Here is a 72,089-nt window from a genome sequence, read left to right as displayed (position 1 = left end):
CTTCTAGTACTACTACTTCAACTACTACTTTTACTACTACTACTACTACTACTACTACTACTACTACTACTACTACTACTACTACTACTACTACTGCTACTGCTACTGCTACTGCTACTGCTACTGCTACTTCTACTGCTCCTGCTACTGCTACTGCTACTGCAACTGCAACTGCTACTGCTATTGCTACTGCTGCTGCTACTACTACTACTACTACTACTACTACTACTACTACTACTACTACTGCTACTGCTACTGCTCCTGCTACTGCTACTGCTACTGCAACTGCTACTGCTACTGCTGCTACTACTACTACTACTACTACTACTACTACTACTACTACTACTACTACTACTACTACTACTACTACTACTACTACTACTACTACTACTACTACTACTGCTACTGCTATTACTACTTCTACTACTTCTATGCAACTATTACTACCGCTGCCGGCGCCACTGCCACCGCCATCGCCACAACCAACACCACCGCCAACGCCACCGCCACTGACGCCGTCGCCGACGCCGCGGACACCGCCGACGCCGCCACCGCCACCACCGCCACCACCGCCACAACCGCCACCACCACCAAAACCATCACAGCCACCACCACCACCACCACCACCACACACTTTTAAGCAAGCGCCAGACTATTTAAAAAAAAGTTTTAACTAATGATTTTTTTTTTTTGGTATTTGTTATGAGAAACATGTTGTTGTTTTTTCAGAGATGTTTGGACATTATGGATATGGACACCGGAGACCGATCCGTAAGTTCTGTTGATGGTACCTTTAGAGCAATTATTATAGTTGTATCATTAAGTTTTACAGATCGTGAAAATTGACATAAACGATGAAACAATTTCTTGTTCATTTAATCAGATGAAACGCGCTTTTTTATTCCAAACAAAAATCAAATTCTCAGACTTGACAAAACAAAAAGACTCTGTTTATATATGTGTTTTTTATTTGAATGTAAGTTATGGATTTCGTTGACTTATTAGTAATTACTGCCCAGTAAGTTAACGAATGCTATTTTTGATATGCTGTCACTGAGTTTTATTTTAAAAAGTCATCAAACGACTTGTGTTTATGTGAATACGTTTACCGCGATGAGAGAAAATGGGTCTTATTCAAAGTGCGGCCAGCGAAGGTCCAGACCAGCCAACGCATATGCACAGCTTGGTCAGAAGCTACTCTGTCCGCTGAGACCACGATACCTTGCATGACTTTTTGGCGTACAGCGTACCTCATGTAGAGGATGCGCAGGCTGGTCTGACGCTTATATGGCCTCATACGGCAAAAGACCCATTTTCGCCCGCCTGTCAGGTAAATAATGGACAGGATAAAATTGAAATATTGATCAAGTAATTCTGGAAAACTAAGGATTTTTAATACAAGACTTATAAACGCAGTCTAATTGAAACAGTTGATTGCGAGATAAAACCGGGCTAGATTTTCTTGTTCTCAATATTTCCGCAATTTCTCGCAGGCTATTGCTATGACTACCGAGGACGCCCAGTGGCCCCGGGACAGCAATTCAGTATTGATGGATGTAACCAATGTGTGTGCGGTAACAACGGACAGGTTAGGGCATAGTGAACTTTTCAAACGATTGCAAAATTATGTATGTTATACCGATGCTAAATGTACGATGTTAGTACACAAGTCTCCAAGCAATTCCCATGCTAACGTGGACTTTTTCTGTGAGATTCGCAGCGATGATAAGTAAGCAACATTGTTGTCACTGGGAACTAGTCGAGATTGTCGGACCAAAAACTTGCTACTATAATGTATAAATTAGACATTCTTGTTTTTATTTCCACTAGTAAAATCAATTCATTGCCGTAGGTATACTTTGCAAGCGAACGAATATATATGGACCTTCTCTGTGAAAAGAGGGTTTAATGCATGTGCGTGAAGTGTCATCCCAGATCAGCCTGTGCAATGCACTCAGACTAATCAGAGACGACACTTTCTGCCTAAATTGAATTTTTGCTAAGAAGAAACTTTCTCTAAACGGAAAATACCGTAAAAGCGGAAAGTGTCTTCCCTGATAAGCCTGACTACACACGCTAATGTTGGACGACACTTTACGCACATGCATTACACCCCCTTTTCACAGAGCACGACCCATATGGATTTATGGAAAAATATACATTAATCGTATCTTTTTTCAGGGCGGCGGCTGTACACTGATGCTTTGTCCCCCCTCCGATGGTCACAAAAAACGACGGGACAGCCGTTGGTAGAAACTCATCAACTGCAATCATTTGTCACGTTTTGTTGCATTCGTGACTTTGTAATATTTGCGGTTTCTTTATAGGCTTTTGTTTTTCAGTGCATTATAAATAATCAAGCACGTATTGCGCATGTGTTTGTTTTCAATATGATCCTCATGAAATATCTTTAAGCATACAAATAAACATATACCGCAATCTCTAAGTTTTCGGACACTCTTAGTTTTCGGACACCCTCTTTTTTTAGCAAAAAATAATATTTTTCGTGTCTCTTAATTTTCGGACATACGGGTTTTTGTCCATAATTAGTGTCTCTTAATTTTCGGACAGTATATTTTACAGCGCTATTCTACAGACTCCATCCTTGTTTTCGTTTATCTTGTGACACCTCGATCAATTTTTTACGACCGTATTAAGGCCATAAAACCTGGCAGATGCATGCCTGATGGCAATTGACCATTAAACTCGCGTAATTGGGTAAACAACCATGCAACCGGTAGACAACAGTGGATTCACCCAGCAACACTTGAAACAGTTTCGTCCTATTAAGGAATCAGAATGTTTTATGTTTTTACCCTTTTGTTCTATATCATTTCATGAAAGAGTTTGCAAAACTGTGAAGTTGTATCTATTTTTTAAAGCAGAAAAAGAATAGTTAATTAAGTAAAATAACAAGACATTGATTTATTGCTTTTATTTCAATATAATTATAATTTTCAAACGCCTTAACATTTGTCTCTAAATTTTCGGACACATGTAATTTTTAAATATTTTTCGTATCTAAATTTTCGGACACGAAAACTTAGAGTAATTACGGTATACAAAGGCATTCGTCCTGCAAATGACGTTTATATTGCTTTGATTGAATTCGACGCAATTTTGTACACACAACGTTTATTTCCTGTTGTTTGCCTCAAAGATCTAACTGCTTAGGCAGGCGTTTGGTTATTTTATGACAATGATTTATTAGCCATGTAAGTTAATTGATTCGACTAGGAATTTTAAATATTAAGTTAAGGACAAATAGCTCTTTACATTTCAATAACTTATTGTGCATGTCATTAATGAAAACAAAGAACAATTAAACAATTAATTAGATTGGCATAATCATTGACACCATATATGCGTATGACAAATTACCGACAACTTACCGACATGCCATCATTGTCTTTAACTAAAAGCATTTCAGCAATAAATGTCATGTGTTTTTCTTTAACAACAACATAGCTTTTTGTGATAAAAAACCACGTGACCGTTGATCTATAATACAATTTTATGCAATATAATAATTTGTAGTATGATGCAGCTTTTCTGTCAAGCATTGCTTTCATGTTATAATATAATAATTAAAACTCCTTACGCAATTTAATGTAAAACCATCAACTTTATTAAAAAAAAGACATCATTTTGTACGCTGGGCTCCCCATTGTCAAACATATGAGTCGCGTTCTGAGAAAACTGGGAATAATGCATGTGCGTTCAGTGTCGTCCCAGATTAGCCTGTGCAGTCCGCACAGGCTAATCAGGGACGACACTTTCCGCTTTATGACATTTTTCGTTTAAATTAAGTTTTTTCTTAGCAAAAATCCAATTTAGGCGGAAAGTGTCGTCCATGATTAGCCTGTGCGGACTGCACAGGCAAATCTGGGACGACACTTAACGCACATGCATTATGCCCAGTTTTCTCAGAACGCGGCTCATATTCTTAAGAAACGTTCTAAGCTGTATGATTTAATGAAATTCAAAAGGTACGGTATGCGATATGTAAGAAAACAATTGTCAACAATCAAAGTTCACTGTTGTTTCAACGTATTTTTCTGCCAATTTTAAGTTGATTGCAAAAGTTTCTTGCTTAAGTTTCAAATCGTAAAACATAATAGTTATTTTGTGGTGAAAATCAATGATTTGCCAGCATACAGTTCGAGAAAAAAACAAAACAAAAACGTGTGAAATCAACGGAAAACGTGTCTTCTACTAAGTTAAGCTATTTTTTCAGAGTATACACTGGCATGTGTATTGGCAAAAATCAAGGTATTTCCCAGGGACATACGCATCGGCCGGCGACCGTCTGATTGCCGGAGGGCCTCCGCACGATGACTGACGGACGCCGGACGGACCTCGCCATGATACAATTACAACGAATCCTATGTCGCGCGATCGCCGGGGGATAACCGTGCGTTGATCGTCCGATCTTTTTTCAATCTCAACTTGATTTTTTCCCATGCCCGACCTCGGGTAAAATTTTAAGTGAGACTTAAAATTCATCCGGACGCAGCCCGATGCTACAAAATAACCCGGTGACCGTGCGATCATCGGCCGGGCGCCAGACCGATGATCAGAAAAATACGTCGTCCGCTGATCGTACTGTGATCGGTCTCTATTTATGACTGATGTATTAAACTGTGTTACTCATCGGACGGCGGACGGCTCCGACGTGTCCAGTGTTCCCAAAGCAAAAAGATCGGACACATCGTCCGGCGACCGGATTATTTGCGACTGAGGCATTACCGGATTAATGTTGTTGGGAACACACACGCCTTAAGTTCCACCAACAGAGTTTAACTACTGTTAGAGCTGTTACAGGGCCTAAATTGTTTGACAGAAAAACACAACGAATGTTTTAGCATGACAAAAAACTTAAATAACGCGCGTATTTCGCATATGATCATATAATTATACATCTTTTAATCAACCTAGCTTAAGTGCTTTTTTGAGTTATCGCAGGCTCAATATTTTTCGGACGTACAGACGAAAAAAACTGAAAATCGTGCAAATTATCCATATGGCCCGCTATCCACATACACAGTTGTATTGCTATATATCAACATACAAAGTTAAATCTACTTAGCTTAAGTACGTTTCTAGTTATCGCAGGATCAGGATTTCGGCTTCTAGTTATTTATGCTACAATAGCGAAAACAAATTGTGTGTGACCAAAAATCTAGAAAAAATAAATAATAATTCATATATGGAACCCTATCCACATAGTTTCTTAATGACATTTCGACTAACCTAAGGTGCCAGATTCGGATTGATCGACCTTTAACCTTAGTCCCATACGGATCCCAGGTAGAATACTAGTAAAACAAAATGACTTGACGAAAAGAAAGAACAAAATAAAGGACGAACATATAAAGCTTACGTAGCTATCATAGATCTCTTTATGCTATCTTGTTTCTTTGTTTGAAAAGTAACTACAGTACCGGTATGTACTGGTAAAACTAGTGAAAAGGATTTTATAAGCTTGGTTATGTACTTCAACAGTAAGCATGACCACATGTTATTATACGAAAATAATCGAAGTTTACAACAGTTTATGGATACGCGAACCTCGTGTTTAGCCTTATTATATTTGATTCCAACAGGAGTTATAGCAACTTATTAAATATATACGCCATGTGGTATTCATGCACATCACGCATCATACAAAATGGAGGCATTTTGATTTTTTTTAATTGAATCTTGGATTAACAGAAACTTAACCTCATATGCACACGCTGGGTATGGTGATACTTGAATAACAGATGGCACTTCGATAACAGAGAAAAACAAAAGTCACGCGCGAAAGGTAAGGTACTCGGTTTTTTAAAACTTGTATCCTTAATTTTTGTTTTTGAGACACGGCAGATAGTGGAGATGCTAACTTGTATGTTCTTTTGTATTGTGATGATTTTTTTCCAATGAAGAATGGTAGATTTTTGTAATTTTTTTTATAGAAAATTCCATCGCCATTCGGAAACAGCATAAACTGAATAACATAGACTTTCAACGAATCGGGTACTCTGATACCCAGTTTTATCTGCAACCTGAAATGCATTTAAGTATATGGGCCGTGTTCTGTGAAGAGGGGGTTAAATGAATGTGCGTAAATTTTCGTCCTAAAGTAGCCTGTGCAGTCCGCACAGGTTAATCAAGGACGACACTTTCCGCTTTAATGATATTTTTTGTTAACAGAAAGTCTCTTCTTTGCATAAATCCAGTTAAGGCGGAAAGTGTCGTCCCTGATTAGCCTGTGCGGGCTGCACATGCTTATCTGGAACGACACTTTACGCACATTCATTTTATCCTCTTTCACAGAGCAAGGCTCATATGATGGCTATTGTTAACGCATATTTGAAGTACGAAACAATGTGCAAAGTCAAGCGTTACATATTAAAAATCTATGCATATCTTAATTACAATCACATGTGTAAAACAAACGGCGTTGTTCTTTTTCAAAAATGTAAATCTATCAATTTATTATATTAATATTATAATTTCATTTGTAAATAAGATCTAAATACCCGAAGAAAGACATTTTGAGTGACGCAACTAATAATCAACATACGGAATTTTTTGTGTGTGGTAACTTGAGATTTAGAGCGATGAAAATACCAGGGATCATGTGGATCAACACGATCGTGTTAAATTGCACTTATAGCATGTATCTAGATAACGGGAGAGAAGCCTTCTCAGAAGGGGCCTTTTATAAGAGGCAAATACAGCTTTGCTCTTCATACAATCTTATGTCGTTGCTCATTAGAATCACATCAGCAAAATGATTTTAACCCATTAATGCCTAGCGTCTAGAAAAAAGGCTTTGGCAAACAGCGTAGACCCAGATGAGACGCTGCATGATGCGGCGTCTCATCAGGATCTGCGCTGTTTGCTGAAAGGAATTTCTGTAAGAAATATTCTAAATATACAAATAAATATTCTAGACATCCCTAATTTTGGAAATAAATTGATCCAATTTAGAAAAAAGGGAGAGTCCACAAGGCATTAATGGGTTAAAAGAATAAGCGAATGGACAACTCCTAGAACTCCGCGCATAGAGATCACTTCCCTCTACGCAACGATTACGTTTGCTCGAAATAACTTTCACCTGACCCTTGATCACTTAATTTGTTGAATAATAAGAAACACGGGTAAGACATTTGAATTTAATGGGACAACAAGAACTGTCACCATAGGATGGCATATGCCCCCGAAAAACGCTTTGATAGAAGTTATGAGCATTTTTCGAAACCTAAACGCAGATTTCGAAACCTAAACGTGGACCCTAAGTTCAAGGTAAAGGTCAAGGGGGTCAAAATGTGTCAGCGTATGGAAAGGCCTTGTACATATACATATGCATATCAAATATGATGGTTACATCTGAAGCGACATAGAAGTTATGAGCATTTTTCAAAAAAAAGTGTGACGGACAGACGGACGGACGTACGTACGTACAGACGGACGGACGGACAGTGCAATCACTATATGCCCTCCTTCGGGGGGAATAAAAACACTGATGCTGAGAAAAGGGAATGCGTAAATATTTACGTGTCATATTATGGGAGAACATTGCTTATTCTTTCAAATGTATTCTTGTTTTGTCTTTTCTTAGGATCTGAACCCATGAATGGGAATACTCTGCCGAAGTATAGGTGCTTCTATTGTACAGCACCTACATACAGAACAGAGTAATATTCAGAAATTGCGGAGCATTGTGTCAAAGACCACAAGTACCAGACTTTAAAATATATAAAACTTATTCTTCAGAGCGAAACTTGATTTGTGAAAAATCCAGTCAAAAGTCCCAAGAAGGGACGATTTCAATACATTTTGAAGAATGAGGGGACAACTATTGAATTAAGCGATTCTCAAACCTTCATCACCCGCACACAACCCCAAAACGCTTAAAGCTCAATGCTCATGTAAAAACAAGGCATCGTGCAGATCTCATTCATTTGAATGTAAAGAGCATACAGGATATATACATGTCCAGAAAGGAAATTTAGTTCTGCGTTGAATAAGACCGAGTTCATGGAAATCGCTGCACAATTGATGAAGTTATGGCTGTTCGAAGCGATGCACCCCGTTTTTGGATCAATTTGGTTTGAATACCTTGTTTTTTTTAAGAAGTTGGTTTTCGTTGTATTTTGATTATGTTTCATTCACGATGATGTTTTTACTAATCATTATCATAGTCACACGCTAACCACCTGTGGTTATATCTGGTAAAAAGTGTCTAGTAATCGGGAATAAAAGTGTCATTGTCATCGGTAAAAGAAGCGTCCATCAGAATATGGCATCCGACTCTTTAATCATTTGAATTTCCTCAAATACGTAAGTAAACTAAAAAGTAACATGGTGAAACATTAATGGAAACAATGATCTTTTGTAAAAATGGTATGGACATTCATGATTTTTTTTTCTTCCGCGAATTTTTTTCTTCGCAATACTGAGTGTTATACAATTAATCGGTCAAACAATGTTCCGTGTATTAAAACCAAATGAACAGAACATCACGGCAAAACAGTTTAAAAGGACTATCCAACAGATTAAAGCGTCGTTCGACGCGAATCGATATTTTGGGAAACTACGAGAATTTCTTATATAGCTTAAACATACCTTCGCCTTTGACGTGAGCGTGGATAGTCGAGTGGTATAGTCAGGAGACATTTTACTCCAAGCTTCCATGACTCTAGGGGTCAGTGGTTCGAGCCCTGTGGAGGTTAACGTTTTTTCTTCTTTTTTTTTAAATTGACTTCTTATTTTTTACTGGAGATTTTTAATTCAAATGTTTAAATTTATCAATATAAAGCATTTAAAGCAGTTAATGACAAGCTTTAATACATGCCGAAATCTGATGGACGGCCCCTTTAAGAACTCATCACTCGCGCATGGCATTAATTGTTCTCTGTTATCGAAGTGCCATTTGTTATCGAAATATCGTCATAGCCAGCGCGATGCATTTGCAAATATTTTCCTATGTTACAATATTACGCGTAAGCATTTAGATTACGAGTTTAAACCTTTTATACTAAAAGTGACATTATGCGCATCAAACAGTGTATGCTATGTTTTTAGGTGTCAATCGCAACCGTTGTTTATTTTTGGCGTTTTCACTTCATATACACTTAGATGTGTTAATGCAGCATCAACATAATAAAACAATATCCCGGAAAGAGAAAAATAATGCATTTGAATATCAACCGTACTTTCGTTTGACAACTGACGACAGAAATGATTCGTTTTCCTGCAACGATATATATTCATACGACACACGAACACTAACTCCGATCCTAATAAAAAAGACAGTTCTGCTCGGCTTCGAGAACTGGGACAGTCATGTAAAATATCGAATATAATATATATATATTTTTATAAACAACATGTAGCAAGATGAGCTGCAGATAATTGGTCAGTTACCTCATTTTAATTAACTATTTTGACCTGTTAATTCTTTTCAGCTCAATTCATCTGTCAAATATGCCCATAATTGTTAAAATAAAACTGCCTTAAAGTGATATTATGGGAATCTAACAGTTTATAGGTGTTTATTGCAGCCGTTGTTTATTTTTGGTGTTTTCACTTCATATACACTTATATTTGTTAATGCAGCATCAACATACTAAAACAATTTCCCGGAAAGAGAAAAATAATGCATTTGAATATCAACTTTACTTTCATTTGACAACTGATCATGCATGTACGACGTGAACCTAAATTTAGTTTTAGTGTAGATTCGTTCATACGACACAAAGACACTATTTTGTTTTACGTATCATTTCGGCGTAGAGGACTGGGTGAGTCATGTAAAATATCGAATATAAAATATATTTTTAATAAACAACTGGCAGAAAGATGAGTTGCAGATAATTGGTCAGTAACCCCATTTTAACTTACTCTTTTGACCTGTTAATTCTTATCAGCTCAATTCAACAGTGAAAAATGCCCATAATATCACTTTAAGATAACAAACAATTAAGAAGTGAAGTTCGATGAAGATACTACTTTATCCGAATATAATAATGATCTATTTTTTTCATTATAATAACAGATTTAATAGTTAATACAATTAAAGTGTCAACTATTTATATGCGTAACATTTATTGGGACTTCTTGTCGACAATATTAAGTAAATACAGTCAAGTTTTTCATTAACCAACAGAAAAGCATCGTTAACGCTATCGAGATACTGGTCTCGAAAAGTATGTGGCTAGACACATGAACCGTCCCCACAACGTTGTTTGGGATTTTTTTTTTAATTATTCTTACGAACATTTAGTCCTTACCTTTGATTCAAAAAGGGAACTTGTCAGTTAAAAGCACCAAGACAGTGATTGCGCTACTACTTTACCACGTAGGCTTATTCTGTGGTAGTTTTAAGTGATATTATGGGCATTTTCACTGTTTAATGGAGCTGAAAAGAATTAACAGGTCAAAAGAGTAAGTAAAAATGTGCTCAGTTGTCAAATGAAAGTAAGGTTGATATTCAAATGCATTATTTTTCTCTTTCCGGGACATTGTTTTAGTATGTTGATGCTGCATTAACAAATATAAGTGAATATGAAGTAAAAACACCAAAAATAAACAACGGTTGCGATTGGCACCTATAAACTGTAAGATGCCCATAATATCACTTTAAACGATACATAAATTATAAATGTTTTTTAAAATCATCGATGAAATGCGTTAGAAACGTTTATTTTTTCGGATTCTGATTTAGGATAGTCAATTAACGAACATATATATTAACATTTTATAAGCAATTTGCTCAATTGTTAACACGATCCATACATATGTTCCATTCCACCATGCAAAAGCGTCTTTGAGCGATTTAAAACGCAAGTATTAAGTAAAGAGTAATGACGAGCAAATCAATAACCTAAATCAAAGCGCTGAAGGCACTAAATTTGTTCGCTGTTGTATAATCTTAGACGCACCTCAGTTTTCAAAATTATGTTAAAGCTTTTTATATCGCAAGTTTAAATTGACCACAACCCATTCAAATTTATAAAGAGTGTGTCTAATAGCACAGGTCAAGATGTGTGTTTTTTTTTCAAATCATTGAAACAGCTAATCAGTGTGCACGGGTTAATCGTATTTGACATGCATTAAGCTCTGTATTCCCTGAAAGCAGCCAATATGTACAGATTTCAATGATAAACACTAAACTGGCCAACGTTGTCTTACAAGCTGTTAAATACACGCTATGTAGTGTACCACTGAGAACAGGCAGATGGTGTTGTTAGAGCAAACGCTTTAAGCATTTGGCGTCTGCTAAATTTTACTGCAGTTATCCACACAGGCAGTCATGGGTTACGGTTCTCACCGTAGCTAAGCCATACTGATTTGCAAAATTGCGTCTGCATTATTTGTGACCATAGTCACAATGCCATCCATAGGAGTATGGAAGGGAATATCCGCCAGTCCATTCATGTCAAAAGTGTAATGCGCGATGTTGTAAACCGACAAGTGCCTAACGTCTAATGCTTAATGCTTAACGACAAACCGCAATACGACTCACGCTCAATGTGTCAACAAACGACGTGTCAACAAACGATCTTTCAGATCTGTGTGAATGCGCGCAAAGCATTGTGGGAAACGGACTATTTCAAGCATGGCGCTGGTAAATATAATAAACACGGAAGTGAAAAATGGTAATTAATTATTATCAAAAACAGGCCTCATCAAACCGGGTCAGCTATGATATATTCTTGGATGCAATTTGTGATTCAAATGGAGCCACTTTTGATGCCAGTCTGTTGTTATTATATTCACTAAACACGCTGCAATGACTGTTTTCTTCGAAATAATAAATAAATCGAAATCATTAATAAATATTTACAATTTAATACCTGCTGAATTTTGATTCAAAATAAATGCTGTGAACATTGCAAGGGATCTTACATACATGTAATGTGTGAGAGGATAATTAAGGGATGAAATAAAATGGAGTTCGACGGACGTAACATTTGGAGGGGACGTCATGCTATCTTGGACATTTGGCACTTTCATATATTTATTTATCAGTAGATACTGAAAATGCTGAATGTGCTAATCATAATAACAAACTCAAAGTAAAACAGGTGAGATTTTTACAGCTTTATTTTTCTTGACATAATATTGTATGTTTTCCATTCAATTTATATGCTCATTTTTTTGTATTATAATTTTGAAAATGTATTCATAACCAGAATAGTTGATGCATGTATCAATAAAAAAAATACATTAACAGTATGTTGAACTATTTAATGAATATGCTTTGCTTGCATATACGCAAAACAATGAAGTCCATAAATTGTTTAGACAACTGATTTTTGACGATGCTGCGAAGCATCGTCTAAGTTATCATATCATGGAAAAATTCTTCACAATGGCACCCTATGTAAAAGACCGAGCCAGGCCGATTGAGATAGCTCGATTTTTCTAATCGGCATACCTCGCTGATTATCATTGATAAAGGTATAGGAAGCTCAGCTATAAATAGGACAGCATAATCTGGGAAAAGATTTAATAATAGTTTGAAAACGTTAATTTTAAATCAGTTATATTCAATCCATTATATGTTTATAGATAAATGAAACAACTATGCATTTTCTGTATTGTATTTGACATTTGTCGTGATTCAGTAAACAAATTGCGAATCAAAACGTGTATAATTAACTTTCAACGCGATCATGAGTGTAAAGAAAACGAATTATTTCGAACCTGCCATTTGTAAACGTTGTAGCTACTATGGTATATAAACAGCATAATAGCCGTATGATATCTGTGATACTCGCTCTTCTGCATGCTTTCTCATTTTGCATATTTAATAAACTTTTCAAACATAAATTACAGAGCCACATCAGTGCACATACTATGTTTAACAATTCATTCGTTTGTTGGATATTGTTTGCTGTTTTAAACACATATCAGGTCATATCGAGGAGATTTAGTTAACCTTACCATGTGTTCATGGGCGAACTCACGTATTCAAGTGCTCTCACGACTATGTGCTCATACTCACTTTCGATCGGGAATCATCATGAAATTATTGCCGTACTTAACGAACAAACATGCCTAAGCTTATTGAATTAGAGAAAAAGGACAATAATCAAAATGTGTTCATGCACATGGGATTGTGAAATCACGTCCGTACACATAGCATCATTAACTTAGGAAAGGAAACAACGAAATATAAAGTTTGGTATGATATACATGTGAAATTAAAGAGCATGGTGTAATTAAAGAGCATGTCAACTTTTAAATTTATATGCTGAAACGTAATGTTATAACCCACAAACGTTTTACTGTAACAGACAGTTTTTTAAGATAAGTGGTACAGAAAATACACGTTGAATACCTTTTTAAAGATATTTCTTGTTATATTTGATCGAGAATGTAACCCGCCTCCCAGTTTCGTTGAAAGTTCCCCACGGGTACTACTTCCCCGTACCCCCAATTTTTTTCGTACCCTACATTTTTCGTACCCAATTTTTTTCGTACCTTTTTTTTCGTACCCAAATTTGTGCTCGTAACCAAATTTTTTTCGTACCCCATTTGTTTCCTACCCATTTTTTTTTTCGTAACCAAATCTTTTTACGTACTTATTTTTTTTGGCATAATTTTTGTACCCAAAATTTTCGTACCCATTTTTTTCCTACCCTGTTTTCTTTGGATTAAGCATTCATTTTTGTGTAACTGTTTAAGGAATGCATGTAAATCATTAGTAAACGCATGTTGGTGTACTTATGGAATAAATGGAATATTCTCAAAATCTTACTGAGTATCTTACACATTTTATACATGTTACTGTATTTAATCCAATTAAATAGGATTAATTGATGAATTATTTCAGTTTGAGTAAACTTGGACTGGGTTGTGGAACTGTAGTTATTTGTTGTTTTTAATCCAATAAAATAGGGTCAATTGGTGAATTGAAAAATGGTAAAATCACAGTTATATTTATTTCAAAAATGTTTTTCTTGAAACAGTTAAAATAAATCAACTATGTAACGATAATTTTTTCATGCAATCATATGTATATAATCCAATTATTGGAAGTCACTGATACTTTCATTTTTACTAATAGCTAATTTAGACTAATTTAAACAAAATCACACAGTCCTTGCAAATTATTTCATTATTAATAACATAATTAGCAAATGTAATCAAAACATATTGATATGTTAATAAGATAAATCAATGATATTAATAATATTTAAATTTGCCCCAAAAAACTAGGGTTGTTAGGTAGGTAGCCTAGGCAATTTTATTATATTTCTTTATAATTTTGAAATTATCAGTGCTGACTGTGACAGTGTAAAATATTTTTATAGCTTCTTCAACATCAGTTTTTCATTTTATGATCTGCAACAGATTCTATGCTACTTTATTTTACTATGGTAAGTCATTAAAGTGTTATATATTTTTCAACTATAGAATGTGCTAATCTCATCTAATGAATGACTATCCACTTTTAAAGATGTCACCTAATCTAAATTCATTAATACAATAACTATAATTGTTATATTTGTAACATACTATTCCACTAAAAAAGACCATAAAAGAGCATCAATGCTTTTACTAAATTTTTCAATAATCTCAATAATTGAAAGAAAAATTTCTATCAGGCACTTATAAAAAACAATTATACTAGTAATTAGATCTATTTATTTGGTAAAATTTGTTAGAGGCGTCCCTAAAAACAACCATCAAAGAACTTCGAAGCTTAGTGCATTTACTCATGTATCCATATTTTCTAGGGATGGCATCGAATACCAATATCGGTATTCGAATGTTCGCAAATTCATTCAATCGAATATTCGAATATTCGCATAAAACGGCTGGATTGATTTTACCTTGTTATGTGTTAATTTCCATTGGTTTGTAAGTTATATCCGTTTGCTAAATACGAGGCTGTTTATTAACGTTGCTATCGAAAAATTGTATCGCTGTCGACTAATACTATGACCGGTACTGTGATCGGGCACAAATAGAATGTAAAACATCGTGTCATAGAATTTTATTTTTTAATGATTCCACAGATTTGTAGCAGACCGCGCATATGTAAAACTAAGTTTACACACATTACACGTTGCGGTCTTCTTATCCACAGACCGTGTAAAGTATTCCATACTGCAGAAGGGGCTGGTGGCATTTTCAGATTTGAATTATGATTCCTTGATGATTATTTAGTTTATATCATCTGTTACTTTTGAGTAATTCACATTATTTAAATGTCTGTTCAAACTGTGATAACAAAAACTAAATTATTATTCGCAAGTTATTTGAAGCCCTTAATTGGTACCTAATTGACAAACAACAGTTCGGGCCCTTTCTTATAGTAAGTATATTGCATTGCGCGATTTAAGTAATTCACACATTTAAATGGCTGTACATACTGTGATCACAATACTTAATTAATATTCGCCAGTCAATTGAAACCGTTAATTGGCACCCCATTGGCAAACAACAGTCGGGGCCTTTCTTAGAGCGTGTATATTGCATTGCGCAATCAACACTGATACGGGCCGCGTTATCAGTTTGACACGAAGAACGTCACGTCAAACATGTTACTCCCAGGTGGCTTCGGTTGCTTTTTAGTAAGCGGTTCGCAGGTCATTAAATATTGGTGAAATTACGTTTGAATAAAAATGCGAATTTGCGAATATCATTTTTATTATTCGAATGCTGACCATTCAATCGAATATTCGAATATTCGAATAATTTTGCCATCCCTAATATTTTCCCACTTGCATATTACTGGTGTTAATTTGCTCCAAATATGTTCAACTTGTAATTTGTTGGTACAATTAATTAATTGTTTACATATCCCATTATTACAAATAACTTCTATATTTAATATACATTTTCATAGTATGTAGACAGTTCACTCCAAAACCACTTTGACAGTGCGTGTCAAGCAAACACGCACTTATTCCTTGTTTGCTCAATGCATTGATATGGTCCATCGTGATACTGTTAAGGGTGTCAAAATTAAACAAACTAAACAAGTCAACTTGAACTTCTCTTTCAATGCAAATGGAGCCACTTGAAATATCAAACTTTCCCATACCCAGTCGACAATAGAGCCATGACATTGTATCTATTCAAAACATGCATCAGACACTCCTTCTGAAACTCTTTAAACGGTTTTTAAAACCCTAATTCGTTGTACACTTTCGTCAATAAAGGATCCATGTTGTTATACAAGCGAAAGTGAAAGTACAGTTTAAACAAAAATGAATAAAGAGCAAAATTGTTGAAACCTGACGAACATTTTTATTGATACTAACGTAAGACCATAAGACTGATTAAAATAACACTTAAATTTTAAATCATAACGATAATGTTTACTTCTAAATCAAATTCTTAATTCATCCGCGGACTTCTTTGCGTCGCAGTCATAAATGCCTCCAAATGGAGGTGTGTGATGCGTCTTAGTATAGAGGTGACAATAACGCACCGCTTATGCTTAGGAGGCAGTCTACAGTTTTGTAGCCCTATTTGCGCATTGGCCCCAATTTCCTGAACTTAAGGTTTATGGCCTAAACAAAATAGTTTTTTGACTCCAGGAGCTGAAATGTAAGTATAAATGGTTAATATTCTAGTAATTTCACATGTTTTCAATAATTCGTAACTAAGTTACCTGAATTTTAGTCAACAACAACAACATGCTCAGTGAGATTTAGGTCATAATACACTAAATAATTTCCCTATATAATTCAATGTAAATGCGACAACTTTGAGCGAAAATAAATGCAACATTTTGCACATAGAGACCCCCATAACAATACCTTTTCTTAAAGGCCATTCTAAGTGGAATCGATTTATGCAATAAAAAAGATATGTCATGTACAATGCAAGAAAGAACTTGACACAAATCAAAATCGACTGTTTTTGCAACTTTTTTTCCGGCCGTTTCTTAGTGGAATGTAACCTTTTCTAGAGCAATGGTTTACTATAGTCTTCACGTGTATCATATTTCAGGGATTCAGTAGTGAACACCTATTCATGCCCTACCATTATCACCGCAAGATAACACACGAATAATGGTAAAAAGTGTAAAACATGCCTTCCTGTCAACTATGATATTTTTTTTAGAGAGTACAGCCCTACATGAAGCGATCATTTAGTGTATTGTAACCTATAAGACAACGTTTACTGTTAATATCGCAAAAAATAAGCACTTCTCGATAATTATAAACCTATTTTCTATGTGCATGCCAATTTTCAGACCGATCTTTCACGTAGAAAAGCTTGAAAATGCATTTTATTATAACGCCTGATAAGCCATGTGGCTTTCGCGTTCGGAGCTTTGATTTATAACGGGCGTTCAGGCGTAAATCGATTACCCTAAATAATTACAATCGGTCAAAATACTGGAATATTGTTACAAGCTATGTAGAAAAAGAAGTAAACAACTATTCAAACGTGTTCATGAGCTCTTTCAGCACAAATTGTTGCGATTTGAGATGCTCAAGACGAGTTTTTGTACGTTTTTTTCTTATTTTCCTCTGAAAACGTATTTTCTTCTTAAAAACTCACGATGCTCCTTAAATTCGTGAAACAAACGCATTTATTCCGCGAAATTTGCCAAAACGCGTCATATCCCACTAAAAAAATGATAATTTTCTGTAAATACAGCTCCTTTGTGACTAGGCCTGCTTTTGCGTTTAGGTCATAATACACTAAATAATTTCCCTATATAATTCACTGTAAATGCGACAACTTTGAGCGAAAATGAATGCAACATTTTGCACATAGAGACCCACATAACCATACCTTTTCTTAAAGGCCATTCTAAGCGGAATCGATTTATGCAATAAAAAAGATATGTCATGTACAATGCAAGAAAGAACTTGACACAAATCAAAATCGACTGTTTTTGCAACTTTTTTTTCCGGCCGTTTCTTAGTGGAATGTAACCTTTTCTAGTGCAATGGTTTACTATAGTCTTCACGTGTATCATATTTCAGGGATTCAGTAGTGAACACCTATTCATGCCCTACCATTATCACCGCAAGATAACACACGAATAATGGTAAAAAGTGTAAAACATGCCTTCCTGTCAACTATGATATTTTTTTAGAGAGTACAGCCCTACATGAAGCGATCATTTAGTGTATTGTAACCTGAGATGTAAACAAATGTACTTCCTGCTTAAAGCAGCCGGCATTTGGCAGATTTCAACGGTGGGTTTAAATAAGTTAGCAGTGCAAAAAAGTTCAATAGTAATGACCCATTTTGTTTGGCTCAGTTTGAAAGCATTTGCTGTGATAGTGCAAAGCATGTTGTCCACTGCGTGCATATTGTTACCCGGAAAGATAAAAGTGATTGCCGGGTTTATCTGAAAATGGGGTTTTTAGGGGCAAGTTCCGAGGCACCCGAACAGGTCTATTTTACCCCAGATATCAATTTAAAGTGCATTTTCTGCATTGTTTTGTGCTTTATTTTCAAGCTGTTGATGAGCTGCACTGAATATTGTCTGAATCTATTTTCAGGCTGTGACTGAAGGCCTTGTTTTGAGGGTGTTTTGCAGACCAGTGGTTGTCGGCCTGGGGATTTTCAAGAAAACTGTAGACTGCCCCCTTAATGCTAAACTATACACCGCAATACGCTTGACTTCAATTCGAATACGAAACTAAAATAATACTTACCTAGCTGTAGCTGAAACGGTATTGACGTTAATTGTCGCCCTTCAAGATTGTCAACAGAGCGCCGGTTTACCGATGTACCGTAGCTATACCGGAACTCTGCCGAAATTCACCGGGGCACCACCGGCGACAACCGATGCGTTGTCGTAGCTCTGCCGAGGTCTGTATGCGCCCGGTGGAGCTACGGTGCCGTCCCGGTTGTTCCCGGTGCCGTCCCGGTTGTTTCCGGTGCCGCGCCGGTCGTAGCCGGTCCTTCCCGGTGACTCCCGGAGGTATAAACATTTTAATACTTTCTTGGTGGAGTCCCGGTTCATACCGTTAGAGCCCCACTTCATCCCGGATCACGCACCGGGGCTCTACCGGCATCATAGCGAGACTGGGCCTTTACTTCTTTCCGTCACACTTTTGTTACAGTTTCTCATAGCGCCTTCAATATTTTACCGATCTCTTACATATTTGGCATGCAGGTACCTTGCATTGACCTCTACCTTTTGATGAGGTTTGAGGTCACTGGGGTCAAGGTCATCGAGGCTAATAATGGATTTTCTAAAGGTCATGTACTTTAATGACCAGTGTTATTTGGGTTGGAGTTCCATTTTAAAGAAAGAGTGAGTGTATACTATTATTGTCATTAATTATTATTTATACCTGTTTACTTCATTATGAACATAAAGGCAGCATCCATCGTTTTCAACGATACTTATTGTTATTTTAATTTAGACGTACCGAAGGATACTTTCATGAACACGTGCTTTCAAAGCGAACAACCATGTGATTATAAAAATACACGTGCAAATTAATCGACTTAGTAGCATGTGGGTGATTTTTTACATAAAACCATTATTCTCCAAATGAAACAATTAAATGTGTAAATCCATATGCCGTAATGAACACGAATCCGTTGGATTTTTGCGACATCTTGTTCCGTTCAAAAATAATGGAGCTACAAAGTCATATTTTCCCATATGTATTTACATAAAGCGGAATAAAAATCAAGGGGTGGGTAACCTTTGTACCATTATAACTTTTTGATTGCAGCTTTGTTTTTTAAACGGATTTCATATTCGCGTTCAGCGACAAAACGTCATAAAGATAAACACTCAGTCATTCTCTCACTAACTCACCCACTCACAGTCAGTCACTCAATTACGAAGTCACTCACTCAGTCACTTATACAGTCAATCAGTCATAAAGTGTTGCAGATCGAGATTTTGGTATTAATTATCGGATACATTTAGCCCTTAAATAATATTGCAAGTTCGTTCGAACTGTTGCGTTTGAAACGTCATTTCGCTTAGCTCAAGGCAATATTGATAACAACGAGTGAGTGTCTGTAATATTATTACACTGTTGTGTGTAATAATTTTAATAGTTTCAGAAAAAAAAAACTGGGTAGAACCAGTACTAATCATGAATGCATATTAATTGAATACATGTATAACAATAAATCAAGTAATTTTCCTGGGTAGGGTTATTAGAACCAGTAGTACCAGTACAAAGTATACATATTAATTTAACAACATATTTACAACATAATAAAGTCACGGTCCTGGGTAAAACCAGTACTTGACACAGAAATACATTAATACAACGAGAACATAATCAAGTTTCCTGGGTAGGGTTAGTGGAACCAGTACTTACAAAGTATACACATTAATGTTACAACATATTTACAACATAGTAAAGTCATGTTTCTGTGTAGAACCAGTACTTTACAAAGAAAAACCTGAATACAACAAGAACATAATCAAGTTTCCTGGGTAGGGTTAGTAGTACCAGTAGAACCAGTACTTACAAAGTATACATATTAATATTTACAAACTATTTACAGCATAATAAAGTCGAGTTCCTGGGTAGAACCAGTACTTGACGCAGATATTCATGAATACAACGAGAAAATAACAACATCATATATACAACAGTTTCCTGGGTACAAAAACCAATACTATCAGCCGACATGGGTAACATGAACTCAAGGATAACCAACTCAATGTTGCGTAGTTTCTCACGGATTTTTTTCCCAGAGCTACGCCATCTTAGGTTTACGCTTATCACGTACATCTAAGATGGACACTGTTTTACCCGTGTCGAATGACTCATCTATCTCCTCTGCAAAAATTAGGCGGATCTCGCGAGTCTAGTCCTCCGAGAATTGCTTGCGGTTACTTTGGCTGAGGCGCGACGAGATCGCCATAGTGAAGACGTCGTCCTCATCACTAGACACCTGTCGCGGCCTCTTTCTAGTGAACAAAATTGGAACGTCCGAATCAGCAGAGGAGGATGAGGAGGAGGACTTGGCTGATGGTATGATCCTCGAGTTCCTATTGGGCATCCTCGATTTCCCCTATAGAAAATAGCAATAATACGTGTTAATGTGTATTTTCGTGAATTGTATATTTTAAGAAAGCTGGGAGCCGTTTCATCAATGATTTACGAGAAGTTGTAAATTACGATTTACATAAATTACGATAGTTCCGTGAAATGGCGTTTCATCAAGCAAATCGTTAAATAAAATTACAAAAAAATCATACATAAATATATGTCTGGGTTAATGTTCAATACACTTGCTTTCATATTTCCTTTTCTGTCCCTGTTTACCGGTAATGGGCTTTTCAGCTGAAATAAGTACAGTCGAGACTTCTATCGCTTCATTTTTCTCTGTGTTGCCTTGTAAAAAAATATCAATACAGTATATGTTTTACTAGTTAAATTGATAAGAAAACCGTAAAAACTGTAAATGAAGGTATGTCTTTGTTGATGTCCTTTATTTTTTTAAATACTAATATACATATTGCAAAGTACATTTTATATTATATTTCAAGATTGAAATAATTGTTTTTACATGTAAACATTCATACATTGTTTAGCATCCTCTGGTGCATCATTTGAATTTGACTCTTCAAATGGCAAAGCTGGAAAGTTAATGTATAGTTGATCTCGTATACAAAGTAAAACAGGTTGAAAATAAAAGGTTTTTTTCAAGTGAAGGCATGCTATGTTATCATGTTAGTTTGTTCAAAACATATGTACTTGCAAATTAATACCATACATAAATGTAAACCTTGAGTATGAACTTAGCTATATACCTATTATGTCCATGTACTGATATTTGAGTTACTTATTGTTTTAACTTGTACATAAAATGATCTTGTAAATATTGAATAAGTTACTGTTATATGAATTGTAAATGAATGGCTTATGACAGAAAAGCAATAACTTCATACCAATTGAGTTTATAAGAAAAACTTCTCCGTGGTCATTCACACCAGATATCGAACAGCTTGGGATAACTGTCAGTGTCTGAATTTGAATCAGGGATGGAAATAAGTGGTTTCCCGTGAGCCCGGGGCCAGTACATTTTGGCTTGGGCAACTCAAATTCAAAAGTTAGTAGTCCGGCTCAGTGTTCAGTGCAATTAAACATTTAATGAAATTGGCGACAGTGAGTTTATCATTAGTTTAATAAAATTCATTTATCAAAGCCAATGAAATGATTTAACTCACACTTATATTAGGACATAATACACAGAAAGTTTGTCAGTTAAGCAATGTTGTTGTTAAGTTATCTTTTATTTACATGTAATTTAAACAAAGTCTTATTATATGACACTCCATTTACATTGTGCTGGGCTCGTTAGTCTTTAGCTGGGCAACCAAAATGTAAACCGTTAGTTTCCATCCCTGTGAATTAAAAAAAGGAAGTATATGAATATACATTATTCATATTATTCACACTGAAACAATGTTTTTACTCTGCCGATACTTCCCCTGTTCACTACAGATCTCATTTAGATAAACACTTCACTATTTGTGTTGTTTATTCACTATATGTTTTCACTATTCAAATGCAATTTGCTATGCTATGGTATATCTTCTGACTAAATTTAAAATATAGTGAATATATTGATCAAAACATAAAAAAAATACACGCATATAGTATAATAAATAATTGTTACATTTCACATGTGTATGTTTTTTAAAACTAATTTGTACATATAACCTCTCATGAAAACAGTTTAATTCTCATGTAACCAAATATGCATATGACTGTTAATTTCCTTTTGATTGTACCTTTTCTTCCCAAGCATTTAGTTTTGCTGGTGCTGGCCCCCCACCAGTGGCACGTCTTTCTTTTGCCAGGTCTTGCGATTTTTTCTTTGTCAAACTCTAAAACCCAATTCAACTTATTTAATCAGCATCACGAAATGTATTTACAAACGGATATATTTTGCTTTCAAAATATAATTTAGGGATTTCCGTTGTTCCTTTTCCCCTATGTATGCAGCGATTTTTTTCCTTCTTTATAAAGTACAAATGTACCCGTAAAAGGTACTTACCCAATTAAAGAAAACTACACAATTCCCAATTGCAGTCTAAAAAATTCCCAAAAGGAAGGAAAATTTTGTTCCAAAAGTGAATTATTTGAAAGTTAAAAATTAAAATGAGCACTGATACTGAACATTTCAAGCCAAAATGAATGTAAATCAATATTTGAGTTGATTTGTGCTATTGATACCAAGCAATTACAAAGACCCACAATTCCCAATTGGGAGATTTCACTGTGCGAATTGTCCCAATTTCAGGTTTTTTTTGCGCTATTTTTTTCCAAATTGGTATGGTTCAGTTACTTTTCCCAATTGGGGAAGAAAAATCGTTTGTATGAAATATATTAGGAGTCAAAATACAAAATTTAAAATGATAAAAATAGAAATAAAAAGGAATGATTACGCATCAATTAAAATCCCTATAATTTATTTATTTGTCTTCACTGTATGGATAAATTGTGCATACATATGACTGCTGTGTAAATAACTTGTTAACAATTAAAGCAAAACATATGCACCTTTACTTCTATCCACTTTCTTTTTGTTAATTAATCCTGCAGAAAACCAAATAAAATGGCACATAAAAACCACTTAACTTTTGACAGCTGAATTTATTGTTGAATTTTATCAATGGATGTACATAAAAGCTCAGTAAATAGGCAAACATGAAATTAATATTGGAAATACATAACAAAAGCTGATGATATAATCTTAATTGAAATGCACGGGACATCGATATAAGAAACCGTCAACATTTGACAGCTGTCAAACATGACAAACCAGGGACCTATACAAACAAAAAATATAATTATTAAATGACGTTTTTTAAACAAGAATTACATACATTAATATAAAGTTAGGACACTTATAATTGCATAAAGTATATACTTGAATTGTTTTTTCATTCGTAATTAATTTTGTTTTAGAAATATAGAATTGAGTAATACTGACAATGTAAAAGCTGTATGATATAAATGATACCTCTACCTATGCTACACTTAATTGTAGTTAAGTATAAGTAATATCCCTGTGTTGACAACCTATACTAAAGCAAAACTATAGTTTATGTATAGCAATATGGTTCCTTAGAGTATATAAAGTACAATCATTTTATTCAGAGAGCAATCTATAATTAAAATTAATAACTCCATCTATATAAACTAGTTAATTTCATTTATCTATATCCCAACATTGACTATCTATGCGAAAAAAAAATATAGATGAGCTAGAGGGATATATTTGCTCGTAGGAAATTAAATAATATTGTACGTAGGAAATTAAATAATATTGTAAGCTTTAAAAACAAATACGACAAAATAACTTACATGTAGCAAATATTATACAAATTATATGGTAAGTTATTTTTTCGCATTTTTTTTCAAATAGTACACTATTATTTCGTTTCACACATACAATATTATTTAATGTACAATACCTTCAAATTAAAAAAACAACAACAAAATAACTATACATAAAAAACATACACATGTAACAATTACATGAACATTCAACAATACACATGTTATACTAGTTGGATGTAATGTTTCAGTAACTAATCACTTTCTTAGAATATAGTACAAGTGTACAACATGTAAAAACATGGATCCATAAGTTAAGACATATGCTTTAACTATACCGCACATTACTTTTACATAAATAGGCACGTAGTCTACATTCAGTAATCGCACTTGAACAAACTGAATAAAATCAAATAAAAGATTCATATTATGTACAACATATAAAAAAATCCAATACTTGTTATACCCAAAAAAATCCAATACTAGTTATTCATTCAATGCGATCAATACCTTTTGCAAACTAAATAATTCAAAGTTTTCTTGAGTCTGCAGTGAGAACAAATTTCTTAAAGAAAATGTTAATATTCAAGTAACATTGATGCTACATACAGAACCAGTGATTAAGCAGTATTTGCATGGTTTTAGGAACTCAGTTTATAATAACATGACAATATAAACGTAAAATGTGCAGCTCCATGAGAAATACATGCATGCCAAATATCAAATTGCTATCTTCAATGTTGCAAAAGTTATGACCAATGTTAAAGTTTTCATAACATATATAACACCGAAATTTATTTAATGATTTATCATTGTCATTTAAATTGATCAATAAGTTAAGTTCACTGCATTAGCTAAAAAATATTTATAGGATACAAGTTTCTTTTTAAAGATACCAGTTTTATTCTAGGACATATGGCAGATATTTTATAATGTACAGAAATAAAAAAAAAATCCATCATCGAGTGTATGAGGTTCATGTATTGTGCATACCATCCCAGCACTGACAAAAGTTAAATTTACAGAAAAGGTTTACATGATTTATCTATGCATACAAATAAATCTGTATGATTGGTTTATGGAAACTTATGTTAATAATCTGTAAAGATACATTTCCATAAAAAAGATTTTTTATAATGTACAGAAATAAAAAAAAAATCCATCATCGAGTGTATGAGGTTCATGTATTGTGCATACCATCCCAGCACTGACAAAAGTTAAATTTACAGAAAAGGTTTACATGATTTATCTATGCATACAAATAAATCTGTATGATTGGTTTATGGAAACTTATGTTAATAATCTGTAAAGATACATTTCCATAAAAAAGATTTATTTTTATGCAAACATAATCAGGGACCTATACAAACATATTTGTATAGGTCCCTGACATAATTAATCCATTTATGCCCAGTGGAATCTCCCATCCTTCTAAATTGGATCAATTTATTTTCAAAATTAGGGGTGTCAAGTATATTTATTTCTATATTTAGAATATTTCATAAAGAAATTCATTTAAGCAAACAGCGCAGACCCAGATGAGACACCGCATCATGCGGCGTCTCATCTGGGTCTACGCTGTTTGCAATGTCCTTTTTTCAGGACGCTAGACATAAATGGGTTAAAGTCAACCTTTTCTGTTTACTTTCGTCTTTTAAACTTGGAATGGTCTATGTTTTCTTTGTCGACCGCACCCCTTTAAATGTTTCCCTGCTTTACTGGTACAGCCAAAGAGTCGACAGTTCTCATTGTTGTCATCACATTTCTGACCTCATAGACAGTTGGGTTATTATTTGATCCCGCTTTATGTCTATAGTGACCGAAATGTTGCTTAAGAGGATCCTTATTGAAATTATGGGTCAATACAAAATTAGCCCCCTTGCTTAACATAAACTTCACACACTCGGTGATGGAATTTACAGATATTTTAAGTCCATCGAGAGTCTGGTGGCTTAAAATCGTCTTGGCCCGCTGGGAATAATTGAAAATATCTGGTCTACTTTGAATGCTCTCCTCCCACTTATTGATGTAACCAAGAAAATCTTTAGTCAGGAAGTTCAAGCGTTCATCATCCACACTAGTGTAAGGCAGTAAATTGTCATTGCGTTTATTTCTGCCTTCAAACAAACTCCTTACATTTAGACAGTCAAAGAATTTGTTGAATAGTTTCATGAACTGCACAGTTTTTGAGACCTCTGGACCGTACAACTCCTCAAGGGTAAGAGCAACAGATTCGCTCAGAACCTGTGCAGCTAAACTGACCTTCATGTAGTTGAAGGAAAGCAGATCAATGTGTTTTCGCGACAACTTTGGGCAGGGAGAGTACAAGTTCATCTCGCAATGTTCCTCAAATAAACCAACTAGGTGCATCCATGAAATGTCTTTATCATTCCTCCACAGCATTCTTGATTTTTTGTGGGCATGTGAGTTACTAAAATTGTTCCTCACAGTCTTCAGAAGATGTGGAACATCTGATATAAAGTAAATGTTCTGGTCACTGTTGTGTGGATTTTCCGTCTTGTATACCACAGATTCAATACCCACTCGATGCATGTTGAAAAACCGTCTATTTGGTGATGCACCGTCACAAGTGAAGATCAAGACATGTAAATTAATTTGGGATAATTGTAGTAACGCTACTGTCTTCCACAGAATGGGGTACAGAAAATCGGCTGTTATGCCTGTCGTTGCAAAACCAAACAACGGAAAACACCAGTTGCAAGACAAACTTCGCAGCATCCCAACCAACATGTATTTTGCTAGTTCTTTTTTAGTCTCATTCTTTGTTTCGCTGAATTGCATCATTTCATTGGCAACATCGCCTAGATTGCAGTATCCGATGAGCTGCCCAGTGTGTTTGTCGTACACTAAATCTTCTTTAATTTTTATCTCATCTAAGAGAAGACCGACATAATTCCTCTACTCTGTGTCATACAGGTGTCTCTTCACAGCTTCCTCCTTCAACAAACCTAGAACATCTGTCTGGTGACCCATTTCACTCTTCAGGAAGTGCGAATAGTCAAATAATGTCCTTGTTGATGGCAAATTTACAAATCCAGTTTCGCGAAGAACATCATACGCTGTTTCTGACTTTTGTCGAAGGTAGAGACACCAACGAATGATCATGGGGTGCCAGCGCATCCCTCGACTGTCTTTCTTTTTGGCAAAAGACATCTGCTGTTCCCAAAACAGACGCTGTCGGCTGGTAGAAATCGGGAATGATTTTTCAACTTCTGTCTCACAACTTGCCATCAGGTCTTTAAGTTCATGATGTTCACTGCCTTCAACACTGATCCCATTTGCTGTGATGATCTTATCAAATTCCCTCCTTTGTTTCCACAACTCTGTTTGTAAATTTTTATTTCATGTTTCTTCTCGTTTAATTTCATATTGAGTTCCTGTTTAGTCATGTCTCTATGTTTAAAGTTTGTGTGGCTGTATTTTCGGCACGAATTTAGTCTGCTTTCAACCCTATTTTTCCTGCTTTGTAAGAAGTAAAAGTACTTTTTGCAGGCTGTACACTTTTTTAATGTGGACAGCATGTCACATTTCACAGATCTAATAGTGGAATTATATCTCTCTCCACTGGCATGTGTTGCGTTGAAGTCCCCTTCCCTGTACGCCACAATTTCTGGGGAGTTGTTGCTGGACAATCCTGATCCAATGGGAACTAAATTTGAAAATTCCACCTCAGGATTTCCTATGCAGACATCAAATTTTAACAGTCTTTCCAATAACACCAGAACATAAGCAACGCGATTGATATGTTGTGGCAGTCCAGTCCATATTTTATTATCCTCCTCCTCCTCGTCATCATCATCAGCAGCAGCAACATTACCATCAACGTCAGATTAGTTAACTATAGACAGTAATGCAAATTGAGGACTATAGGTATTGTTAATACTTTGAAAACAAATATCAATTCAATAAATCGATTTTAACCCTCATATTTGACAATTTTGGGGGATATTTGACAGCTCATGCCTTAACATTGCATTCAGATAAGATTCACTCAAGGTCGGAAATCGCAATTGTCCATAATGCGTACAAAGCATTGATTTAGTCTAGTATTTATTTTGATACATTATGTTTTGGATCATTGCTTCATGTTTGTTATATAATTGGTTAATTATCAATTCTCATTTGGTAAATATTAGTGTCACCGGGTAAAAAATTGTGTTTCGCGCATTATGAACTTACAGGTATTTCATATACTAGTACATGTACTAAACAAATTAGTTTTACAAATACCGGTAATGCTGGACAATTAACTGTGTGGCAAAAACGTATTGTCAACGGATTTTTAAAATGAGCAAGATTAAACCAATTAAAGATAGCTCGTCAGCCATACCACACGGCATTTTGCCACTCGCCAATCCAGCACTGCCCATGAGCTCACGTCTCCACACACAGGCCGTTACCCATGATGTCACGATACGTTTATGAGTAAAGGAAGAGAATACGTGCCGCCACGGGACTCTACTATCCCATGAGGATTGCAGTGCTCTATCTGCAACGACGAGATGACATGTGTAAACTGATGCACTTTTAGTAACGTAAACAAATATATTAATTTTTAAAAGGGCCCTTTGTGAAACCGGCATTTTAATTATGAGATATGCCTCATACAATGTAACCTAATATTGGCTAGTACAATATTTCATGTCAGCTATGTGCTCGTCAGAATACATCGCCGTATTGTAAGCAAATTTAATAACATTATTTTATTAAAACAATGCATTTTTTTCTCTTGCCAAGCAGATACGTACGTTAATTACTACTATCAATGTAATATTGATTGCAAAAAAATAAATAAGACAAAACTGTTTTGAAAATATAATACATACCTTATGTGCCCCTGTTACTTTCGTCTCATTTTTGCTAACAAATCTAGAATGAATACTATTAACTTGTTACAAAGAAAGCATGATGTAGCATTTTTTGCGATTTATAAACGTTCTTTTAGTAATATTTAAATTGTCTAATACTATAGGAACAGTGCTATAGATACAATATTATTTTATATAATTTCGAATGATATTTATCCATATATGCAACAATAATTTGAACTTTTTTCTTAGCCGGGGTGGGGTGGGGGTGGGGTGTTATTCGTTAATTTTTCAAACTGTGGACAAGTCCCTGAAATCTATTACGGAAAGCATTGCACAGCAAACCGTTGCATGGTTATAAAAATTCGATACATACAGCGTCCGTATAGGACCAATTCACACTGATTTTCATGCAAGGATATCTCAGTCTAGTTTTAAACGATTTTCATTTAAAGCGTAACTTCAATTCTCACAAGAACTTAACATATTTATTTGTATCAACACTTCATCGGAAACTAGAATGGTCAAGTAAAAATAAGACCAGATCATGTTATCTCAAAATAGTCGATCATTAAATGCGGTATGTGCGTTATATGGTAGTTTAAAAACCTAGAGTACAAATTTCTGTGTTCTACGAAAGCCTATTAGTACCACTTAAAAATATAGTTCGACGTCGTAATTACGCGAAAAAAGGCATTACTACGCAAATAAACACGTAATAACGCAATCAAAAGCACTAAAACGCTAACACAGGCGTAATAACGCTAAAAAAGGCGTAATAATGCTAAAAAATGGCATTCTTACGCTAAAAAGGCGTAATAAGGCCAAACTAAAAGGCGTACAAACGCTTAAAAAGGCGTTATAACGCAAACTAAAAGGCGTACAAACGCCATTAAAGGCGTTATAACACAGAATAAAAGGCGTACAAACGCTAAAAAAGGCGTAATAAGGCCAAACTTAAACGCTTACAAACGTTAAAAAGGCGTAATAACGTTAAAACAAGAGGGCATGAAAGGCCCAAAGTCGCTCACCTGAGATAAAAAGAAATGACATGTTCTTTGCAGCCCAAGATATCAATGGAACAAATGTTCTAACCAAGTATCATGAAGAATGAACAACAAAATTTACAAATGGCCCCTTGGCGGCCTTGTTTTTTTAACAGACCTGAACCATTTTAACTCTTCCAAGATATGTCCAAATTTCATGAAGATTGGGAAAAAAATGTGTCTTCTAGACTGTTCACATGTTGTCACTATATACATATAAAGAAAACTGCCCTTGGCGGCCATGTTTTTTCACTGATCATGACCATTTTCAAACTCGTCCGAGACATCCACATAACTAACGTTTTGGCAAAATTTCATGATGATTAGGCAAAACATGTGACTTCTAGAGTGTTTACAAGATTTTTAACTGTATAAATATAAGGAAAAAGACCCCCCCTGGCGGCCATGTTTTTTCTTACCGATCCAAACCATTATCGAACTCAACTGTCCTATCCAGGTGTGGTAGTGCGGTCTCATTCGCTTACGCAAATGAACCGGTCACATGACGGTTACAAGTTATGTAACTTTGTGAGCACTTATGTGATGCGGAAATATTTATTTGACGAACTCTTATTTCCGGTCAGGACTACTATACTGACTGGTTGTAATTCAATTAACTAAAGGCGTTCAGTCAGGGACGCATAAATACACTCAAAGAATTTATTTATAAGTGAAAACCAAGGCAGCTTTAACAAAAATAACTAATTTTTATTCCAAGAACTCGGAAAATGAAGAACAATGACAGAAAATTAAGAACAGGTACAAGCCAAGTCTAAAAAATCTAAGTATCGTTACAAAAATGAACAACATACAGCAAATACCTTAATGAATGTAAAAAGAAGTTCAAAATCTGTCAAAAAACTGATATAAATATAAGTTACTGTTAGTCTAGAAAGTGCTTCAAAAATCTAGTTTACAAAATAGGTCTAATTTAATCTAAAGAACAATATTTATGGAGATTAGGAAACTTCAGTGAATCAAATGTAAAAATAAGAAAAAATTACTAAAGTTATTGAAATAGAATAGAGTCTTTCTAATTTAGAAAATGCCAAATAAAAATAATCTAAATAATAAGAATAATTTAGAAACTAATGCCAAAATGTCTTGATGCTGGTGATAAAAATAAGTTAGAGTTTAATTATTTCAAAATTCCAACCTTTTTCAAGAGCTGTTAACTTTTCAAGAAAGCATCAAGAGGTGTTTTAATCAGCCAAAACAGCTTATTTTATACAGTTCAGAAGAGATCAATGGCAGAGTAGTCAATTTTCCCTCAGAACAGTGCATTTATCAATGATCAATTTCTTCCCAAATTCCAGAGCAGAACTAAAAATAGATTACTGAACCAGGTTAAACAAGGGAGATACATACTGCATTAATACTGCAAAGTCATGTACATGTTGTTTATGTTATCTCTTAGTCGAAAGGCTGATCATAAGTGTTAATGACTAAAACAGTTATGTTAACTATGAAAATTCTGTGTTATGAAAAATTACATAATACATTTAATGTCACATAATCAAACTTTACTACACAGGAAACAAATGTTCTGACCAAATTTCATGAAGATTGAGCAAATTAGAAAGTTAACAACATTTTACTTTAGCCATATATAGCCATATAAGGATAAATGCCCCGCCCCTTGGCAGCCATGTTTTACAAGCCAAGGTTACCATTTTTGAACTCATCCAAGATATTATTGGGACAAATCATCTGAGCAAGTTTCATTAAGATCGGAAAATAAATGTGGCCTCTAGAGTGTCAACAAGGTTTTACTATAGCCATATAAGGAAAAATGCCCCGCCCCTTGGCAGCCATGTTTTTCAAGCCAAGGTTACCATTTTTGAACTCATCCAAGATATCATTGGGACAAATCATCTAAGCAAGTTTTATGAAGATCGGAAAATAAATGTGGCCTCTAGAGTGTTAACAAGATTTTACTATAGCCATATATAGCCATATAAGGAAAAATGCCCCGCCCATTGGCAGCCATGTTTTTCAAGCAAACGTAACCATTTTCGAATTCATCCAAGATATCATTGAGACCAATCTTCTGACCAAATTTCATGAAGATTGGACAATAAATGTGACCTCTAAAGAGTTAACAAGTCAAATGTTGACGCCGCACAACGCACAACGCACGACGGACAAAAGGCGATCACAAAAGCTCACCATGAGCACGTTGTGCTCAGGTGTGCTAAAAAGGCGTACACACGCTAAAATGGCGTAATAACAGTAGATAGGAATGAAGAATTTCGGCGCCATTTTTATAGGAGCCTTTAGGAGCGGTGAGGTGCTGAGGTGCTCTGAGGTGCTGAGGTGCTCTGAGGTGCTGAGGTGCTCTGAGGTGCGGGTCAAGTCGATAGTGTTGCGGTCATTTTGTTAGGAGCAGGTCAAGTTGAGGTCAAGTCGATAGTCCAAGTGTAAAGTGGTTATCACCTGGCGCCTGTTATGCATATATTCGCTTAGGGATATGGTAATAAATTGGTGTTTATTGTTGTCGGTGTAATTCACCTGCGAGTTATGCGTGACTTTTGGTATTAAAAGCGATCTCATATCGAAGCGCTATCGATTTGACGCTTTTTTTACGAACCCGATATAATTTTGAATGTACTGTATTGGGGTTTTCTCGAATCGAACACTTTTAATTATTCTGTTTCTGATTGGTGTATAAATAATTTTTATTTGTGCAATCCCCTTTGTATGATGCAAATAAAATAAACAATGACATTATTATTATGCTGACATCCCAAAACTTACTGTTTTAAGTACGACGATAATAAAGTTAAAGCGTAAAAATTATTTTGCAATTGTATCAAAACACAAGTTAACAGCCCCGAGTATTTCCGGTTTCAGACGATGGTTCTTGCCACGCCGGAAGTTCGTCGCTCAATTCTTCCTTCTCCGAAAACACAGACACCCGGCAGCAGTCAGCATCCACGTTCTGTCCATCGATGTCGTCTGCGTTCAGTAAAATAGAAAAATCTGACTCCGAGCCGGAAGCGGAATTCAGACCGACTTTTCTCGTACCGACGACCGGAAGTGCTAGTTCTGTTTTTCCCGGGATTTATCCGGGCTTCTATCCTCCATTGTTTTCTAGTCACATGCAACACGGGGCGAGCGTCGCGAATTCTGCAAGTAGAAGTAGAAGTCCGACGGAAGTAAACGACAGAGTTTCAAGTGCAAGCGTCGACGATGGAAAGATTGACGCAATTCCAGAGAAAAACATGTATTACTACGTCGATCCGAGGATACCGTTTACGAACTATTTTCTGAACTTGACGAAATTACTCAGCGGAAGTAGCAAGGACTATAACGAAGCGACGACGCCGTTGACAAAGTTGGGCAGCGAGGAGACCAGGGCCGACGATCATGAACCTGCCGTCAGTCCGCAGTCCACAAAAAGTCCACGGTCTATATTTAGTCCACAGTCCACAATTAGTCCAATATCGACTGTTTCTAGTCCTAAAAAACGAACACCTTCGCGTCAAGGCGCGTGTACTTTTTTAAAGTTAAACGCTGAAACAGCTTCCGGTCCAAGCGAAAGTTCAAGTTCTCAGAACGCCGCGTTTCCTTTCTCAAACATCAGTGAAAAATTCGTAACCGGAAGTTTGGACCCCAGATTTATGAGCCCGTTTGCTGGGTCCCTGCCTTCGAGCGTGGTGCAGCAACAGGATTCCATGTTCCACCTTTCGGGAACCAGTATCTTTCATCCGGCCCTGTTGCCGTTTCCGGCAGGGCCCGGTATGCGCAGATTAAACCTGCCGCCATTAAGAAGTACAAGTGCGATACCTGCGGAAAGGCATTTTCACGAAGCAACACTCTCACTCTGGTAACACAAAAGGTAATTTGCATATTTACCTTGGTACAGTGTTTTTTCCCACCATTTTGGGAATGGGGCCGGGTCCATTGCATTGGGAAAATTCGCGTCATTTTGACCAAACTAGTATTGTTCAAATTTTTCGAACAACTACTGTTAATTGGGAATAAAAGTGATATTAATAATGTTTTCACTACGGTTTTACTTATAGAGCTGGATTTGAGATGAATCAAATTTTGTGACTTATTGACAGAATTTTTTTTTTAAGTTTTCAATTGGGAATTTTCAGGTCCTATTTGGGAAAAATATATACTTTTACCATTCGAAATGAGTCCACCTACAGGGCTCAAATTTGAACGACAAGTAAAACACACTGTGGTACAATTTAAAAGAATCATTTTGGCAGTACATGCATGAACGTTATAAAGAAGAATATTAAAGGATACCATCAACTGAAATAAGGAACTAAATGCATAATTTTTCATTTTACATCATTTCAGTATTTTCATAAACACGTATATAATCGTTTCCAAATGCAGTTGTTAACAGTATAACTCAGATTTATCACAAAGCAATGAATTTAATATGTAATATAATATATAATTTAATACTGCATAACTTTATACTTTAAACAATATCTGTAATAACAAAATATAATGCTTGATATGGACGCATTATAATAAACATAAACAATACTAATATACAATGCACAATAATATTACATCCTTCATATATACATATATACGATTGTATCATTTTATATACTGAAAATAACATTTTTTGTTTAAAAAGAGGTTCGCCTTATCATTGTCGACAAGTACTCGACTATCTTGAGTGTAGTATTAGAAACGTTGTTTAAAATGAATTCATAATGAAATTATTTAAAACTTTTTTACATACTTAAATTGAAGGTTTAACACTTAATGTGTATGATGATATATTAATACGATAGCCATTATTTAAACATGCACATTTTAAAATGAAAACGTAAAGTATAAAACAAAAAAGTATATTGCATTTATCATTTTTACGTACATTTTTTGTATACAAAATAACGTTTCCAAACGAAGGAAGAATGCATACCGCGGTAATGCGTTTCGTTTTTTTAAATGAATAATTCATGTTATGTGTTTAATAGCAACATAACTCAAAATCGTTTTATATCGAATGAAAAACATCAGTTAATGTCACCAAATATGTATTTGGGCCAGGTGTTGTCCAAGATTAGCCCGTGTAGTCCTTCCTCACTTGCTAATCATGGACGCCACTTTATGCCAACGAAAACTAACATTAAGCAGAAAGAGTAGTCCCTGATTAGCCTGTGCGTTGCGCAGGCTTATCTGTGGCGACACTTTACGATTATGCATTAAGCCCCGTTTTCTGAAAGGGCGCCTCATCTGTTATCAGCGCCGCCGTATCTCGGCGCTCATCGATGTGGCTACTGGATGTATGATCATAGCGTTGTCAAATGCCCGGATATGTTTTCTCTGTTATTGAACATAATCATTCACTACGAATGTAACAGTTGTTTAAAAGAACTATACAGAAATTGTGATCAGTATTATCATATTAGCGACCTTGACATTTTAAACATTTACAAAGATTCAGCGTATTGGCATTTTTGAAAGTCGCATCGGTTCATCCCCAGTCCAAACAAAAGCTGTTTCAAAATATTTTACCAAAGCGTCTGTTAATACATAATGGCTAATTTAAATGCAATCGGCAAATGGATACTTGGTACATTTGACATTTCAATAAAACTGACGACTCTTTAAATATTATTTCATGAGTGCTGACCATTGTCATTTAATAGTACATACACCGCAGAAGTTCACGAAAATGCCTAACGCCTTTCACAAATGTTTACCGTTATTTCCCGATCCGTTTTATCGACCGGAAACAGTCAGAACGTCCATCATTGTTCATCATTGTCAATCAGCCCATCGCGCTGGTCAGTTGTGTTCCGGTCAGTACGGTCAATGTTTATACAAGACACCGTTCACGTGGGGCCAGTTGTTTGTTCGCGATTGAATTAAACAATGGTCCGATGCTTAAATAGAATTATTTCTGAGTGCCTTACATATCCGTAATGGCAGTTCCATTGGGTGACACATTACAGTGGCGAAATAAAGGTCAAATAATCAACTTTGAAAAAGATTCGATTAATTTCAGAACGCGTTATTATTTCGTTACCAAAATTTAACTTGAAGTTATCCGACACTTTGATGAATGGTTTACACAGAAAGGCTTGACGAGCCTCGTAAGCCTCTCGGAGACGAGTCGGATACTCACCTTATTTTGCATTTATCATAAAATGTTTATGTATATTTTTTGGCTGATAACAATCAAAGTTGAAGCCGGTAATTATTTAAAAACAACAACACCAAAAACAGAACAAATTAAAACTAACTTTGCGCAGTAATATTAAGATAATTGGTTTTCTCTCCTATTACGCCACTCGAAATAGTCCTTAAAAATGGAATCAAAAGTATTGTAACGAGGCACTCTCTAATCGTTTGGATCATTTACCCCACATCCATGTTTCTGTTTGTGTCACAGAACGACACAAATTTGCGAATTTAAAATATAAAGATCATCGTCTAAAACAAAAAACGAATTATCAATACACGAAATTCGTTAAAATAACAACAGCAATATGTGTATTTTTTTTACAAATATGTGAATTTGTGTGAGAATGTTTGATATAAGAGAAGGTTCTTTTTATTTTAACAATTTTAAGCGAATGTATAAAAAGCCGTTATTTCTTGATAATAAAGTAAGTAGGTAGATATTAATACAACATTTCAATTCTTGGAAAAATATATGTTCCATTATAATTCCATTATTATGCTATCGGCTCTTAGTTTAAATGCTTTAATACAGAAATTAGCTAGACGTATCAATGTAGATGGTCTCATTCAATGTATAACGCGCATATTTTTTTATTTGAAATTTGGAGGCAAAAACATGCGCGCTATACATGACGCAGTACGGTAATAGTAAAAATTTAAATCAGAGCGTATCCACACCGGAGACAACCCATTCAAGTGCGAGGTCCGGCAGCCCGGAAACCTTACCCGCCACCGCCTGACCCACACCACCGTGAAACCGTACGTCTGTCCGACCTGCAATAAAGCTTTCAACAGGTACGCGCACATTAAGGCAGTTGGTTTTGTTAGAAGTGCTCGATTGATCCACTCGGGTAATACTTAAATGTACATCGGGTACTCATAAGTATACTTAATGTACCCCGGATACTCTTAAGTATACAAAACATACCCGTGAATTCTGACGATAAATATGTCGTTTTCGGATAGTTTTATCAAGTTAATTTTGTTTATATTTATGTCAATATTCTTTAATATGGCATCTTCATTTGGTAACGGTTAGATTAAACAAAAACAATATCATGGCGAAAATCATTTGTCACTTAAATTACAAATTGCTTTTCAAGGTTGTAACTATTTCAATGATCTTTCTTTACAATTCTAAAGAATCTGTGCTTTTCCTTTTCAATATTGGTGTTGCCCGTATAATCAATTAATGCTGATTGTTTGTTTCCCGTCCCCAGGGCGTCCAATCTACACACGCACATGCGCACTCATAACTCCTACAAAGCGTACGTCTGTCCGTACTGCGGCAAGGGGTTCGAGCAGAAAGTGGACATGAAGATCCACTGCAATACACACACTGCGCACCTGCCTACATCCGGGTAACTACAGCTATACATACACTGCGAACCTGCCGACATCCGGGTTAGAACAACTATACATACACTGCGCACCTGCCGACATCCGGGTAAGTACAGCTATACACACACTGCGCACCAGCCTACATCCGGGTAAGTACACCTATGCATACACTGCGCACCTGCCGACATCCAGGTTAGTACAGCTATACACGCGCTGCGCAACTGCCGACATCCGGGTAAGTACAGCTACACATACACTGCGCACCTACCGACATCCGGGTAAGTACAGCTATACATACACTGCGCAACTGCCAACATCCGGGTAAGTACAGCTATACACACACTGCGCACCTGCCGACATCCGGGTAAGTACAGCTATACACACACTGTGCAACTGCCGACATCCGGGTAAGTACAGCTATACATACACTGCGCAACTGCCGACATCCGGGTAATTACAGCTATGCACACACTGCGCACCTGCCTACATCCTTAAGTATATACATTGCGTCCGTGAATGGAGCTTGTTCACATAAGTTTTCATAAAAAACGTAAAAATACAAACGGTTTGTATCGATTAAAGGGAGATCAATTAAACGCACTTTGAAGCAACAGCAGTCTACAGTTGTCGCTCTTGTTGCAAAATTAGATTATTAAACCTATAATAAGTGTGCTACGATCTTTGTTAATTGCTTCTTTACTTACAAATCTACTTTTGTATTTTGATTTTCAATTGATTAATATGTTGTTGTTGTTTATTTTCTATGATTTTGATGATAGCTTAATGAACCTTCTGTAATTCATACCTAGCATTTTTAGTAAATGAGCGGGCTCTATGAAAACGGGGCCTTAAACTTTTGCGTTAAGTGTTATCTCAGATTAGCCCGTACAGTCTCTTCTTAACAAGAATCCAATTTATGGGTAAAGTGACGTCCCTGAATAGCCTGTGAGAACTACACAGGCTAATCTGGGACGACACTTTACGCAAATGCATTATTTCAGCGCCGAAAATAGCACACCGAGACATCATTGTTGACTAAGAAAGCCGCTCCATCGACAAGATTATCACTCTCGCTTAAATGTTGATGGAGATTTGATGCGGCGCGCGTCTTTCTTTTTGATCATAATTGTTATCCGTTAAAAGTTGAAACTGTAAAAAAAAAACTGCACTTCAATTAAAAACGCCGATGGATTATTGTTTTAAAGTGTATTGTTTTTATTTGTGCTTTGTTTTTAGATGAACATCAAGGTGGTGTATTAAAAGCCGCTACTTTGAATATAATTTAATAAGGTATTTATACGGAAATAAAAGTATGTTGTTTAGTTAAACATTCTTGTTCTCAGATGATGATTGTGTTTTAATGTTGTTGTTTATATTCCACGTGCTTCAAAAAGCGGGATCGTTTAAGCTATATAGTCATTTTTAATTTTACTGTAGAATGTGATTATTATTTGAATAATGATGTTGTGTTACACAATTTTTATTTACGTTTATAATTTATGTTAAGCAATACCCGTTGTCGTTAAAACGTACTTACATGATAGATAAATAAAAAGCTTCACCAAAATTACCCACACTGCTTTTGTTTCAAACATTGAATGAATAAGGGTAGTCTTTATGAATACACAAATAATAAAATTCAATATAAGAAATTCAAGTGCGTACCTGTAGTATACTCTGTGCTTTGTGTGTTGTTGCGACTTAAATATGCAATGTGTTCTGTGAAAAGGGGGTTTACTGTATGTGCAGGGACGACACTTTTTGCTTTTATGATATTTTTCGTTTCAATCAGGTCTCTTCTTAGCAAAAATCAAGTTTAGACGGAAGGTATCGTCCCTGATTAGCCTGTGCGGACTGCATATTATAATCTTGGACGACACTTTGCGCACAAGCATTAAATCCCCTTTTCACAGAGCGCGGCACATCTGTTCACTTCAATGCCAATTCCTCACCTGTCCTTTTTTTGAAATTATATTCATACAATTCCTAAGTGACCACAAAAGGAAACGAGGAAGTATATTCCGTTCAAAAATAGAGAGAAAAAGAATGAACTTTGCGGTATTTAAATCATATGAACATGATACCGACCAAATTAAAAAACATACGCTTACACGTGTGTAGACAGACAAATAGACATACATACAGACAGACAGACAGACAGACAGACGGACGGACGGACAGACGGAAGGTCGGGCGGACGGGTGGGTGGGTGGTTTGGCGGACGGACGGGCGGTCGGGCAGACATATTTATTTAAGTCTCATTTCTGTACACACAAGTGTATATATATGATATAAACATTAGTCCTTTAATAATATATCATAAAATTTAGTATATTTAAATGGTTTATACAATTAAAGAGACTATGACCAGTTTTACCGTGATATAAAAAGACATTAACTGACAATTTTGTTCTGAAGTATCTAACGATAAGAAACCAGGTTGAATATTCATAATATCGACAAACAAATCTTTGCAAATATTGCCGTACAAGTTGCAGTGCATTAACACATTATCGATAATAAAAATACATTATAATAAATATAGGAACCGTAACCTGAACCTGAACCAAAGCTGTTGAAATTGAACATAAGGCAAGTGGATTTCATTGAAAAAATGTTGAAGCTTCATGTCAAAGACTCACACCATTTAACATAAGGCGAATGGTTTTCATAGATAAATCTTACAGGTTCTTATCAAAGACTCATATAATGGAGAATATAGCTTAATAAGTGCGCAAAGTGTCTGCACAGATAATTTTCGCGGGGGACATTTAGCTTTCGTATATAACACGTGAAAGTTGTAAAATTGTTTTGAATGAAATGCCCCGCCTGCATTCACACTATAGATTATTTTTTAAGTTACTGCATGCACACTATCGATTAAGGTACTGTACTTCATACAATCTATCGATTAAGTGCTCGATTATTTCTGATGTCACATGAGAGAAATGTATTGAACAAATTAATTCACAACTATTTTACTAACGAAAGGACACTATATGTATATACTTTCATGCGAGAAAAGTGGGAACAAGCAAAGGTTTAATAGATTTCTAATAGATGCACCTCTGAAAAATTACTTTACTTTAGACATATTTAAACTTACAATTGAAAAATTACAAGCAGTGTGCACAATAAGTCGATGCCAGAAATTTTTATAGGATGAATTCTAACATGCCACAAAGTAGTTTATGATGAATTCGAACACAAATGGAAAACATAATGTATTCAATAACAAATACAACGTGTCGGTGAGTTTGTTGCCATGGTACTTGCTACATGTAATTTAGTCATTTTGTTTCTAATGAACAAGTTACGTCTCTGTAAAGTTCGTGTTAATGTATTACGTATAGAAAAGACTGAACATCAAACACATAGTGCGTATTGCTCACACAAAAGCATGAAGTACAAAAAAGTCGTGTTTAAAACGTGCAACAACTGCTCCATACATTAATATGCATGTTTCGAATAACCTTGTCTTCTAAACGCATGTTTTGATATATTAAATCATGTCTTGCAGAAGCATGCATTCATGTTTTGATATAATCATGTCTTACGGACGTATGTATTCACGAATTCGAGGCTGCATAACTCTGGAGTCGCATGGAGATTCGATTGGGTGTGTCATTATGCAGATATCGAATGAATAAGTTATATGTCTCATCAACGAAACCATCATCATATTCATCGTCCCCAATAACAACGGTGTTGCGTACATACCAGGCATCTATCCATTCGAATATTTGGAATTTCTTCACTGCAACACCTCTTAGCGCATTCAGGTTCTGTTGGATAGGAATATATTCTTCTGGACGAATATAATTTATCCTTCGAAATCTGTTGTTATTGTTACATAGTGCACAGCCAAATTCCAGCTTACTCTTAACTGCCTGAGTACACGCAGAAAGTGCGTTCAATAGGTCGCGTAATTCTTGCGGAGACATCCTGCACAGTAGAAATTGAAATACGTCAATGACTGAGGTAGTTGTAGGTCGATATATGCAAATACATGCAACGTAAGCGTTTCAAGCTGCGTGAGCGATGATATAGACTCTGACAACAATTTTGCATGATATACATCCATACTTTTACTCACACCACTCAGACTCAGTCGCTTGATATACTGACCATGCAGAGCCTTCCACAGGCCGGCAAAGTCATTATCCAATCCAAGACTAAGCGTTTCCAGCTGTGAGAGCGAAGGAAATAACAGAGACATTGATTCTGCCTCGTCTGTCATCCAATCAATCATTCGTTCTCCAACATCATTCAGACTCAGACTCTTGATATTGAGTCCATTAATAGCATCCCACAGACCGGGAGTGTCAAAATTCACTTTAATACTCAACGTTTGTAGCTGTATAAAAGATGCTAGTAGCTGCGATAATGCCGATGCATAGTTCACTATCAAATCTCCGATTCCAAAATTCAGACTCAGTCTCTTGATATGAACACCATGGAGAGCCTCCCACAGACCAGGACTGTCATTGTTTACGAAAACACTGAGTTTGTCCAACTGTTTGAGCGACGATAGAAATTTGTTCAGCGACGACACGTGATTAATGTGCAAACTTTCTCCACTGCCATACAGACTCAGACTTTCGATAGGCAGACCATGCATAGCCTCCATCATACAGGGCTGAGCATTCAGGTAAATACAAATCGTTTCCATATGGTTTGATAGGAGAGCCTGCGACAACTTCGATACATTATTTACTATCAGACCACACCATACATCATTTAGACTCAGTGTCACACGATTGATATTAAGGCTGTTCAGATTCTCCCACAGATTAGGACTTATATCAGCCTTGTCATTCATGTTTATATTAAGGGTTTCCAGCTGTGTGAGTGTTTGTATTGACTTAAACAACAACTCTGCATTCTGGTTTTTCAATTCTGCATTCAGTCCACTGATACTCAGACATTTGATAGACTGACCGTGTAGAGCCTCCCACAGACCGGGGCCGGTATTTTCAAATAAGTACAAACTGAATGTGTCGTTTACGTCCGTCGTTATTGACGCGCTTCCACTGAGTGCGCCCTCTACACGCGATGATATGTCACAGCGCACCAGCCGACACTTAACTTTATGGTCCAGTGACAGACACGTGCTAAACAAACTGTGAAGCCATGTGGAGGAACATGTGACATCAATCAATGAAATGTGTTTAATAGAGGGCAGTACTAAAGGTGGGTCTGCACACTGCGCTTGATTTTCACTGTCTACAACAATCCAGACCGGCTGTTCTGAACTAGCAGAACTGTCAGAATCTGTAAATATGATTAAATGCAGCCTTAGTTATTTATTATTCGCTTTCTAATTCTAGACTGCAAAACATATATAAAAATTGAAAAAAAAACATACACAATTGCCGTGAATGTCATTAGAAATGAAGCACTTTATCATCATCATCATCGTCGTCGTCGTCGTCGTCATCATCATCATCATCATCATCATCATCATCATCATCATCATCATGATCATGATCATGATCATCATCTTCTTCTTCTTCTTCTTCTTCTTCTTATGAATGAAGGCAATAACTATCGTAAATGAAGGTATACTTGACACCTTTGCATCTTCACCTCGGATAATTTGTTGTTGTATATCGCTCATATTTTGATTAACCAAAGCGGCCAATATGGTCCAGATGACGTACCCCCGTACAATGTGTTTGGTTTATGGTGCCGATATGCCTATGGGTTATGACCAGTCTTACCAAAAAGTCATGATCTGAACAAAAGTTAAATACCAAATGGATAACCTTTTTGCCATGTAGCTTCACAGAACATTAATCAATTTTTTTATTAAGAGTAAATAAAAAATGTGAACCATATGGCATTACCGATTCTTTACCATTTGACCATTTTATTAAAATAAACATTCAAGAGGACCATTATCTGATATTACATAGAATATCATATCTCTGGTATATGAAGTTTCAGGGACAATGATCATTAATGCTATCTTGCAAAACAATAATATACAATTCACGTGACCCTTGGATCGTGGCCGTTTTAGACAACATTGAGATATTTTTTACAATCGTTACGGTGGACCATTATACAGTGTTACAAATCAAATAGAACATCATGTTTTTGATTTAGAAAATAAGTTCTTAATGCTATTTTATTAAACAAGTGTATATAAAAGATGACTACAAGTAAGCAACGGATATAGGACTATTGCATAATGTTTCATACCAAATATCAAAGCTCTGGGATGCTTCCTTCCAAAGATGTTTTTTGGTGATTGACCTGCAGTGGACCTGGACGGTTTTGATAACTCCCAAAAAGGGTCACTAGGTGAACATGTTTGGGAATTGTACTGCAAGTCTATAATACGGTTTAGTAGATGTCGTTTATTACAAATCTGTAACCCCCTATCTTGAAGGAGGGATACAAATGAACTGTATAGTATATGTATATATATATATATATACCTTTAAACCAAATGCCGTGTCCGCTTAGATCCAATGATTTGAGCATTTGGCACGATGACAGGTTAAACTCAATATGGGAAGGAGACTCGACTGTTGCAGGTAAATTATCTCTGTCCGGAACAAAACTATCTCGGTAACTCAACCAAATGCGTACGCGCAATGACAGTAGATTGAACGTGTTATTTTTCCAAACGCTGTGAGCGTCTCTCATATTGTAATCATCGCAGTGGAGGTCACTTAGTGTCAAGGCAACGTTAGTTTGCGCATTGGCAACCGCTTCTCTGTATCCTTGTAGGTATGATCCTACAAAGCTGATCATCAAACCCTGATTTGACACGAGCATTATTGCGCTTATCCATGATGCAAGAAAGCTTATTCGCAGCCATGATGTCCAGTCCACACAGAAAGATGAAAACTTGGGACATGTCGAGATATGCATCATTGTGACGGTGAAGATATCCGGCAATGACCTGATCAATCAGATCGATATTGGTATTACGGGCAATATGATAAGCAGCAAGGAATTCCTGTAAGCTCTTATGGATAAAAGAAAACGCTGAAGATGATCGTAATACAGATCCTTTCCGTGTTGCCGATAAAATACCGGATTTTAATGCAAAGTCCAATCGTTCTTGTTCATGAAACTTGGAATTGAGATTCGTTAATTCTGTAATGCTAAACACCAGTGAGTTTTCCCGTTTATCTGAAAATAATAAATAAAAGGCCGCTTCAGCCAAACAATCCACTTGTTCATTGTTAGGTTTTATATATTGCGTCCCTGTGAAGCATCGGAAGGGCGGTCGTTGAAATTCACTCGTTTCACTGTTCGCCTTCTTAAGAAGACTTTCCAGCAAGAGGATGTATATTTCACACCTAGAGCCCTTCAGTTCAGCCCCTTCTGCCCATGACTGCACAATCAACGACAACAGCATCGGTGAGACCAGCAATTCGTACAGATCGTTTGTAAATACATACGATTCAAATTCAGATTGCTTACTGTTCAAATCCCTGCTTTCTTTATAATCACCTCTACAAGCCAGAAGTCTTTTGCTCACATCGAAAGGCTCGTTTACTCCTTCTAGTTGCAGCAACGTGTCAATTTTTGAGTCTGGTATATTCGATTGTGTCATTTTCCAAGGTCGAGTTGTAATCAAGATATCGCACTGGCTGAGGGATACAGCTAATGTCGGCAGGTTATGACCTACAGTACCGGTCCATTCATCAAGACCATCCAGTAGAACCAAACAACGTTCACGTTTCATGATCTCATTCAGCAGATTGTACGCATTAGCGCGATCTTTTGTGCTGTAAATGGTGTCAATTATTTGTTGTTTAATCATATCTGAAATTTCAAACTCCTGAACCGAATCCCTTAAAGTGACATGAAATATGAACATATAAGATATCAGAGTCTCTAAATCCTTAAAGAAATTAGTTCGTATCCATGTTGAATCTCCATCAGCACTGTTGGTTAAGGCCGTCGGCAACGGTTCAACTGATTTTGTTGAATTAGTACTACACCAGTCCAAAACTAACTTTGCGAGGAAAGTGGATTTGCCAGAACCTGCCTCCCCTTGGATAAACGTATGTCGGCTTGGTTTACCATTCGTTAGAAACACACTTCGATATTCTGTGATTTGTGTACCAGTTTTCATAAAGGACCCCTTGTCGTTTTTCATGAGCTGAACATTGGGTGGCATGTAGATGTCATCTAAACATGCTTGAACCCAATCATTTAATGGCGAGGTTGAAACGTGACTGAGTGTTTTGGCGTAATGATTCATCATCGTTCGCAACATTTCTGAAACCATGGGGAGAAAATGGTTCAATATATAAAGATTTGTAAACAGGTACTCATTGATAGTTTAAATCCTAACGGACGAATGTAAATGCAATGCATATACAACGTATGCTGAAAAACCGCGACCACCTGCTTCCTACCTTGCAGCATTGAACCAATCATATAACTATCAAATATTGCGTTTGTTAATTTTGTCCAATATTTTTTATATAGACATAAACAATAATGTGCCTTTTTTATATATTAAGCAAATTCGCTAACTGTTTGTTGAACAACACACTTGTAATACTCGTAACTCGTTCATGTCAAGATTCAAGTTGTAACCTGTTATATTTTCTGGACATGCTCCGGACTATATTGAACAAGGCTATTGTCAAGCAATATGGTCCCCTACCGGCTCCACCATTGTCAGAAATTCCACCATTTTCAGAATTTTTTTTTGGTTGCCATAGCAACCACAACTTTTGACGTAGGAACAAAATGAAATGTCGTGCATAATGTCCATATTGCCATCTATACATGTTGCAAGTTTCATGAAAAAATATTAAGAACTGTTAAAGTTATCGCAGGATCCAGAAAATGTGACAGACAGACAGACTCACAGACAGACTCACAAAGCGCAAACCATAAGTCCCCTCCGGTGAAACCGGTAGGGGACAATACTTATTAATATGAGAATGTCAAAATTTTCTTAATACATGAAAGCAAAATTTATGTTTCTTTTGATTTGCAATTCCCCGCAAGGAGCTCTTAATACCTAAAGTTTCAATTGCAATTCCCAACTACGAGATCTTAATACATGCAGTTTCAATTACAATTCCCCACAACGATATCTTTATACCTGTAGTTTCAAGTTCATACATCATCAGGTGTATACGAAATCGAGTTAAAAAGTTAACACAATTTCAAAGGGCAGTAACTCTAAAACTCTGGAAGAAATATCTTATCTCATGTGCACCGCACAACCACTGCTTTCATTGTATTACGAAATGTTTATTAATACATTTACAATATAAACATGAACATTTACCGTCTCGTTCGTGTACGTATTCCTTTTCATTCAGTGCATTGATTTTCCTCATGTTTTCTTCCGTTACCAATTCGATTTTCCGCACTCCACTTTCGGTGGCACATTCGATAGAGTAAGTAGCCTTAATTCTGACTCTTTCAAAAGCCTCTTTAATAGAAATAAACTTGGCGTCAAGTTCCCGTCTCACATCCTCTGCGATTGAAGTAATTCCCTCCCGTTCATCAATCCCAACTCTTTCAAGTGCCTCTTTAATAGAAATAAAGTTGGCCCCAAGTTCCTGTCTCACATCCTCTGCGATGGAAGTAATTCCCATCTGTCCATCAATTCCAACCGATTCAAGATCGCTCATTATTTTAAGCGTCCGTACGTTGAGCTCGTTCACAACATCAATGGCGCCGGAATCAATCGAACCCTTTGCATTTAGTTCAAACAACTCAAAATCATTTTTAATCGCTTGTACTTTGGCGAGGAGTTCACCAATACCATCTCGGGTTGCTTCAGCAATGACGTCTCTGGCCTCTGTGTGTGTCATCTCCGTTTCCTCTACAAGTGGTGGCGCCACAGCTTCTCGTGCTGCTGCAGAGATTATGTCATTCACCTTTATGTCCGCCATTTTTGAATCCTGGTCGTGAGGTCTAGCCATAGCACCAGGTTTTGTGGATGACGCGTTTTTTCCAGTTGCCTCTCGAGCAGCTTTTGAAAGTTTGGAGCCCATACTGAAAAACGAAAACATTCATCCAATCAGTTTTTCTTTCATGGGTGTAATATCTATCACAAACGTAAGATGTTAAACGTTGTTATTTTTTCATACTAGATCAGAACTTTTCAAAACGATAATAGTGATATAAGTCTACAAAAAATAAAATAAACATTAAAATACAAACGCATTTGTAAATATTTTTTTAAGGTATCTTCATTCGTTTTGATGTTTAAACTATTCATTGGCTTTATGCAATGTTGCGGCAAACGACCAAATAATTAAGAAGATTGATGAACAAGATCAGGGCGTCATTCAAACTGGATTCTACCACGGCACGTGACTTGTTTTCCATAGACAAAGAAGGAAAACTACCGTGGGTTATTACCCCGATATACCAACGGTTGTTAGTATGACGTCACGTTGATTGTCCGTGCACTGTTTATGAATTTGTCATTTGTTTTTTATTGTTGTTGTGACGTCACGTTTTCGCGGAAAAGTGGAGTACGTTCGGTTAATATTATTCTCATTTATAACCTTTAAATTGCGGATAACTTATCAATAAAATCGTGTTAGAATCGAAATAATTGACGGGTAACCATTGGTTATTGCGGTAATAACCAACGGTATGTCGTTTCGATGCTTATTATCAAACGCGCCCTCGTGGTTTAATTCCTACGCATCGAAACTCCATACCGTTGGTTATTACCGCAATAACCAACGGTTACCCGTCTTTTATTTCTTAATTCTACCACGGCACGTGAGTTGTTTTCTATATACAAAGAAGAAAAACTACTGTTGGTTATTACCCCGATATACCAACGGTTGTTTAAAGTGACGTCACTTTGATTGTCCGCGCACATTTTATGAATGAAGACGACGTCATTTGATTGTAATTGTTGTGGTGACGTCACGTTTTCCCGGAAAAAGTGGAGGACGTTCGGTTAATATAATTCTCATTTATAACCTTTAAATCGCGGAAAACTTATTAATGAAATCGTGTAAGAATCGAAATAATCCACGGTTAACCGTTGATTATTGCGGAAATAACCAACGGTATGTCGTTCCGATGCTTGTTATCAAACCACTCGGGCTACGCCCTCGTGGTTTAATTCCTACGCATCGGAACTCCATACCGTTGGTTATTACCGCAATAACCAACGGTTACCCGTGGATTATTTCTTAATTCTACCACGGCACGTGGCTTGTTTTCTATATACAAAGAAGGAAAACTACCGTTGGTTATTACCCCGATATACCAACGGTTGTTTAAAGTGACGTCACTTTGATTGTCCGCACACTGTTTATGAATGAAGACGACGTCATTTGATTTTAATTGTTGTGGTGACGTCACGTTTTCGCGGAAAAGTGGAGGACGTTCAGTTAATATAATTAAGAAATAATATTTTCTATCATGGTTTGTTGTCGAATAACCCACAGTAAGGAGTATAGATGCGTAGGAATTAAATCACGAGTGCGAAGCAAATTACGTCACTTTCATAGAAAACAACAATCGTAGAAACTAAATGACGCCACTTTTATTGATGCTACTGAAAAGCTGACATGCTATAAATGTTTTCTTAATTACGTTTCTTAACAAATAACATTCTTTGCAGGCGTGGTTATGCCACTTATCACCAAATATACAATTTGTTGTTTCATTACATTTATATACATGATACATTTATTACATTTTTTAGAGAGCGGGTTTTAGCACGTGCATTTTACTGCAATATTTTCTATATTTATTAGGAACTATTTTCGAAACATTAAGCTCCGCCCATACATTATTGCAGAATAACCCACACTTGATTTCCTTATTTGTCTATAGAAAACAAGACGCGTGCTGTGTTAGAATTCTCATTTATAACCTTTAAATCGCGGATAACTTATTGATGCAATCGTGTTAGAATCGAAATAATCGACGGGTAACCGTTGGTTATTGCGGTAATAACCAACGGTATGGAGTTCCGATGCTTGTTATCAAACCACTCGGGCTACGCCCTCGTGGTTTAATTCCTACGCATTGGAACTCCATACCGTTGGTTATTACCGCAATAACCAACGGTTACCCGTCGATTATTTCTTAATTATACCGAAAAAAAAACAAGTGCGTTAGGAGCTCATACACGATCCGGTACCGGATCATTTATTTAATCATTGACTCTTTTAAGGTAAATCTGTTATTTTAGTTTAAAGAGAGATATAGTAAAAAGGAGTAAGAGAGAGGGGGAGAGAGAGAAAGAGAGAGAGCAACAAAGAGTTGGACAGAGAGACAGTAGGAAGGAGTGAGTGAGAAGGAGAGAAAGAGAGAGTAAGAATATGGAAGAGAGGGAGAAAAATCGAGAGATGTAGAGGAAAAAAGTATGACGGAGAGAGTAAGAATTAGGAAAGAGAAAGAGAGAGACAGAGAGGGAGAGAGAGAGAGAAAGAAAGAGAGAGAGAGAGAGAGCGAGAGAGAGAGAGAGAGAGAGAGAGAGAGAGAGAGAGAGAGAGAGAGAGAGAGAGAGAGAGAGAGAGAGAGAGCTTGTGAAGTTAGAAATGTTGAAAAAGTTTAGAGACGACAAAATAGAGGAATAGTGGGAAGACGGTATAAGAGAGAGCGAGTGGGAGGGAAGGAGAGAGTGCGAAAATCAGATTTTTAATGGAGATAGCGAGACGAGAGAAATTGATACAGAGAAAAAACAAATCAATAGTAAGAGTAAGCGTGAAAGAGTGAGAAGAAGAGATAAAGGAGATAAGAGAGAAAGAAAGAGAGAGAGAGGTTAGTGTTTTTTTCCAGTCCGTTTTAGCGTGGCGCGGCGCCATGCCCTAAAGTGGCGCCACGCTGCCCCATTTTAAAGCCATTTAGCGCCACGCTGCCCTTTTCAAAGGCTGCCGCCCTTCCCTTTCATTAGCACCCGCTGTTTTCCGTTTCGTCCTTTTAAAAGCCGCCATGCGCCCTTATTGATAACATCTGAATTGCCGCTTGACCAAACTTCTAAGCCGACTGTATCTGAGTATGGCCCAAAGGAAGCGAAGTTTCCCGCGGTTGTGAATTAGTCATGCGTGAATAACCCCGTGTCAATATCAATCGATAATGTCAGTGGCTTTGTTGTAATCAAAGTACTGGCAGTACTGATGTGACGATGCTTTTGAAGAGGATGGATATAAAGCATCAATTTAAGTTTATCTACATCACCCAAATTGTGTATGTGGGTACGAAACTTTTCGGTACGAAATAAAAATGGGTACGAAAATTGTGGGTACACAAATTATGCCAAAAAATTGGGTAAAAAAATGTGGTAGGAAAAAAAATTGGGTCGGACAAAAATGGGTAGGAAAAAAATGTGGGTATGAAAAAAAATGTGGGTACGAAAAAAAATTGGGTACGAAAAAAATGGGTACGAAAATTTTTGGGTAAGATTTTTTTTGGGGGGGGGGGGGTATGGGGAAGTTGTAACCGTCGGGAACTTGACCCATTCAGCGAAACTGGGAGGCGGGTTACATTCTCGATCAAATATAACAAGAAATATATTTAAAAAGATATTCGACGTGTATTTTCTGTACCACTTATCTTAAAAAACGTTCTGTTACAGTAAAACGTTTGTGGGTTATAACATTACGTTTCAGCAGATGTATTCAAAACTTGACATGATCTTTAATTACACCATGCTCTTTAATTTCACATGTATATCATACCAAACTTTATATTTCGTTGTTTTCTTTCCTAAGTTAATGATGTCATGTGTGTGGACGTAATTTCACATAATTTTTCTCTTTTGATTCGTGTTTTTTATTCTACTTCAATAAGCTTGGGCATGTTTGTTCGTTAAGTACGGCAATAATTTCATGATGATTCCTGAAAGTAGGTATGAGCACATAGTCGTAAGAGTACTTGAATACGTGAGTTCGCCCATGAACACATGGTAAGGTCGACTAAATCTCCGCGATATGACCTAATATGTGTTTAAAACAGCAAACAATATCCAATAAAAGAATGAATTATCAAACATAGTATGTGCACTGATGTGGCTCTGTAATTTCTGTTTAAAAAGTTTACTAAATATGCAAAATGAGAAAGCACGCGTAAAAACGAGTTTCATAGATATTATACGGATAGTATGCTGTTTATTTACCATTTTCGCTACAACGTTTACAAATGGCAAGTGTAAAATAATTCGTTTTCTTTACACTCATGATCGCGTTAAACGTTAATTATACACGTTTTCACTCGCAATTTATTTACAGAATCAATACAAATGTCAAAAACAATACAGAAAATGCATAGTTATTTCATTGATCTATAAACATATAATGGATTGAATATAACTGATTTAAAATCAACGTTTTCCAACTATTATCAAATCTTTTCCCCAGAATATGCTGTGTTATTTATAGCTGAGCTTCTTTTACATTTATCAATGATAATCAGCGAGGTATGCCGATTAGAAAAATCGAGCTATCTCAATCGGACTGGCTCGGTCTTTTACATAGGTCGCCATTGTAAAGAATTTTTTCATAGTATGATAACTTAGACGTTAAGTTCGCAGCATCGTCAAAAAGCACACTAATCGGCCCATATTGTGTATCCCTCCACGATAAAATCGTGGACAGTTAATCCAGAGACTTGTAATGAAAACCTCGATGTTATCCTCGTGGAAATTGCATAATTCAGTTAAATCAAAACAATTATTTTTACGCGTAATTAATTTTTATAGAAAAAAGTTGTATCTTGATCGTTATCGTCTTTGAGATAAAACAATATTGAAACAATTACTGTAACGTATACAAATTAAACAAAAAGCGAACCGAGAATAAGGTGGACATATACGATTTTACGTTGCTTGCGCACCTGTCGCTTATATCATTTAAACAAGATGGCTGACTATACAGAAAATAAATTGTGTCTTCCGGCAAAATGGCAAATAACGATCGATTAACGATGGAGATCATACATTAAGGGATTCACGGAACGTTTTTGCCCTTTTTTGCCTAAACTGCGCGTTAAAATGCCCTTTTTTGAAAGGAATGCGCCATGACCCTCTGCCCTCCTGGAAAAAACACTAGAGAGACAGAGAGACACAGAAAGCATGTTGGAATGCTAGAATAAGCAGAAATGTCCCACGACCAACTGACGATACTGATGGGTCATACCAGCCCGGGTCACCCAGTCCTTCACAAGACGGGGTGTACGAACTATCTGTGCTACACAGCACAGATGGGCAATTATTATAGCACTCTTTCAATATCATTATATACCGATTCAGTATTACCATGACAATTGTCAATAGAATACGTGAGTGTTGCTTAAAGCAATTACATTATGATGTTTTATGTTTGTAATACTTCGTGAAACCGCAAAACTATACGCACTTTGTTTAGTTCTTTGTTTCTTTTATTCATTATGCCAGGTCACTGTTTATTCGAATTAAATAAGGAGTTAAAATGTTTACACAAATAACGTAAGGTTCGTTCTCTTTACTAAGGAATAAAATGTATCAAATATTATTCCAAACGTTCTTCATTCAATAAGTTTTTTGTAAATTACTATTAAACTAGTTTTGAACGTACTAAATTTACTTAAAGAAGCAGCAACATTATTATTGATAATCAATTGCTATTGTGCTTATTTAAATGCACAAATAATTAAGCAATTTTAACGTATCTTTTCAAAGTCTTTGTAAGTTGGAATTTAATGTATGTTTAGAAACAATGAACAACAAACAAGTGATCTATAAAGATCGTAGTTGAAACTACAATGCATATTTCTAAGGCTAGTGTGAGCAATGTGTACTTTTCTACTGCCTATATTATATTATTTTGGGCACACATATGACTGTGGTGTTATCGCTGATCTGAAATAAAATATTGTATGTTTTTCTCATGTGTCTATATTAAGGTCATTTAGCAATTTTATTGTAGATGGGAAATACGATCCACTGTATGAAGTTAATCGAGATTGGGTCAAAGAGTAATTCTCTCGATTTCTTAGATTGTAACTTGATACACTACCGACATATTGTGGAAGTAGATTAGAAAAATAAGAGGGTGTTAGTTGAGAGTGAATTGTAAAAAAAGTGTAACAAGCGTTTTCCCTTTTTCTCCTCAAGGCTAAGCGCTCAAGACCAGATTCTTTATAAAAGTTCTCTTTACTACAGAAAATGGGTAATCTACAAGCAATTCTAGCAACTTCCACCTGTAGGTTTTCAAGCCTATTGCTTTCAGATTCAGTACTACCGTCCCGGACTTCACTAGCACACTCTAAGATTGGAAGAATAAAGATTCGATAGATTGCAAGTATGTTGCTATTCGATAGTATGTACTTTAGTTTTCGAAGAACATTAATTTTCTTTTAACATGAATCAAACACATGATTTACATGGTGAGACCATTTGGCATTTGAACTTAATGTAACTTCATGATGTTTAATGTTGTTTGATGATGATAATACGGTATTTGGAAATTGAAGTTTTAATGCGTCACCAGATAGGATGTTCTACAAAAAAATGAAGTCAGTTTTATTCGGATTAAAAGACACAAGACATTTCCTAGACCAACAATTAAGCTTGTCAATATCAGAGTTAATAATTGCGGTTATTTCGGAAATGTCTTTAAAAGCATACGCACGAGAAGTGTCGTAAGCAAATTGTCTAGTTAGACTATCAAGATTTTCAGATTCATGTATATTATAAATATAGATATAAAATAAAAGAGGACCAAGGACAAAACCCTAGGGCACACCTGCTTTAATAGGCTTACTATCAGAGATGGTATATTTAATAACAACGTGTTGTGACCTACTGGATATTTAATCAGTAAGCCATAATAGCAATTCATTTTCAACAAGGGACAAAAAACCAGGTTTTCAATTTGAAAAAAAGTCTGATAAAGGGAGACAACTCAAAATGAACTGATTGTTTATAATTAACCCCCTTTGTTTCAAAATAAATATATTTTAGTCGTGGCGACCTTGACCTCGGAGATATTGACGTAATTCTTTCGTGCGACACACCGTCCAATGATGGTGAACAAATGTGCCAAATGAGTATAAAATCTCACAATGAATGACATAGCTATGGCCCGGACAAGCCCATTTGTGGCCATTTTTGACCTTTGAACTCAAAGTGTGACATTGACCTTGGAGATATCGACGTAATTCGTTCGCTACACACCGTCTATTGATGGTTAACAAATGTGCCAAATGATTATGGCCCGGACAAGCTTGTTCCGCCCGCCCGCTAGACCACCCACCAGACCGACCGCAAGCCCGACCACCCGCCCGCCCGCCCATCCGGCCGCCCGCCCGCCCACCCGGCCGCCCGCCCGCCGACATTCGCCAATCTAATAACCAGTTTTTTCCTTCGGAAAACCTGGTTAAAAACCATAAGCTTCAAGTTTTTGAATAAGATCTCTATGCCACACTCATCAAATGCTTTTGAAACATCCCAAAATACAAGTGTGTTATTTTCATTAAGATTTGTACATACAGAATCGTACATTTCTAACAGTTGATAGACGGCGCAATGATCCGACATGATGTCATGTCTCTCCTCCTCCTCTACTACTTCTTCTATTACTACTATTGCTAATACTACTATTACTACTACTACTACTACTACTACTACGACGACGACGACGACGACGACGACGAAGAAGAAGAATGAGAAGAAGAAGAATATGATGATGATGATGGTGGTGGTCGTGTGATGATGATAAATGATGATGATGATGATGGTGATGATGATGATAATTATGATTTTGTTTACGATGACGATAATGACCAACAAATCTAAGTGTGTGAGTGTTAAAGTAATAAAAATGTCAGTTAAACATTGTATCGCCTAGCTATAAAACAAAATATAATCATGAGTATGCTAACAATAATACTAAAACTAAAACAAATGATAACTATTCTGCTGTAACTATTTTTTTCTGCTTTTCCTTTTTTCTTTATATGATGTATCTTATATGAACAAGATTAATGAAATATGTTGTACCTGTTTGCTCTAGTTTGCTAACAGCATTTTAAAGGGGCCTTTTCACAGATTTTGGCATGTTTCGAAGTTTGTCATTAAATGCTTTATATTGATAAATGTCAACATTGGATCTAAAAAGCTCAAGTAAAACAGCAAGAATAAAATTTAAAAAAATGAAAAAAATGCCCGCAGCAGGGCTCGAACATGTGACCCCCGGAGTCCTGAAGTAAAAACAAATTAAACCGCTCGGCCATCCTGCCAAGTGTGTTTGAAAGACGTATTTTACAATTTATATAAGCAATCTTTGTAGTTTCACAAAATTAAACGACAACAACAGAACTCTCCAAATTATTCAATCGTTTCGCGTTGCAACGCTTTATAATTTTCAGGTTTTTAAATCGTCAAAAGATGCATATAATGGCTATATTAGACCATGGCAAATGTTCAGTATTACTGTTTCCTCATAAATATCATAACTAAAACAAAAATTTGCGAATCTTAAACAACTTTTTTTTCAATTTTGTCAATTTATCAAACCGTGAAAAGATCCCTTTAACTGCAGACAGCGACAGTAGTATACACCGTGTCCAATATCACAATATATATATATATATATATGTCACAAGTGTTTCAAAAGTTACCACTATATTTTTCTCCATTAAGTATGTGTTATCTTAAAAAACGAGGTTGATGCACCGATTTAGACGTCCGCAATGATACGCAGTGTCTGACACACCACGTGATGTTTACAGCGATTGTAGAGCGGTAAACATGTTTACATCATGCGCGCGAGGCTTGGTCGGTTTAAAGGGCCTACGACACCAAGCGTTTGTGTGTGCAAATTGTTGATCAAAATGTTGAAACATAAACGTATAAACAGTCGCCATGAAAAGTCTTTGCAAACACATGCAACAAGCAAACAATAGACTAACGTATAGGCCGAGTTTCACTATGATGCCGGTAGAGCCCCGTTGCGTGATCCGGGATCTACTGGGGCTCTACCGGAATGAACCGGGGCTCCACCGGGATGAACCGGAGACGACCGAGGACAACCGGGGCTCCATCGGGTAAGTATGAAAATGTTTAATACCTCCGGGACGAGCCGGGAAGGACAGGCAACGACCGGCGCGGCAACAGGAACAAACGGGATGGCACCGGGAACAACCAGAACGGCACCGTAGCTCCACCGGGGCTCATACAGACCCCGGCAGAGATATGGCAACGCCCCGGTTGTCGCCGTTGGTGCCCAGGTGGAGCCGCGGTGAATGCCGCCAGAGTCCCGGTATAGCCATCTACCATCAAAAGAACTCCTAAAAAAAAACTGAACAAGATTGAACACGAAATTAAGATCGTTTTATTCTCAACATAATATATATTAATCAGCTGTCAATCAGAGTGATTTCCATATTGAACGCATGCATACATTTAACCGAATTAATTCATATCATATTTTCGTCCATTTTTAATCAATCAGTAATCAGATACTAACCTTAAAAACACGTATGACCTTGAAAAGTAGTCCGTAAAATAGGATCGGACGCGCTTTTTCATTACATGCCAAATTTAATTAAATGAGATCTGGAATTGTGTAAGTGACCTTTTGGCAAGATTTCAGAGAAGACAGATTTCGTAACATTCTTTCGATCATATTGAGTACCCAATTCGTTTCATAAACGCCACTTTATTTCATAAGAGAATTTTCATCAACATTGCGATATATCATATATGCATTCTCATTATAGTCATTAACAACCGATTTATGTCATAAGTGTATTGTCATACATGTCACTATTTTCTTAAGTGAATATCGAAAGGTAAACTATTTTTCATAAGTGAATTTCCATTTAAGACTACAATATCTATATGTTAAATGCTGATTTGAGTGTTCTTTCGGTATGCCGATATTTCGTTAAGTTTTTTTTTCATTTTGAATTAACTGCATTTATATTATAATATGTTTCTTTCATGATGACCGATGTAAATTTTAAGCTGACATTTCTTACGGGAAATACAGTCTTTAATACATTTCACAAACATGAACGAATACAATTAGGGCTACTTATTCCATTTGTGTGCTTAATCATGTTTTATTGTTCTGTATTTATCAAGGGTTGAGCAGGAAACTATGGTATTTAATATATAAATGTTAAGCAGGTACACCAGCGACGCAATTTACCTTCGATATAAAAGTCATTCTATACATAGATGGTGACGTCACTACGGTATTGTCAGTAAGACCGGTGTGTACACAATGTATAAAAGTAGCAGTTTTAAACCCCGTATTCTCCGAGCGCGGCTCATTTATACTACTTGACGCAGAGCGGAAATAAAAACTCAGAGGCCGACAATGTACTTACAAGTTGTTAGATCAAATCTGCGGTGTATACACTACACGAGGAAGTACTTGTTTTGTTTGTTCGTCTGTGCTTTGTTTTAAGGTGCACGTCACGGTAGTGTATTAAAAAGCCGCTAGTTTGAATAAAATTTAATGAAGTACATGTATATATACTGGATTAAAAAGTATGTTGTTTAGTAACACATTCTTGTTCTCAGATGATGATTGTGTTTTAATGTTGTTGTTTATACTCCACGTGCTTCAAAAAGAGGGCTTCTTTTAAGCTAATCAGTCAATTTTAATTTTACCATAGAATATAATTATTATTTGAATTATGATGTTGTGTTACACACTTGTTATTTACGTTTATTATTTATGTTGAGCAATAATTGTTGTCGTTTAAACAAACTTACAGAATAGCTAAATAAAGAGCGTCACCAAAATCACACACACTGTGTTTTTGTTTCAAACATTGAATGAATAATGTTAGTCATTTTAAAAACAAAAAATAAAATATAAGAAAATAAGTGCGAGCTTATAGTATTCTCAGTGAATTGTGTGCGGTTGCGACATATAAATATGAACCGTGCTCTGTGAAAAGGGGGTTTAATGCATGTGCGTAAAGTGTCGTCCGAGATTAGCATGTGCAGTTCGCACAGGCTAATCAAGCACGACACTTTCCACTTTTGTGATATTTTTTTGTTTCAAGAAAGTCTCTTCTTATCAAAAATCCAGTAAAGGCGGAAAGTGTCGTCCCTGATTAGCCTATGCGGACTGGACGGGCTAATATGGGACGACACTTTACGAATATGCATTAAACCCCTTTTCAGAGAGCGCGGCACATATATTCATACACAATGGCAATTCCTAACTTGTCCTTCTCTGCAATCATATTCATATAACTCCTATGTGACCTCGACAGCAAACGAGAAAGTATATTCCTTTCAAAAATAGAGAGAAAAATAATGAAATTTTTGCGGGAATAAAATAATATTAACATGATACCAACCAAATTTAAATAAAAAACTTACGCTTACACGTGTGTAGACAGAACAACAAACAGACGGACTGACGGGCGGGCGTTTGGGCAGACAATCAGACAGATTTATTTAAGTCTCATATCTGTACGCACAGTAATATATATGCGATAGAAACATGAGCCATTTAATAATATATAATAAAATATAGAATATTTAAATGGTATATACAATTCAAGAGACTATGAACAATTTTACCGTGATGTAAAAAACATTAACTGACAATTTTATTCTGAAGTATCTAACGATAAAAACCAGGTTGAATATTCATAATATCGACAAACATATCTTTGCAAATAGTGTCGTACAAGTTGCAGTGCATTAACACAAGTAAGATGATAATTTTATCTGGTTATTTTTGATTGCATAGTTAAATGAGCAACGTACTGTGAAAACTGGGTTTAATGCATGTGCATGAATTGTCGATCCCAGATAAGCCTGGGTATTCTAATTAGGGACGACTCTTTTCGCCTTAACTGGATATTCACTATGATGATACTTCTATTAAACAAAACATACCCTAACTGCTAGTCTGACATGTTCACGTGACATTAAGACCGGATTTCTTGGAACGCGGCCCAATTTAATTTGTGTTTCGAACTTGCATACGAAAGGGTGTGCGTCATTTATGTGTCAATGAACGTCTATTTGTCGGTTTGATGCGTTAAACCTCGTAAGGCTCGTATTTGATCCGCTTGATCATATGTATAATCGTTTTTAAGTAACATTCTAGGGATTTGTAATTTGGAAATACAATTACTATATGTACGCAAAAATTAATCATTTTTGCGCAAGATAAACTTAATGCACGCATCAGTTGGTCATTAATATGAATCTAATATTTAAATACTTAATTTGTCAAGTACAAAAATGCAATCTTATTTTCTGTATATGGGTCGCTGCATGGTAATATGTTATTTATGATATTCCACCCTTAAATAAATCTATAAATATATTACATAAAGTAACGGGTATAGTAATATGTGACTTCACATGCCCGCAAGTCTATGCAATACACCCTTTCAGTTATTCGCTTTTACTAGTGTTAGAGTTGTGTCCCTTAGCCGGATGTGACGTCAACCGGGGATAAAAAATCGCCAGAGAAAAGAAAATTTTACTGTGTAGCTGAAGAAATCAACTTCTTTAGCACAATATATGCGTAAGTTGCACACATGTTTCATTTTTATTATTATATTGACGCATATTAAAGCTATCGCTTGTTGTATATTTACTTTTAAGTACGATGAAGTGAGAAAAAATGCATTAAACATTCCGTTTTGTCAAGACACATTTCATGTTCGTAAATTTACCACTTAGTTCTTTTTGAATGCTCTGAGCTTTTATGAGTACATACGTACAGTAGTTCTTCTTGAATGCTCTGAGCTTTTATGAGTATACGAACAGCTCATAGTTCTTCTTGTTACAACCAAATTCAATCACGGACTCTAGATTACGTCAATATACACTCCGTGATTCAATGTAAAAAAAAGGTTTACGGAGGTTTCGTCACACTGCAGTTTCGTCACACCGAATTTACTGTAGAAAAGGGGTAGGGTTTCGTCACAATGGTAATATATAGGCGTGAATAATACCGGGAAACTTTAGCACCTTTGATTGACACCTTTCTTCTGTTATCAATGAACATGTTTTTTTTCTTTTCTGTTAAATTCGATAAATTGAAGTGTTTAGTTAGTATACACATGCAATTAAATTGATTATGATTCACAATTTTTTTTTTATTCAAATACAACACAATAATACACAATACATTAACATAAAAATCTACTTCATAAACGGTATAATATTATACTTACCTTTACACAACACATACATTTATTTGCCAGCAATATTACACCAAAATAAAATATTTGCATCTAAAACATAAAGATACAATCAAATACAAATCTACTCAATAAACGGTATAATAATATACTTATCTTTACACAACACACATTTATTTGCAAGCAATATAACACCAAAAATAAATATCTGCATATAAAACATAATCAAATACAAATAAACTCAATAAATGTTACAATAATATACAACATAATCAAATACAAATATACTCAATAAACTTTACAATAATATACTTACCTTTACGCACCACATTTATTTCCAAACAATATTACACCAAACATAAATATCTGCATATAAAACATAATCAAATACAAACAGCAATTGTGCTTTGAATAAAAGCATACCGTCAACATCGTTGTTAGTCCTAACTGTTTGTCTATAGACGCTCCAGTTCTCTGGCTTCCACATGGATCCACGTGCGCTCAACGTAATGGACGACATTCAGAAGAGGACCGCCAACCTGGAATAAGCAAAATTTATGACATATGCGTTCAATACATTGTGATTATTGTATTTTTTATAATATATAATGTTATTAACAATAGAAGTAATGTGTATACCATAAATAATTATGAGGTAAGTAATAATTATTATAAGTACCTCTTCAGCCTGTAGCATCATCTGTTCGAAGGCAGGAATGATGTGTTCGCTAGGTAGATACGGCAAGGACATGAGTTTCCTCAAGAAGAGGAACTTGTCGCCCTTTGCCGCATAAGCTGTCGCGAGACCCTCATTTAACACCTTCCTGTACACACGTTGGTTCCAGTGGAACACGCAGCCCTTAACGGTCGCTCTTGGGTACAATTGCCGTATCGCCTGCCACGCGGCTGAAACAAAAAAATTATTATAACGTTAAGTAAGATATAGATTATACATGTTGATCCATTACAATTCATTTGTTTTAAATTTCAACCAATTTGTATAATCCACGCTTCCAATTTAAGCCAACTTCTTTAATTGCCAATTAAAGGCGTGTGTCGTTAATTGATTGTTTGCAATGCGCTAATTGATATATTTTCCCTATCAAGTTATCAATAATTGAAATATCTTACAATCGTAGATTGGTAGTCGATAGGGTGTGGACGTGTTTTCATGTGCTCCACAAATATGTGTTTTATTAATATATTACGCGCACAGAAAAAGTTAATATTATGGTAGAAAAAAGGATAATATGCAAAGTGTAATGCAAGTGTTGTATTTTTCGGATAAAATCAGCAGTTAAGACAAATAAGTAAGGCATATTTATTAAAATCACCGGACATTAATTATTGCCTGTTACAGGTGATTATATTTCTATTTAAATATAAAATAACACTGACAAAATTGTACAGTTTTAGCTGGTACTACAACTACTAAAATAAAAACGCTTCAGTATAACAAACAGAACGCTGTTTAACATAAGTCAAACATAAATCATTTAAATAAAATATACAATTAAAACCATCATTTGTTACGAAACTCAACTCAATAACGCTATAAAATAACATAAAGAAGCACATATCCCAATATATTTAATAACAACATCATATTCAATTGCAATATTTTTATTAACAACATCATATTCAATTGCAATATCATTCTATACAATATATCAGTGTGACGAAACCTCCACTGCCCTCCTTCATAATATCAGTGTGACGAAACCGCATTGTGACGAAACCTCCAGCACCCAAAAAAAATAATGTCTCACATATGTCCATAAAATCGAGTTAAATCAACCTAATACATTGTTACAAACACAATACCTGTTACAATCGACATCAATTTGCGTCAACTTTGTTGAGAAATGCTCAAAACATAAAATTGATATCAAATCGTTTATGGCGGAAGTTGTTATTGTCGATTAGAGCAAAGCTAAAGAAAAGGTTACACTGCACAAATTGTTTTCACCGTAGTATCTGACGATCTGGTCTTATGGTAGCAGTTGAAATTGTATTGTGTAGAACATTGTAGTTTGAATAAGGACACAATCTTATGACTGTAATTTCGCTGCGATCGGATAAGTGGCATGTTCCGTTAGTAAGTTGAATAATATCGGGCGTATGTTTGCATTGTAAACAAGTTGTTATTAAAATAAAGATACAATGTGGTGTTGGTGTAACTTTTACTATTTTACTAAGTGAATGAGGGTTGAAATGCTATGAAACACTTTCTGCACCAATTAAAATATTTATTGAACATATTCCATATTTGTTTTTGGTTATTAGGCTAGATTATTTAATATACATGTTTACATAGAAAATATTGCAGACATACACACACGCAAAGTATAAAGAAATGGAAAAAAGAAACACCATAAAATAAACTAAACAAACAAACAAGAAAGAACAAAGAAATGAATATGCATTGTTATAATGAAATATAAACACAAACAGCTAAAAGATTTACAGAAAGCGAAAACCTAAGCACAATCGAGGGACACCACACATAATCAATCGGTCACTGTCGGCTCAGGAACTACTTTAAAGTACCCCGTGTACCCTTAGGTAAACTAAATGTTCCCTGGGTACGAATAATACGCTTAAAGGCACCCGGCAAGACGACGGGGTTCTTTTAGTATATTTTTCGTACACCGGGAACAGTGTAGTAAACTTTAAAGTACCTGGGGTACCATATACACACATACAGCTGATAAATGTACATATATTTCCCTGTGTGTGATCGTGCTTATTAAAAGCGAAAGCCTAACCACGATCGAGGGACACCACACATAATTTACGCTCAATTGGTCAATGTCGGCTCAGGTACTACTTAAAAGTACCCCGAGTACTCAGAGGTATTCTACAATGTACCCCGGATACGGAAAATACGCACCCGGTCATACTCCGGAATACTTTTTAGAACCGGTATATATTTTCTGTACCCCACATATTTTGCAGTATATTTTTTAATTACACCGGGTACTTGAAGTAGTATCTGAACCGACAATAACCAATCGAGCATAATTTACTATTGTTTAATTAAATCATTTTATATTTCGAGTCCGCATTGAAGACGTACATAAAGTTGAAAGGCGGTTATGTATGTGTTCATTTGTTTTCCATATGAGTGTTTTGGTATATGCATGTATTGAAATACCTGAATTGTGTATGATCAATCTAGTAGGAGAATTAATTGAGACTTGCAATTACACCATATGGTATACGTCGAACGCTACACTATGGTATTACGACCTATGTCCTCCTATCTAAATGTTCTGATAAAAGTTTAATTTTTTCTAAGTACGGGATTTTTTCACCACAACGTCCTTAAGTTTGCTCATGCCTTGGTGGCACCTTGGCCCAAGGTCCTCACAGAGACGCTCCTTTTTAAGATGTTAACGAGCATCTTTATGTCCTCGTCTCGCCTGACCTCTTTCCTTGCTGGCGGTTTCTCGGTCGCTGTGTCCACCATGGTAGAAAAGTGGTCATCGACCAATCTACCTAGGCCGCCAGCGAGTGCTCCGTGACGAGCAAGGGTGGCCGATGTCGCCCTCGAACCGACTGACTCCAGACTTTCTGAAAACGTATTGAAAACACATATATAACACAAATCACGTTGAACTGAAAGTTGTAGACACGAGCGTCTGGTATGTACATGTATATTAAATCCACTTGAACATTGGAACTTGGAAAATAAATTTTAAAAACCGTAGCACTATTTACTGAGTCTTAGTATAAAGTTGAATAAACAACAACAACAACAACAGAATTCGTTTACTAAGTCGGCTTCGAGATTCTTCCCGCGTCCACCATGTAAATTAACTGTCCGATTCCAATATAAAGAAGTGAAACTCCAGCTGCTGGAGCAGTATTGAATTTTCATTAAAAACAATTAGTTGGTCCTTTATTTAAGGCAAGTGACCGATTGCCCAAACAGTACAAAACAACACAATACAGCACAATACAAGGTTTCTTAAACAATAATAAAAACACAATACCGCCACCAGCCTCTGAAGGCTGAAAATATAACAACATCGAAGATATGTACGGGGAAACACGCTACTGCATCCACGCAGCACACATCAAACTGTTGTGCAATGCAATATAAAGAAGTGAAACTCCAGCTGCTGGAGCAGTATTGAATTTTCATTAAAAACAATTAGTTGGTCCTTTATTTAAGGCAAGTGACCGATTGCCCAAACAGTGTAAAACAGCACAATACAGCACAATACAAGGTTTCTTAAACAATAATAAAACCAAGTCAAATCGTTGGCTAATCTGTGTGGTAGCCAGCCGTTGACAGCTGAAACAGAACATGTTCAAACTTCTGTGACTGTTAGTCATTTGCAAATTAAGATCGTTAATTATAAAAAAATAACAACCACGAACAGATTTATTTTAACATAAGCATTTTTAAGCATTACAATTTATCCCATCGTATCTCAGCATATACTGACCTGCAATCAAACGATGTCCCAGGATGACATACCTGTATCTGAATGTTTATTTGTTATTTTCAGATTTTGTTTTCTGAAATTAATTGATGTTTATTTCTGATTTCTAGCTATCACATGTTGTCTTTCATCATTTATTTTTCATTTTATGATACTGTGATACTGCATACTGTTTTATGATCTCTGCTACTCAAATGTGCTTATTTATCATATTTATTAATTTTTTAACTAGTCAGCAAAGTAACCGGTAATCAGGAATAAAGAGTATTGAAATAATCTAAATTAGATTTGAAAGTATTCAATTTTGTGTTATTTTAGTGTTTTAGTGTCAGTGTCACCTCAAATCACATTTATTCATTAAATGTAATCATATGATCTCTGCTCATTTTGGTGCAATACCTGTATCTGAATGTTTGTTATTTTCAGATTTTGTTTCCTTAAATTAGTTTATGATTTTTATTTATTTTTGTATTATTTTATTGTCAGTATTTGTGAGATTCACCTCAAATCATATTTATTTATTCAATCTTATCATATGATCTCTGTTCATTTTGGTGCAATACCTGTATCTGAATGTTTATTTGTTATTTTCAGATTTTGTTTTCTGAAATTAATTGATGTTAATTTCTGATTTCTAGCTATCACATGTTGTCTTTCATCATTTATTTCTCATTTTATGATACTGTGATACTGCATACTGTTTTATGATCTCTGCTACTCAAATGTGCTTATTTATCATATTTATTAATTTTTTAACTAGTCAGCAAAGTAACCGGTAATCAGGAATAAAGAGTATTGAAATAATCTAAATTAGATTTGAAAGTATTCAATTTTGTGTTATTTTAGTGTTTTAGTGTCAGTGTCACCTCAAATCACATTTATTCATTAAATGTAATCATATGATCTCTGCTCATTTTGGTGCAATACCTGTATCTGAATGTTTGTTATTTTCAGATTTTGTTTCCTTAAATTAGTTTATGATTTCTAGCTATCACATGTTGACTTTCATCATTAATCTTTCATTTTATGATACTCCATACTGTTTTGTGATGAACTATGCAACTCAAATGTGCTTATCTTGCATTATTTCTGTTGTAATAAAGCTTATATCATTGTTTACAAAGTGTTTTTACTCAAAGGATTACGCAAATCTGTAGCAGAGTCTTAGTGAAATAGTGGCTATGGTGTCTGCTAAGCAATCTGGAGCAACCAGTTTCGATCCCCATCGAGAATCAGTATTGGCTCTCCCCAGGAAACGAACTTTAGTACTGATTTGTCTCAATATGCATTTGACTTTCTTAGTTTTACCTAATATTTCCAAATAAAAACTAAAATTTCTATTAACAAAATTATTTATTCAGTAGTCATACAATCAAAACTTAACAAACATGATTAAAAAGATTTATATACAATTTTTATGTAAAAGCCACACACCTTATTTGGCATGGTAAATTTAAGTATGAATGACATATTTTATATATGCCAATTAGAATATATCTGGTGGTTACAAGGTAGAAATCCATCTTTTTTACACTTTACAACTTAAAAATAAGCGCGTTTGTCGAAATGGATGTGTACGTCTGGAAATCCTACTTTCGGTTTTAAAAGCGGTATTGTTTGAAAAATAATAAATAACTTGCTATTAAACTAGGCTATAGATTTAATTTTATTATGCCAACTAGAATATATCTGGTGGTAACAAGGTAGAAAGCCATCTTTTTTGCGCTTTAAAACTTAAAAATAATCGTGTTTAATATAGAAATCCTACTTTCAGTTTTAAAAGCAGTAATTCCTGTTTGAAAAATAATAAATAACTTGCTAACTAGGCTATAGATTTAATGAAAATTTTGCACACTTTCAAATTACATCTATATGTATTGTTTAACATGTACTTTATTTCAAGGTGTGTAGCTTTAAGTACTCTTAAAGCATAAATCTGTAACTAAATCAATGCTTATATCAAGATATTTATCAAAAACTTTATACAAAGCCAAAAAATGTACAAATCATACATGAACAGCCAATGGTATTTCATAAACCTACATGTAGTATGATGTACATGAACAACAAATGTTCATATAAATGGTATGTATGTTAAACACCGGGACATGATATAATTGGGTCTTGGAAAAGAGTGAGCAATGAGCAAACCGTCCAAATTTGATGATTGTCCCAAACAGAGAAACCGGAATGACCTGATCAAATATGTGAAAACTTTTAATTTTGTTAATTGCACGTTCCACGTGAATTCTCTCTGCTGCGATGCTTTGGGTCAACTTTACCTCTGCGCTGGTCATCTGGTCATTCTTGCCTAAGAACGGGGGAATATTCAGCCGCACAGACTTCCTATCCAGCAGATCTTGGATGTCAAATCCTTTATCAGCCATCACACTGTCTCCTTGCTTGAAGTCCTGTCCTAGAAATCCACTTCGCAATGTTATTTCTCGGTCGGAAATATTACCATGATACAACTGGCTTACAAACGTGACACTTCCACATGGAGCGATGCCTATCAGTCCTTTCAATGTGTTGGAACTTTTATAGTTGCTGTAAGTTTGACTTTTTAGAAGCAATGAGGATGCCATTTCTACCTTTATTTCTGTGCAATCTATAATAACTCGCGTAGAGGGGTATTTCTCTTTAAATGAGCTTGGCATTGAATTTTCTACTTGCTCACGTGAAGGTCAAATATTCATCGAACCCAATCGCAGATATAGAAAATTGGCCCAAGTAATAATAATTGTGCTCACTGTTCCTAATGAAATGTTGAAGCGTTTTGCCAGGTCATTTTCAAACAACCCAACCCTAACTCGGCACAAAAATAGAAAAAAAATGGTTGACAGGAGAAATTTTTCTTGGTTTTCTTAATTTTGGCTGATCAGTCCTAGCAGCGTCATCTTTTTGAGGCACCAGAATAATGTTTTCACCATGTTCGCCAGGATTCACAAGCTGAAGAACGGCATAAAACACTTCTTTTGATGAAGAACGGCATAAAATACCTCTTTTGATGGAAAGCCAGTATAAAATGGGAAATCCATTGGCTTTAAATTTTCAACAGAAAATAAATAAGTTTCTTTTTCACATCTCAATTCATCCATTGTAGTCATCAGTTGCATATTTTCCTCTTCGAATCTTCCGGCTGTTTGTTCTAACATTTTACATTGTTCTTGTAAAAAATGATTTTGAAGTTCAAAGTGCTCGACCTGCACATTAGAATGTTCAACTGTTTCATCACCAGTTCTGTATCATTTTCATTATTAGAAACTTGTTGCTTCTCTTCAACGTCATCCTTTCTATCTGTTTTGTTGTTTGCTCTCTTTCTTTGTAAAGCATTTTCACGGCGTGGGGTTTTACGCTTCAACAGATGTGGTTTGTCCTTCCAGCAGTCGAATAGTGTAGGGATGGCTCCTGGTTTTAGATACCTCCGCTTAGCAAATCCAGATTCATCAAGACAGTCAGGTTCAAAACAGAGAAAACAGACAACCGTATTGTGACTTATCTGAAAGAAAGAAAAAGAATAAATAACTATGTGTGCTTTTTTTAATCTCATCGATACTATTTTTCTAACATGAAAATATATAGTACTTTACATGTTTTATTTTTCGTAATACAAAATCATCAAGCCAGTCATTAAAAGTTTTATTGATTCCACTAACAACTGACCTTAAAATGTCTGTCTTCATCTCTTCGTATTTTATTCAACCAAACAGCTCGAAGTGGATCATCTTCAGCTGGAAATGCATGATAGCTGGGCTTTCCATGGCCTTCTAACAATCCGTAGCCAGTGGTGTGACATTTGGGCACACAGCAGATCCTGTGAGACTGAAATTTTATGAAGATCAACTAATAATATAAAAAAAAATCAAGTGAATAACAACTTTACCAATTATTTTGGATCATTAAAATCAGTACAACAAAGTCCACAAACGTGGTAAATAAATAATAAGATGTGTTTTTATCCTATTGGTTAAGAATTTCATTTTATTTGTATTGATATTAATTATTATATGTCTATAAATGTTTTATTCCCAAATGTTATTTAAACAAATCAATTGACTAAACAATTTAATTTACCATCGACTTCTTCTCGAGTGATACGGTAATGTCTTGAATCTGTGTTCCATCCGGTTTTGAGTCGAATACTGGTGTTGCTGTGTAAAACTGGACAGCCTAGTCGTGGTCATTCATCTGTTGACAGAGGTGTGAAAAAGACATGCATAAAAAGTAGCTGAAACTTGGAAGAGTGAATAGAAACTGCGCCATATCTGTTTTGAACATATGCTTATTAAATCGACAAAGATGAGCATACTAGATCTAGTTAGGTAAAAGTGGGTGTTAAAAGCTCATTTTAAATAAAATTACGCGTACACGCTACACCGTAATGCTTTCTTCTGATTGGTTGAAACTGAATGAGTTTGTAATGTTATTTTGCAATTTTACGCAAATGGATGAAAATTAAAACTTTCTGGTTTCCAACACATTTCGGACTTTTCCCCGATGAGACGTTCCTAAGAATTTAGCCCATATAAAAAGTATCTCTAAATTCTTTGCGCGTCTTATAAATGAGACTAGATTTTTTCCCAATCCAAAGGGACCCGGCCCAATCCCAAAATGGGAAACTATTGTGTTGCCATCATCGACGACACATATTTTGATGTAAATAATATATTAGCGCTTCTTGAAAACAATGCATCACAATGACACACGGTACGCAAGACGCTACCTATGGACACTTGGGGATAACTTCCTGCCCATACACGGTTATGTAGCCAACATAACACGCAAAGTATACATGAAATGTAATATACAGGAACAAATTTTGTGACTACGGTCATGGCTTAAGCGAAGATAGGTTTGCTTGGCCTCGGTTGACAGTTTTTCCTTAAGTTGACAAATTTACTGTCACCCTGTCAGACATGTAATATTTATTCTATTACACCGCACAAACTATTCAAACATGAACAATTTATATGAATCATGAACAATTTTAATATTCAATAATTGTATATAATTTCAGCAATGAACAAACATTAATATGTTGAGTTGTTCAGATTTTCGGGCCGAGCAAAATAAATGAACTTCGCTTTATTCGGAACCGACCTAGTAATCGATTTATCCCATCAATGTTCTTAGTCGTCAATTATTAAAAAAAAATATATTCACGGACCAGCTTTCCGTATTTTATTGTCATCACTTTATTACGCAATTTATGACGTACTTGTGTGACGTCATTTCGGTGACGAAAGATTTTGGGACAACAATATGAACGTGGTGGTTTTTTAATGGTAAACTATTTGTTTAAAGCATCGAACGAATCCAAAACGTATTTCGGATTGTGTGTTTGTCATGCATAACACCCTAAGAACAGACACTGGAAGTGTATATCGTTTAACTTTATTGTTATTAGCATTGGATTAAAGTTGCCATTGAGGTAAGCGTGTCGTATATGCTACATTGATTTTTTTTATGACTCCTGTCAAAGTTTAAATAATGGCATTAATCTATTGTACAGCACAGTTTCAGCTGCAATCGATATTTTAATTATCCAAATACAACGGCAATGCAAAACTGCGTACTGCGCATGCGCGAATGGGACTGTATAATTTTGTACCATTCCGCACGTGATTGCTAAGGTAGCGGGCGACAGTATTTTTTGGAAGTACTTTTTTTCCCGCTGGTGGCACGTGATTGCTAAGGCAGCGGGCTACAGTATTTTTTTGACAGTAATTTTTTCCCGCTGGGTCTGACAGTATTTCTATGTCACGATGGCCTATGGGAATTTAGCATTGTGAATAAAAGTGAGGTATAATAAAACCAAATATTGTGCGTACTGCCATGGCTTAAGCTTTTCAGGTGTGAGTAGCATTTCAAGTGATTTTCTACTTTCTGTTTGGGAAAACAAAGATTGAGAAATTACATTTTACAAGAATGAAACTCGTCTCAACCTCTCATTGACCTCTTGCTGGTCATTTATAAACGACTGCAACGTTACGGCTAATTGGGCCATATTTGACGCGGATTTAGAGCGTGCTTGTAAAATCAATCACTCACCTATAAAATATGTGAAAAAGGAGACGCTTTCGTCGCTGATGTTCACCATGAGGTTTTAAAACATATATTGTCGTCTCTATCTTAGATTAAATGAAACGCATATACAATCAGAATGCCCAATACCCGATCCGATTTTCAAATTATTTAATGTGCGAAAGACGACATCGCCGACTCATAGACAGGTAACGGTAATCATACTACTTTTTCTAACAAAACTGAGAGGTTTGTAGCTAAATTAACAAATATTTGAAAGACATGCTGCATAAAAAATACCATTGTTTCTTATCGTTTGATTAATGCTGGGTTGTTGCATAACTTAGACATCCTCTCTGGATACTATAATTATAACATAATTCAGTGCAATTTATAAAGCAACCACGTAAATACAACAGTATATCACGTATGCTATCGTTTGACGATTTTGTACATTGTTGTTCAATTCTCTTTACAGTAAAACGTATTTTGAGGTAAAGGAAGAACCCTGTTGAGCGGATGATGCATTTCACAGCCCGACAATTACACCAATCTCTACATCCGAATACCGTTGCGAATGTTTCCCATTGACCCATTGAATAAATCAAAATTAGAATCTCATGTAAGTGTTATTTTGAAGACAATCAGTCATTTGATTGATCACAACCAGGCGTTTATGAATATATATATATAAATATTATCAAATGGGACTTTCGCACTTATCTGTGTAATATCGATTATACATATCCATCAGTGAATGTATCACACATACAAATTACATCGTTAGATGTTGTTTTTGAAGCGGTTGCAAATGGCGAAATAAATGCAAACATTACCAATATTTGTATGGCATTCTTTCAGACTAAAAATGATTCCATCTGTTTG

General features: G+C 35.7%; 2 protein-coding genes across 6 annotated transcripts; one reads left to right on the top strand and one right to left on the bottom strand.

The window, feature by feature from the left end:
• The first annotated feature begins 32,374 nt into the window (after positions 1–32,374).
• LOC127855401 (B lymphocyte-induced maturation protein 1 homolog) lies at positions 32,375–37,665 on the top strand. The gene is made up of 5 exons (XM_052390967.1): positions 32,375–32,510; positions 32,986–33,627; positions 33,798–33,973; positions 36,968–37,095; positions 37,521–37,665. The coding sequence occupies exons 1-5, from the start codon at positions 32,375–32,377 to the stop codon at positions 37,663–37,665; spliced, it is 1,227 nt and encodes a 408-aa protein (XP_052246927.1).
• Positions 37,666–40,784: 3,119 nt separating this feature from the next.
• Positions 40,785–62,641, bottom strand: LOC127853277 (uncharacterized). 5 transcript variants are annotated; one of them, XM_052387672.1, is made up of 4 exons: positions 62,551–62,641; positions 46,919–47,634; positions 44,088–45,888; positions 40,785–42,915 (listed from the first exon to the last, which is right to left on the bottom strand). In XM_052387672.1, the coding sequence occupies exons 2-3, from the start codon at positions 47,631–47,633 to the stop codon at positions 44,342–44,344; spliced, it is 2,262 nt and encodes a 753-aa protein (XP_052243632.1). In that variant the 5' UTR covers position 47,634; positions 62,551–62,641; the 3' UTR covers positions 40,785–42,915; positions 44,088–44,341. The 5 variants fall into 5 exon arrangements, with proteins under 5 accessions (XP_052243632.1, XP_052243639.1, XP_052243623.1 ...); XM_052387679.1 differs by lacking the exon at positions 62,551–62,641 and adding an exon at positions 57,750–58,307; XM_052387663.1 differs by lacking the exon at positions 62,551–62,641 and adding an exon at positions 56,215–56,305.
• Between the last annotated feature and the right edge of the window lie 9,448 nt (positions 62,642–72,089).

Source organism: Dreissena polymorpha, chromosome 1, assembly GCF_020536995.1.
Source record: "Dreissena polymorpha isolate Duluth1 chromosome 1, UMN_Dpol_1.0, whole genome shotgun sequence".
NCBI lineage: Eukaryota > Metazoa > Mollusca > Bivalvia > Myida > Dreissenidae > Dreissena > Dreissena polymorpha.
This window is presented reverse-complemented; position numbering and strand designations above follow the sequence as displayed.

What these genes read in the sequence shown, in the direction of transcription:
- LOC127855401 (XM_052390967.1), top strand. Translation starts at nt 32,375, where the DNA reads ATGAAGAATTTCGGCGCCATTTTTATAGGAGCCTTTAGGAGCGGTGAG. An exon ending in GATAGTGTTGCGGTCATTTT is followed by an intron (nt 32,511 to 32,985) that starts GTTAGGAGCAGG and finishes TTCCGGTTTCAG; the next exon opens with ACGATGGTTCTTGCCACGCC. An exon ending in TGCAATAAAGCTTTCAACAG is followed by an intron (nt 37,096 to 37,520) that starts GTACGCGCACAT and finishes TCCCGTCCCCAG; the next exon opens with GGCGTCCAATCTACACACGC.
- LOC127853277 (XM_052387672.1), bottom strand. Translation starts at nt 47,633, where the DNA reads ATGGGCTCCAAACTTTCAAAAGCTGCTCGAGAGGCAACTGGAAAAAAC. An exon ending in ATACGTACACGAACGAGACG is followed by an intron (nt 45,889 to 46,918) that starts GTAAATGTTCAT and finishes CCATGGTTTCAG; the next exon opens with AAATGTTGCGAACGATGATG.